Raw genomic sequence first — 72089 nt, 5'->3', positions numbered from 1 at the left:
TACTCACTGACCCTCGCTCACTGAACCTCACTGACCCTCACTCACTGACCCTCGCTCACTGACCCTCACTGACCCTAGCTCCCTGACCCTCACTCACTGACCCTCACTCACTGACCCTCACCCACTTACCCTCACTGACCCTCACTCACTGACCCTTACTGACCCTCATTCACTGACCCTCACACACTGACTCTCACTCACTGACCCTCACTCACTGACCATCATTCACTGACACTCACTCACTGACCCTCACTCACTGACCCTCACTCACTGACACTCACTCACTGACCCTCACTCACTGACCCTCATTCACTGACACTCACTCACTGACCTTCACTCACTGACCCTCACTCACTGACCCTCACTCACTGACCCTCACTGATACTCACTCACTGACCCTCACTCAGTGACCCTCACTCACTGACCCTCACTGACCCTCACTCACTGACCCTCACACACTGACTCTCACTCACTGACCCTCACTCACTGACCCTCACTCACTGACACTCACTCACTGACCCTCACTCACTGACCCTCACTCACTGACCCTCACTGACCCTCACTCACTGACACTCACTCACTGACCCTCACTCACTGACTCTCACTGTCCCTCATTGACCCTCCCTCACTGACGCTCACTCACTGACCCTCACTCACTGACTCTCACTCACTGACCCTCCCTCACTGAACCTCACTCACGACCCTCACTCACCGACCCTCATTCACTGACTCTCACTCACTGACCATCACTCACTGACCCTCACTCACTGACACTCACTCACTGACCATCACTCACTGACACTCACTCACTGACCATCACTCACTGACCCTCATTCACTGACCCTCACTCACTGACTCTCACTCACTGACCATCACTCACTGACCCTCACTCACTGACCCTCACTCACTGACCCTCACTCACTGACACTCACTCCCTGACACTCACTCACTGACCCTCACTCACTGACCCTCACTCACTGTCCCTCACTCACTGACCCTCACTCACTGAGCCTCACTGACCCTCACTCACTGACACTCACTCACTGACCCTCACTCACTGACCCTCACTCACTGACCCTCACTCACTGACACTCACTGACCCTGACTCACTGACCCTGACTCACTGACCCTCACTCACTGACCCTCACTCACTGACCCTCATTCACTGACCCTCACTTACTGACCCTCACTCACTGGCCCTCACTCACTGACCCTCACTCACTGACCCTCACTCACTGACTCTCACTCACTGACCCTCACTCACTGACCCGCACTCTCTGACCCTCACTCACTGACCCTCACTCACTGACCCTCACTGACCCTCACTCACTGACCCTCACTCACTGACCCTCACTGACCCTCACTCACTGACCCTCACTGACCCTTACTCACTGACCCTCACACACTGACTCTCACTCACTGACCCTCACTCACTGACCCTCACTCACTGACACTCACTCACTGACCCTCACTCACTGACCCTCATTGACCCTCACTGACCCTCACTCACTGACACTCACTCACTGACCCTCACTCCCTGACACTCACTCACTGACCCTCACTCCCTGACCCTCACTCACTGACTCTCACTCACTGACCCTCACTCACTGACTCTCACTCACTGACCCTCACTCACTGACTCTCACTCACTGACTCTCACTCACTGACCCTCACTCACTGACCCTCGCTCACTGACCCTCACTCACTGACCCTCACTCACTGACACTCACTCACTGACCATCACTCACTGACCCTCACTCACTGACACTCACTGACCCTGACTCACTTACCCTGACTCACTGACCCTCACTCACTGACTCTCACTCACTGACTCTCACTCACTGACCCTCACTCACTGACCCTCACTGACCCTCACTCACTGACCCTCACTCACTGTCCCTCACTCACTGACCCTCACTCACTGACCCTCACTGACCCGCACTAACCCTCACTCACTGACCCTCACTCCCTGACCCTCACTCACTGACCCTCACTCACTGACCCCCACTCACTGACCCTCACTCACTGACTCTCACTCACTGACCCTCACTCACTGACCCTCACTCACTGACCCTCACTTACTGACAGTCACTCACTGACTCTCACTCACTGACCCTCACTCACTGACCCTCACTCACTGACCCTCACTGACCCTCACTCACTGACCCTCACTCACTGACACTCACTCACTGACCATCACTCACTGACCCTCATTCACTGATCCTCACTCACTGACTCTCACTCACTGACCATCACTCACTGACCCTCACTCACTGACCCTCACTCACTGACCCTCACTCACTGACACTCACTCCCTGACACTCACTCACTGACCCTCACTCACTGACCCTCACTCTGTCCCTCACTCACTGACCCTCACTCACTGACCCTCACTCACTGACCCTCACTCACTGACACTCACTCCCTGACACTCACTCACTGACCCTCACTCACTGACCCTCACTCTGTCCCTCACTCACTGACCCTCACTCACTGAGCCTCACTGACCCTCACTCACTGACACTCACTCACTGACCCTCACTCACTGACCCTCACTCACTGACCCTCACTCACTGACACTCACTGACCCTGACTCACTGACCCTGACTCACTGACCCTCACTCACTGACCCTCACTCACTGACCCTCATTCACTGACCCTCACTTACTGACCCTCACTCACTGGCCCTCACTCACTGACCCTCACTCACTGACCCTGACTCACTGACCCTCACTCACTGACTCTCACTCACTGACCCTCACTCACTAACCCGCACTCACTGACCCTCACTCACTGACACTCACTGACCCTCACTCACTGACCCTCACTGACCCTCACTCACTGACCCTCACTCACTGACCCTCACTGACCCTCACTCACTGACCCTCACTGACCCTCACTCACTGACCCTCACACACTGACCCTCACTCACTGACTCTCACTCACTGACCCTCACTCACTGACCCTCACTCACGACTCTCACTCACCGACCCTCATTCACTGACTCTCACTCACTGACCATCACTCACTGACCCTCACTCACTGACACTTACTCCCTGACCATCACTCACTGACCCTCACTCACTGACACTCACTCACTGACCATCACTCACTGACCCTCATTCACTGACCCTCACTCACTGACTCTCACTCACTGACCATCACTCACTGACCCTCACTCACTGACCCTCACTCACTGACCCTCACTCACTGACTCTCACTGTCCCTCATTGACCCTCCCTCACTGACGCTCACTCACTGACCCTCACTCACTGACTCTCACTCACTGACCCTCACTCACTGAACCTCACTCACGACCCTCACTCACCGACCCTCATTCACTGACTCTCACTCACTGACCATCACTCACTGACCCTCACTCACTGACACTCACTCACTGACCATCACTCACTGACACTCACTCACTGACCATCACTCACTGACCCTCATTCACTGACCCTCACTCACTGACTCTCACTCACTGACCATCACTCACTGACCCTCACTCACTGACCCTCACTCACTGACCCTCACTCACTGACACTCACTCCCTGACACTCACTCACTGACCCTCACTCACTGACCCTCACTCACTGTCCCTCACTCACTGACCCTCACTCACTGAGCCTCACTGACCCTCACTCACTGACACTCACTCACTGACCCTCACTCACTGACCCTCACTCACTGACCCTCACTCACTGACACTCACTGACCCTGACTCACTGACCCTGACTCACTGACCCTCACTCACTGACCCTCACTCACTGACCCTCATTCACTGACCCTCACTTACTGACCCTCACTCACTGGCCCTCACTCACTGACCCTCACTCACTGACCCTCACTCACTGACCCTCACTCACTGACTCTCACTCACTGACCCTCACTCACTGACCCGCACTCTCTGACCCTCACTCACTGACCCTCACTCACTGACCCTCACTGACCCTCACTCACTGACCCTCACTCACTGACCCTCACTGACCCTCACTCACTGACCCTCACTGACCCTTACTCACTGACCCTCACACACTGACTCTCACTCACTGACCCTCACTCACTGACCCTCACTCACTGACACTCACTCACTGACCCTCACTCACTGACCCTCATTGACCCTCACTGACCCTCACTCACTGACACTCACTCACTGACCCTCACTCCCTGACACTCACTCACTGACCCTCACTCCCTGACCCTCACTCACTGACTCTCACTCACTGACCCTCACTCACTGACTCTCACTCACTGACCCTCACTCACTGACTCTCACTCACTGACTCTCACTCACTGACCCTCACTCACTGACCCTCGCTCACTGACCCTCACTCACTGACCCTCACTCACTGACACTCACTCACTGACCATCACTCACTGACCCTCACTCACTGACACTCACTGACCCTGACTCACTTACCCTGACTCACTGACCCTCACTCACTGACTCTCACTCACTGACTCTCACTCACTGACCCTCACTCACTGACCCTCACTGACCCTCACTCACTGACCCTCACTCACTGTCCCTCACTCACTGACCCTCACTCACTGACCCTCACTGACCCGCACTAACCCTCACTCACTGACCCTCACTCCCTGACCCTCACTCACTGACCCTCACTCACTGACCCCCACTCACTGACCCTCACTCACTGACTCTCACTCACTGACCCTCACTCACTGACCCTCACTCACTGACCCTCACTTACTGACAGTCACTCACTGACCCTCACTCACTGACCCTCACTCACTGACCCTCACTCACTGACCCTCACTGACCCTCACTCACTGACCCTCACTCACTGACACTCACTCACTGACCATCACTCACTGACCCTCATTCACTGATCCTCACTCACTGACTCTCACTCACTGACCATCACTCACTGACCCTCACTCACTGACCCTCACTCACTGACCCTCACTCACTGACACTCACTCCCTGACACTCACTCACTGACCCTCACTCACTGACCCTCACTCTGTCCCTCACTCACTGACCCTCACTCACTGAGCCTCACTGACCCTCACTCACTGACACTCACTCACTGACCCTCACTCACTGACCCTCACTCACTGACCCTCACTCACTGACACTCACTGACCCTGACTCACTGACCCTGACTCACTGACCCTCACTCACTGACCCTCACTCACTGACCCTCATTCACTGACCCTCACTTACTGACCCTCACTCACTGGCCCTCACTCACTGACCCTCACTCACTGACCCTGACTCACTGACCCTCACTCACTGACTCTCACTCACTGACCCTCACTCACTAACCCGCACTCACTGACCCTCACTCACTGACACTCACTGACCCTCACTCACTGACCCTCACTGACCCTCACTCACTGACCCTCACTCACTGACCCTCACTGACCCTCACTCACTGACCCTCACTGACCCTCACTCACTGACCCTCACACACTGACTCTCACTCACTGACCCTCACTCACTGACCCTCACTCACTGACACTCACTCACTGACCCTCACTCACTGACCCTCACTCACTGACCCTCACTGACCCTCACTCACTGACACTCACTCACTGACCCTCACTCACTGACTCTCACTGTCCCTCATTGACCCTCCCTCACTGACGCTCACTCACTGACCCTCACTCACTGACTCTCACTCACTGACCCTCACTCACTGAACCTCACTCACGACCCTCACTCACCGACCCTCATTCACTGACTCTCACTCACTGACCATCACTCACTGACCCTCACTCACTGATACTTACTCACTGACCATCACTCACTGACCCTCACTCACTGACACTCACTCACTGACCATCACTCACTGACCCTCATTCACTGACCCTCACTCACTGACTCTCACTCACTGACCATCACTCACTGACCCTCACTCACTGACCCTCACTCACTGACCCTCACTCACTGACACTCACTCCCTGACACTCACTCACTGACCCTCACTCACTGACCCTCACTCACTGTCCCTCACTCACTGACCCTCACTCACTTAGCCTCACTGACCCTCACTCACTGACACTCACTCACTGACCCTCACTCACTGACCCTCACTCACTGACCCTCACTCACTGACACTCACTGACCCTGACTCACTGACCCTGACTCACAGACCCTCACTCACTGACCCTCACTCACTGACCCTCATTCACTGACCCCCACTTACTGACCCTCACTCACTGGCCCTCACTCACTGACCCTCACTCACTGACCCTCAGTCACTGACCCTCACTCACTGACTCTCACTCACTGACCCTCACTCACTGACCCGCACTCTCTGACCCTCACTCACTGACACTCACTGACCCTCACTCACTGACCCTCACTGACCCTCACTCACTGACCCTCACTCACTGACCCTCACTGACCCTCACTCACTGACCCACACTGACCCTTACTCACTGACCCTCACACACTGACTCTCACTCACTGACCCTCACTCACTGACCCTCACTCACTGACACTCACTCACTGACCCTCACTCACTGATCCACATTGACCCTCACTGACCCTCACTCACTGACACTCACTCACTGACCCTCACTCCCTGACACTCATTCACTGACCCTCACTCCCTGACCCTCACTCACTGACTCTCACTCACTGACCCTCACTCACTGACTCTCACTCACTGACCCTCACTCACTGACTCTCACTCACTGACTCTCACTCACTGACCCTCACTCACTGACCCTCACTCACTGACCCTCGCTCACTGACCCTCACTCACTGACCCTCACTCACTGACACTCACCCACTGACCATCACTCACTGACCCTCACTCACTGACACTCACTGACCCTGACTCACTTACCCTGACTCACTGACCCTCACTCACTGACTCTCACTCACTGATTCTCACTCACTGACCCTCACTCACTGACGCTCACTCCCTGACCCTCCCTCACTGACCCTCACTCCCTGACCCTCACTGACCCTCACTCACTGACCCTCACTCACTGTCCCTCACTCACTGACCCTCACTCACTGACCCTCACTGACCCTCACTCACTGACCCTCACTGACCCTCACTCACTGACCCTCACTCACTGACCCTCACTCACTGACACTCAGTGACCCTGACTCACTGACCCTCACTCACTGACCCTCACTCACTGACCCTCACTCACTGACCCTCACTCACTGCCCCTCATTCACTGACCCTGACTCACTGACCCTCACTCACTGACCCTCACTCACTGACAGCCACTCACTGACCCTCAATCACTGACAGTCAGTCACTGACCGTCACTCACTGACCCTCACTCACTGACCCTCACTCACTGACCCGCACTCCCTGACCCTCACTCACTGACCCTCACTCACTGACACTCACTCACTGACCCTCACTCACTGACGCTCACTCCCTGACCCTCCCTCACTGACCCTCACTCACTGACCCTCACTCACTGACCCTCACTGATACTCACTCACTGACCCTCACTCACTGACCCTCACTGACCCTCGCTCACTGACCCTCACTCACTGACCCTCACTCACTGACCCTCACTCACTGACACTCACTCACTGACCCTCACTCACTGACCCTCACTCCCTGACCCTCCCTCACTGACCCTCACTCACTGACCCTCACTCACTGACCCTCACTGATACTCACTCACTGACCCTCACTCACTGACCCTCACTGACCCTCACTGACCCACACTCACTGACCCTCACTCCCTGACCCTCACTGACCCTCACTCACTGACCCTCACTCACTGACCCGCACTAACCCGCACTCACTGACCCTCACTCACTGACCCTCACTGACCCTCACTCACTGACCCTCACTCACTGACCCGCAATAACCCTCACTCACTGACCCTCACTCACTGACCCTCACTCACTGACCCTCACACACTGACCCTCACTCCCTGACCCTCACTCACTGACCCTCACTCACTGACCCCCACTCACTGACCCTCACTCACTGACTCTCACTCACTGACCCTCACTCACTGACCCTCACTCACTGACCCTCACTCACTGACAGTCACTCACTGACTCTCACTCACTGACCCTCACTCACTGACCCTCACTCACTGACCCTCACTCACTGACCCTCACTGACCCTCACTCACTGACCCTCACTCACTGACACTCTCTCACTGACCATCACTCACTGACCCTCACTCACTGACCCTCACTCACTGACTCTCACTCACTGACCATCACTCACTGACCCTCACTCACTGACCCTCACTCACTGACCCTCACTCACTGACCCTCACTCACTGACCCTCACTCACTGACACTCACTCACTGACACTCACTCCCTGACACTCACTCACTGACCCTCACTCACTGACCCTCACTCACTGTCCCTTACTCACTGACCCTCACTCACTGACCCTCACTGACCCTCACTCACTGACACTCACTCACTGACCCTCACTCACTGACTCTCACTGTCCCTCATTGACCCTCCCTCACTGACCCTCACTCACTGACCCTCACTCACTGACTCTCACTCACTGACCCTCACTCACTGACCCTCACTCACGACCCTCACTCACTGACCCTCATTCACTGACCCTCACTCACTGACCCTCACTCACTGACCCTCACACACTGACCCTCACTCCCTGACCCTCACTCACTGACCCTCACTCACTGACCCCCACTCACTGACCCTCACTCACTGACTCTCACTCACTGATCCACATTGACCCTCACTGACCCTCACTCACTGACACTCACTCACTGACCCTCACTCCCGAACACTCATTCACTGACCCTCACTCCCTGACCCTCACTCACTGACTCTCACTCACTGACCCTCACTCACTGACTCTCACTCACTGACCCTCACTCACTGACTCTCACTCACTGACTCTCACTCACTGACCCTCACTCACTGACCCTCACTCACTGACCCTCGCTCACTGACCCTCACTCACTGACCCTCACTCACTGACACTCACCCACTGACCATCACTCACTGACCCTCACTCACTGACACTCACTGACCCTGACTCACGTACCCTGACTCACTGACCCTCACTCACTGACTCTCACTCACTGACTCTCACTCACTGACCCTCACTCACTGACACTCACTCACTGACCCTCACTCCCTGACCCTCACTGACCCTCACTCACTGACCCTCACTCACTGTCCCTCACTCACTGACCCTCACTCACTGACCCTCACTGACCCTCACTCACTGACCCTCACTCACTGACCCTCACTCACTGACCCTCACTCACTGACACTCAGTGACCCTGACTCACTGACCCTCACTCACTGACCCTCACTCACTGACCCTCACTCACTGACCCTCACTCACTGCCCCTCATTCACTGACCCTGACTCACTGACCCTCACTCACTGACCCTCACTCACTGACAGCCACTCACTGACCCTCAATCACTGACAGTCAGTCACTGACCGTCACTCACTGACCCTCACTCACTGACCCTCACTCACTGACCCGCACTCCCTGACCCTCACTCACTGACCCTCACTCACTGACACTCACTCACTGACCCTCACTCACTGACCCTCACTCCCTGACCCTCCCTCACTGACCCTCACTCACTGACCCTCACTCACTGACCCTCACTGATACTCACTCACTGACCCTCACTCACTGACCCTCACTGACCCTCGCTCACTGACCCTCACTCACTGACCCTCACTCACTGACCCTCACTCACTGACACTCACTCACTGACCCTCACTCACTGACCCTCACTCCCTGACCCTCCCTCACTGACCCTCACTCACTGACCCTCACTCACTGACCCTCACTGATACTCACTCACTGACCCTCACTCACTGACCCTCACTGACCCTCACTGACCCACACTCACTGACCCTCACTCCCTGACCCTCACTGACCCTCACTCACTGACCCTCACTCACTGACCCGCACTAACCCGCACTCACTGACCCTCACTCACTGACCCTCACTGACCCTCACTCACTGACCCTCACTCACTGACCCGCAATAACCCTCACTCACTGACCCTCACTCACTGACCCTCACTCACTGACCCTCACACACTGACCCTCACTCCCTGACCCTCACTCACTGACCCTCACTCACTGACCCCCACTCACTGACCCTCACTCACTGACTCTCACTCACTGACCCTCACTCACTGACCCTCACTCACTGACCCTCACTCACTGACAGTCACTCACTGACTCTCACTCACTGACCCTCACTCACTGACCCTCACTCACTGACCCTCACTCACTGACCCTCACTGACCCTCACTCACTGACCCTCACTCACTGACACTCTCTCACTGACCATCACTCACTGACCCTCACTCACTGACCCTCACTCACTGACTCTCACTCACTGACCATCACTCACTGACCCTCACTCACTGACCCTCACTCACTGACCCTCACTCACTGACCCTCACTCACTGACCCTCACTCACTGACACTCACTCACTGACACTCACTCCCTGACACTCACTCACTGACCCTCACTCACTGACCCTCACTCACTGTCCCTTACTCACTGACCCTCACTCACTGACCCTCACTGACCCTCACTCACTGACACTCACTCACTGACCCTCACTCACTGACTCTCACTGTCCCTCATTGACCCTCCCTCACTGACCCTCACTCACTGACCCTCACTCACTGACTCTCACTCACTGACCCTCACTCACTGACCCTCACTCACGACCCTCACTCACTGACCCTCATTCACTGACCCTCACTCACTGACCCTCACTCACTGACCCTCACACACTGACCCTCACTCCCTGACCCTCACTCACTGACCCTCACTCACTGACCCCCACTCACTGACCCTCACTCACTGACTCTCACTCACTGACCCTCACTCACTGACCCTCACTCACTGACCCTCACTCACTGACAGTCACTCACTGACTCTCACTCACTGACCCTCACTCACTGACCCTCACTCACTGACCCTCACTGATACTCACTCACTGACCCTCACTCACTGACCCTCACTGACCCTCACTGACCCTCGCTCACTGACCCTCACTCACTGACCCTCAATGATACTCACTCACTGACCCACACTCACTGACCCTCACTCCCTGACTCTCACTGACACTCACTGACCCTCACTCACTGACCCTGACTCACTGACCCGCACTTACCCGCACTCACTGACCCTCACTCACTGACCCTCACTCACTGACCCTCACTGACCCTCACTCACTGACCCGCACTAACCCTCACTCACTGACCCTCACTCACTGACCCTCACTCACTGACCCTCACACACTGACCCTCACTCCCTGACCCTCACTCACTGACCCTCACTCACTGACCCCCACTCACTGACCCTCACTCACTGACTCTCACTCACTGACCCTCACTCACTGACCCTCACTCATTGACCCTCACTCACTGACAGTCACTCACTGACCCTCACTCACTGACCCTCACTCACTGACTCTCACTCACTAACCCTCACTCACTGACCCTCACTCACTGACACTCACTCACTGACACTCACTCCCTGACACTCACTCACTGACCCTCACTCACTGACCCTCACTCACTGTCCCTCACTCACTGACCCTCACTCACTGAGCCTCACTGACCCTCACTCACTGACCCTCACTCACTGACCCTCACTCACTGACTCTCACTGTCCCTCATTGACCCTCCCTCACTGACCCTCACTCACTGACCCTCACTCACTGACTCTCACTCACTGACCCTCACTCACTGACCCTCACTCACGACCCTCACTCACTGACTCTCACTCACTGACACTCACTCACTGACCCTCACTCACTGACTCTCACTGTCCCTCATTGACACTCCCTCACTGACCCTCACTCACTGACCCTCACTCACTGACTCTCACTCACTGACCCTCACTCACTGACCCTCACTCACGACCCTCACTCACTGACCCTCATTCACTGACTCTCACTGTCCCTCATTGACCCTCACTCACTGACCCTCACTCACTGACTCTCACTGACCCTCACTCACTGACCCTCACTGGAAATATTGAGTCTGGCTGGATCAGACTGCTGGAATTAGATTGAATCCACCATTGATGGGTAATGTAAATTTCAGAAGAGCTATCGTTGTTCCTGATTTTCTGAAAAAGCGTTTCCTTCTGCAACCTCTGGTTGTTCTTAACCATGGTAAATCTCTGCCATCTAGTTACTGATCTTTGACACACTGGAATCAGTTTTTCCCTTATAAAAACTGTTCAACATTTTGAATGTCCCGATTAAATCTGTTCTTCACCTCCTCTACCATCAGGGAACAGAGCTCCACTTCTCCAGACTCTCCAGATTATTGTATTTCCTCAATTCTGTATCCATTCCGGTAAATCTCTTGTGTCGACTTTATAATTTTTTGGGGGGGCAGGGGGGAATGGTGCCACAGTGATTCTGTAATTAGTGCTGGGTTACTAATCGATAACCCCAGGCTAATGCTCAGGTGACATGTGTTCAAATCCTACCACAGCAGCTGGTGGCATTTAAATTCAATTAAAAGTCAGTCTCTGTAATGGTGATCCATGAAACTGGCATTGATTGTCATTGTAATGACTCAGGAAGCCCGACTGGAAAGGAACAAAGTTTATTGCAAAGTAAAAGCATTTCCATGGTGTACACACACTAGTCCCTGCCTGGACTACTGTTCAGCAGGCCCAGTCCTGGGCCTGCCTTATAAAAGGCTTAGGTAATGAGTTCCAGCTGGGCAGGCCACTGCCTGTTACCAGGGACACTGATACTCACTGAGCCCCACAGGGAGATCAGTCAGTGATTCCCCATGGACCTTGTGGGTGTTAGCACAGTTGTAAAAAACCCATCCAGTTCACTGATGCCCTTAAGGGAAAGAAATCTGCCAAACTTGCTTGGAGTTGCCTACATGTGACTCCCACTGCAGTGGGCTAGCAAGCCGCTCAGTTCAAGGATAATTAGGGATGGGCAACAAGTGCTGGTCCATCCAGGGACATCCACATCCCGTGAAAGGAAAAAAAGGTTGGATCATAAATACCAAAACAATCATTCTGCCCTGTTTTTTTTTGTAGCTTTTAATGTAACTGATAGAACATAGAACATAGAACATTACAGCGCAGAACAGGCCCTTCGGCCCACGATGTTGCACCGACCAGTTAAAAAAAAAAAAAAAAAAACTGTGACCCTCCAACCTAAACCAATTTCTTTTCGTCCATGAACCTATCTACGGATCTCTTAAACGCCCCCAAACTAGGCGCATTTACTACTGATGCTGGCAGGGCATTCCAATCCCTCACCACCCTCTGGGTAAAGAACCTACCCCTGACATCGGTTCTATAACTACCCCCCCTCAATTTAAAGCCATGCCCCCTCGTGCTGGATTTCTCCATCAGAGGAAAAAGGCTATCACTATCCACCCTATCTAAACCTCTAATCATCTTATATGTTTCAATAAGATCCCCTCTTAGCCGCCGCCTTTCCAGCGAAAACAATCCCAAATCCCTCAGCCTCTCCTCATAGGATCTCCCCTCCATACCAGGCAACATCCTGGTAAACCTCCTCTGCACCCTCTCCAAAGCCTCCACATCCTTCCTGTAATGTGGGGACCAGAACTGCACACAGTACTCCAAGTGCGGCCGCACCAGAGTTGTGTACAGTTGCAACATAACGCTACGACTCCTAAATTCAATCCCCCTACCAATAAACGCCAAGACACCATATGCCTTCTTAACAACCTTATCTACTTGATTCCCAACTTTCAGGGATCTATGCACACATACACCTAGATCCCTCTGCTCCTCCACACTATTCAAAGTCCTCCCGTTAGCCCTATACTCAACACATCTGTTATTCCTACCAAAGTGAATTACCTCACACTTCTCCGCATTAAACTCCATCCGCCACCTCTCGGCCCAACTTTGCAACCTGTCTAAGTCTTCCTGCAAACTACGACACCCTTCCTCACTGTCTACCACACCACCGACTTTGGTGTCATCAGCAAATTTGCTAATCCACCCAACTATACCCTCATCCAGATCATTAATAAATATTACAAACAGCAGTGGCCCCAAAACAGATCCCTGAGGTACACCACTTGTAACCGCACTCCATGATGAATATTTACTATCAACCACCACCCTCTGTTTCCTATCCGCTAGCCAATTCCTGATCCAATTTCCTAGATCACCCCCAATCCCATACATCTGCATTTTCTGCAGAAGCCTACCATGGTGAACCTTATCAAACGCCTTACTAAAATCCATATATACCACGTCCACTGCCTTGCCCCCATCCACCTCCTTGGTCACTTTCTCAAAAAACTCAATAAGGTTAGTAAGGCACGACCTACCTGCCACAAAACCATGCTGACTATCACCTATCAATTCATTACTCTCCAAATAACTATAAATCCTATCCCTTATAATTTTTTCCAACATCTTGCCGACAACAGAAGTGAGACTCACCGGTCTATAATTCCCGGGGAAGTCTCTGTTCCCCTTCTTAAACAATGGGACAACATTCGCTAACCTCCAATCTTCTGGTACTATACCAGAGGCCAACGACGACCTGAAGATCAGAGCCAGAGGCTCTGCAATCACTTCTCTTGCCTCCCAGAGAATCCTTGGATAAATCCCATCCGGACCAGGGGATTTATCTATTTTCAGACCCTCCAGAATATCCTGCACATCCTCCTTATCAACTGTAATACTGTCTATTCTACTCCCTTGCAACCCAGTGTCCTCCTCAGCTATATTCATGTCCCCTTGCGTGAACACCGAAGAGAAATATTGGTTCAATGCTTCACCAATCTCCTCCGGTTCCACACATAACTTCCCTCTGCCATCTATAACTGGCCCTAAACTTGCCCTAACCAACCTTCTGTTCTTGACATACCTATAGAACGCCTTAGGATTCTCTTTAACCCTATCCGCCAAAGTCTTCTCATGTCCCCTTTTAGCCCTTCTAAGCTCGCTCTTCAACTCCCTCTTAGCCAATCTAAAGCTTTCTAGTGCACTACCCGAGTGCTCACGTCTCATCCGAACATAAGCCTCCTTTTTCTTTTTAACCAACAAAGAAACTTTTTTGGTGCACCACGGTTCCCTAGCCCTACCAATTCCTCCTTGCCTGACAGGGACATACCTATCACAGACTCGCAGTAGCTGCTCCTTGAAAAAACTCCACATGTCGGACGTTCCCAGTCCCTGTAATCTCCTAGTCCAACCTATGTTTCCTAATTCTCTCCTAATAGCCTCATAATTACCCTTCCCCCAGCTAAAACCACTGGCCCGAGGTTCATGCCTATCCCTTTCCATCACTAAGGTGAACGTAACCGAATTGTGGTCACTATCACCAAAATGCACACCAACTTCCAAGTCTAGCACCTGGTCTGGCTCATTTCCCAGCACCAGATCCAATATAGCCTCACCTCTAGTTGGCCTGTCTACATACTGAGTCAAAAAACCTTCCTGGACGCTTTGAACAAAAACTGACCCCTCTAACGAGCTAGAGCTATAACAATTCCAGTCAATATTAGTCAAGTTAAAATCCCCCATAACAATTGCCCTATTACTTTCACTCCTAAGCAGGATTGACTCCGCAATCCTTTCCTCAACCTCTCTAGAACTTTTAGGAGGTCTATAAAAGACTCCCAACAGGGTGACCTCTCCTCTCCTATTTCTAATCTCCGCCCATACTACCTCAACAGATAAGTCCTCATCAAACCTCCTCTCTGACACTGTGATACAATCTCTGACCAATAATGCTACCCCTCCCCCTCTTCTACCTCCTTCCCTACTTCGACTAAAACATTTGAACCCCGGGACCTGCAGCATCCATTCCTGCCCCTGCTCTATCCATGTCTCTGAAATAGCCACAACATCGAAGTCCCAGGTACTGATCCACGCTGCAAGTTCACCCACTTTATTGCGAATACTCCTGGCATTGAAGTATACACATTTCAAACCCTGCTCCACCCCACCTCTGCAATGCCGTGCATTGCAGTCCCCATCCATGCATCCCTCACTTTCAGCCCCACTACTCAGGATCCCTCCCCCCCCCCGAATCAGTTTAAACCTCCCTGCATGGCCTTAGCAAATTTACCCCCCAGGATATTGGTCCCCTTCTGATTAAGGTGTAGACCATCCTTCTCATAGAGGTCACACCTTCCCCAGTACGAGCCCCAATTGCTTAAGTACCTGAACCCCTCCCTCCTGCACCATCCCTTCAGCCATGAATTCAAACCTTCCCTCTCCCTATTCCTCTCTAAACTATCCCGTGGTACAGGCAAGAGTCCAGAGATAACCACTCTGTCAGTCTTGGCCTTTAGTTTCCACCCCAACTCCATAAATCCCTGCCTAATATCCCCTTCCCCTATCCTCCCTATGTCGTGTGTCCCCACATGTACAATAACTTGTGGTTTATCTCCCTCCCCCCTAAGAGTCCTGAATACCCTGTCAGACACATCCCGGACCCCAGCCCCTGGTAGGCAACACACCAACCCTGAGTCCCTACCTTTAGTTCCGACCCTCCTATCTGTCCCCTTAATTGTGGAGTCCCCAATCACAAGGCCCAGTCTTTTACAGCCCCTAACCACCTGAGCTTTCTCACTCGGCTCACCCCCAGAGATCTGCTCTCTATGCTCAGTTGATTCCTCCTCAACTGTAGCCTCCAGCACCGAAAACCTATTATGGAGGGGAACCGCCCCAGGGGATTGTCTTCCCGATTGCTTCTTACCCCTCCTCCTGGCATTGACCCAAGCCTCATTTCTAGGAGTTACTATTTCTCTATAACTCCTATCAACTTCCACCTCCGCCTCCCGAATTATGCGGAGTTCCTCTACCTCCCCCTCCAGCTCCTTTACACGCTCCTCCAGAAGCTGCAATCTAATGCACTTCTTACAACTAAAATCTCCTGAAACACTACTGGATTTCCTCACCACATACATCCCACAGGAGATGCAGCATACTGCCTGAACTGCCATCCCTGAAGCCATTACCAGCAAGAAAAAAAGAAAACAAAAAACAAAAAAAAAAACTTCCCCAACTGTCACTCTCCACTGCAGCCCGAGCAGCACTCCCTCACTGAGACACCAACTGTCACTCTCTACTGCAGCCCGAGCAACACTCCCTCACTGAGACACCAACTGTCACTCTCTACTGCAGCCCGAGCAACACTCCCTCACTGAGACACCAACTGTCACTCTCTACTGCAGCCCGAGCAGCACTCCCTCACTGAGACACCAACTGTCACACTCTACTGCAGCCCGAGCAACACTCCCTCACATGATGTCTTGTAAGCAATGATCACTCTGGGCCTTTTCACCCCAACAGTCCTCATCACACCATCTTAAGACAGGATCAGCAATAGTGCTGTACAACAGACAGCCTAGATTCTGGCAAACGGAGGTAGGCAGTACAACACCTTGTTATTCTCATTAATTGAAAGTGAAACCAGCTTGGCAAAGCCACAAGGAAGCTGGAAATTCTGTTTCTGGTTACACCCCCTCATGGATATATTTGCCGACTGATAGACACCATCCACAGAGCACTGAGGAGAGAGGTTTGTGTCACTGGACTGCACGAGGAACATCAAAGATCAAAGCAAGATGAAGTTGTTCTCTGGAATTTTCATCATTGGTGCTCTAGTGACTGGAGGTGAGACTTTTTATTCAATAGTTCACTTAGTGATCACTTCCATGTTAATTATTTTCATGAAATAAAGTGGCACAATTATATATGTGAATGATATTCTGTTCCCATATGGAGAGTGTTTTAAAGCAATGCTTATTATACGAATGATATGTTGGAGCTTTTGCAACTTATTCATTGGAAATGGCTGTTGTTGGTAAGCCTGGCATTTGTTACCCAACCCTAATAGATCTTGAGAAGGTGGCAGTGAGCATTTCTATTCAATTGTTGTAGTCTATGTGGTGTAAGTGCACCCAGAGTCCTGCCAGGAAGGAGATTCCAGAATTCTGAGCCAGTGGCAATGAAGGAACAGTTTGTATAGTTCCAAGTCAGGTGGATTGGAGGGGAAGCTCCAGGTGGTGATGTTCGCATGTACCTGCTGACTGTGATGACTTCAGCCAGACTAATGAGGTTGGCTTGCTAGAACTACCTGATGAGTCCATCCTGACTGTCTGCCCCTCTACCGTGGCTACATTCGCGGCCAGGTGTCCCTGGAGAGGGAGCATGCGGTGTCCACGGGTGCAGTTGACGCCTTCCGCGACCGCTGGGCACCGCAGGGGCTGGGGTGTATTATCGACCCTGATATTCACGTTTTGGTTTGACGTTTTAAGTTTCCTTTCGACTTTGTTTTTGGTTCGGGCTGTTTCCCCTTCCTTTTGGGGAGCTGCCCCTTTTAATTTGTCCCTAAGTTAATTTGAGTTTGTTTATTTGGTTGGTATCAAAACAGATACCCGATGAGTCCATCCTGACTGTCTGCCCCTCTACCGTGGCTATATTCACGGCCAGGTGTCCGTAGAGAGGGAGCATGCGGTGTCCACGGGCGCAGTTGTCGCCTTCCGCACCCGCTGGGCACCGCAGGGGCTGGGGGGCATTATAAAACCCGATAATCATATTTTAATTTGATGTTTTAAGTTTCCTTTCGACTTTGTTTTTGGTTCGGGCTGTTCCCCCCTTCCTTTTGGGGAGCCGCCCCTTTTACTTTGTCCCTAAGTTAATTTGAGTTCGTTTACTTGATTGGTGCCGAAAGAGCTACCTGATGAGTCCTAATTGATGGTTAAATCAGGGAGTCTCATGGTCCCTATTTAAAGCAGGTGTGTCAGACTCCCAGACTTCATTCAGCAGGGAGCAACTGGAGAGCTGGCTGTGTACAGATGTGTGGTGTAAATAAAGTAACTTGGTAACGGGACTTTTGCCTCTGTGGAGTTATTACAGTGGCGACAATGAAAAAGGAGTGACTTGAAGGAACTTGCTGAATCACCGCACATATTGAGGGTAAGCCATTGTTGAGAAAACATGCTGCTGTTTGGGAAGTTGGACTCTTCTGACCCCGCAGTGGAGGATTGGGCCCAATATGTGGAAAGGCTGAAGTATTTCTTCAGGGCAAACGACACAGCCTCAGATGAGAAGCAAAGGGCTATCCTGCTGACTGTGTGTGGACCAGCAGCTTTTGTACTTATGCACAGTTTAACTTTCCCAGAGGCACCGGACACAAAATCTTTCCAAGTCAAACTTAGTTCAAGAATATTATGCCTAAACCAACCCTGATCCTGCGGAGGTACCATTTTTACTCCACATTTAGAGAAGCGGGGGAGTCGATCACCAGTTTCCTAACAAGACTAAGACGTCTGGCAGAGGCTTGTGAATTTGGGAGGACACTAAATGAAATGCTCCGAGACCAATTGGTGTGCGGAATTAACGATATGACTATGCAGAAACACCTGTTGGCGGAGGCCCAGCTGGACCGTAAACAGGCATTACAGCTGACCTTGTCGTTAGAAAAAGCGGCAAGAGGAACGCATGAGCTCTAAGGTATCCCGATGGAGGTAGAGGCCATCACGAGGGAGACTGGGTTTGGGGATTACCACTATGGGGCAGGCCACTACATAGCGGTCCTCTGGAAGGATTCGGATACGTGGGTGCCTAAGTCCGCCTATAGAACCGCACCTAGACAAGGTCAGGTTAACCCAGAGCAGTTCCTGTAGAGCTCCGCCCGACATGACATTGCTATGGTTGCTAGTGTCAAGAGGCACAGAGAAAAAACAAGTCTCCAAAAGCAACATGGCCAAAAAGAACACATAGGCCGAGGGACAGGAGGATGCACAACTTGGAAGTTCCCTCTATCTCTGATGAGGAATAGCTACTGTGCGTAGCGATGACAAAATCAGAACCCATCAAATTGTCAGTGAGACTGAATGGACGCTCAATTTTAATGGAGGCCCACACAGGTGCAGCCATATCAGTCATAGAGGAGACCGTGTTTAACAAGATACGCACTGGACTCCAACCCTTAGCCCTGACCAAAACTTTGGCAAGGCTGAGGGCCTATACGCGGGAATCACTGAAAGTGATGGGTACAACCCCTGTGCCAGTTGCTTATGGGAAACAATTAGTTAGGCTCCCATTAATGGTAGTGGAAGGTTCGGGACCGAGCCTACTAGGGCGAAATTGGCTAAAAGAGGTCCAGCTAGATTGGACAAAGATCTTCCAGTTGGGAAATGGTCGCCTGAGTGAGGCCCTGAACAAATATCCGGAGTTTTTCGGGAAGGCCTGGGAACAATCAAAGGAGTAAAGGCAAAATTGCATGTCGACCCAGAGGCTGTCCCAAAGTTTTGCAAAGCCCGACCGGTACCGTTTACATTAAGGGAAAAGATCGATGCGGAGATCAAAAGATTGCAGCACAAAGGAATAATAAAACTGGTCTAGTTCGCGGAATGGGCAGCACCTGTGGTTCCTACCTTAAAGCCGGACGGCTCGGTGCGCCTTTGTGGTGATTACAAATAGACGATAAATCGTTACTCAGCTAGACAAACACCCAATCCCCAGGATCGAGGACCTATACGCAAAGTTGGCAGGAGGACTCCTATTCACAAAACTGGACATGAGCCATGTACACCTGCAACTACGGCTGGACGAGGATTCGCAAAAATTCACCACAATAAATACGCTGAAAGGCCTCTTCCAGTATAAAAGATTATCTTTCGGGGTATCGTCAGCTTGTTCCAAAGGACCATGGAGAGCATCCTACAAGGGTTACCACAGGTTGCAATTTACCTAGATGATGTCCTCATTACGGGTTGAAATGGGGAAAAACATAAAGATGGGGACATAACACACAAAATGGCTGCCTGGCACATAAAAAGTCACCTGGGAAAGAGACATTAAACAGGCACTGACTTTTAGTGCAGACAGCTACTTGACATTAAAACATGAAGGACAGACAGTTATTTAAAGTTAAACATGCAGGAATCAGATACTGCAGGAAGCCAGCCAGGGCTTTAGGCACTTTAAGCTAAGGACAATAGGGTCTGATAAAGAGATTAGCCACAGATGGGAACGGGAATACATAAATGCAGGAAAACCAATTACTGTATGAATAGACCGAAACTAAGTCATTGATAGGGAAAATGTACCCATTCTATGAAACAATGCGATGTTAAAAGCCTATGTCTGGCTGTAACGATGTGTTAACTATCGATCCGACTCGACTGTAATGATGTGTTAAATGGCTAATATACGGACTATCCATTGTCTGAAAAGTACAAAAACGAACCACTCCTATTGTATCATTGAGAGAAGGTAGCTGCCTAATGTACTGCGGAGTGCCAGTGCCTTTTCGCCATGAAGCTTCGTTAAATAAAACTGTATTGTTGAAACATCCAAGTCTGACTCCGGTGGTTTTCCCACAACCAGGTAAAACAAGGGCGGAACATCTGCAGAACTTGGAGGAAGTTCTCAGCAGACTTAGAACATAGAACAGTACAGCACAGAACAGGCCCTTCGGCCCACGATGTTGTGCCGAGCTTTATCTGAAACCAAGATCAAGCTATCCCACTCCCTATCATCCTGGTGTGCTCCATGTGCCTATCCAATAACCGCTTAAATGTTCCTAAAGTGTCTGACTCCACTATCACTGCAGGCAGTCCATTCCACACCCCAACCACTCTCTGCATAAAGAACCTACCTCTGATATCCTTCCTATATCTCCCACCATGAACCCTATAGTTATGCCCCCTTGTAATAGCTCCATCCACCCGAGGAAATAGTCTTTGAACTTTCACTCTATCTATCCCCTTCATCATTTTATAAACCTCTATTAAGTCTCCCCTCAGCCTCCTCCGCTCCAGAGAGAACAGCCCTAGCTCCCTCAACCTTTCCTCATAAGACCTACCCTCCAAACCAGGCAGCATCCTGGTAAATCTCTGCACTCTTTCCAGCGCTTCCACATCCTTCTTATAGTGAGGTGACCAGAACTGCACACAATATTCCAAATGTGGTCTCACCAAGGTCCTGTACAGTTGCAGCATAACCCCACGGCTCTTAAACTCCAACCCCCTGTTAATAAAAGCTAACACACTATAGGCCTTCTTCACAGCTCTATCCACTTGAGTGGCAACCTTTATAGATCTGTGGATATGAACCTCAAGATCTCTCTGTTCCTCCACAGTCTTCAGAACCCTACCTTTGACCCTGTAATCCACATTTAAATTAGCCCTACCAAAATGAATCACCTCAGATTTATCAGGGTTAAACACCATTTGCCATTTTTCAGCCCAGCTTTGCATCCTATCAATGTCTCTTTGCAGCCTACAACAGCCCTCCACCTCATCCACTACTCCACCAATCTTGGTGTCATCAGCAAATTTACTGATCCACCCTTCAGCCCCCTCCTCTAAGTCATTAATAAAAATCACAAAGAGCAGAGGACCAAGCACTGATCCCTGCGGCACACCGCTAGCAACCTGCCTCCAATCCAAAAATTTTCCATCCACCACCACCCTCTGTCTTCGATCAGACAGCCAGTTACCTATCCAATCGGCCAACTTTCCCTCTATCCCACACCTCCTCACTTTCATCATAAGCCGACCAAGGGGGACCTTATCAAACGCCTTACTAAAATCCATGTATATGACATCAACTGCCCTACCTTCATCAACACACTTAGTTACCTCCTCAAAAAATTCTATCAAATTTGTGAGGCACGACTTGCCCTTCACGAATCCGTGCTGACTATCCCGGATTAATCCGCATCTTTCTAAATGGTCGTAAATCCTATCTCTAAGGACCTTTTCCATCAATTTACCAACCACCGAAGTAAGACTAACCGGTCTATAATTACCAGGGTCATTTCTATTCCCTTTCTTAAACAGAGGAACAACATTCGCCATTCTCCAGTCTTCTGGCACCACCCCGTGGACAGCGAGGACCCAAAGATCAAAGCCAAAGGCTCTGCAATCTCTTCCCTTGCCTCCCAAAGAATCCTAGGATACATTTCATCAGGCCCAGGGGACTTATCGACCTTCAGTTTATTCAAAACTGCCAGGACATCCTCCCTCCGAACATCTATTTCCTCCAGCCTATTAGCCTGTAACACCTTCTCTTCCTCAAAAACATGGCCCCTCTCCTTGGTGAACACTGAAGAAAAGTATTCATTCATCACCTCGCCTATCTCTACTGACTCCATACACAAGTTCCCTCTACTGTCCTTGACCAGCCCTAACCTCACCCTGGTCATTCTTTTATTCCTCACATAAGAGTAAAAAGCCTCGGGGTGTTCCTTGATCCGACCCACCAAGGAATTCTCGTGTCCCCTCCTAGCTCTCCTAAGCCCCTTTTTCAGCTCATTCCTTGCTAACTTGTAACCCTCAATCGAGCCATCTGAACCTTGTTTCCTCATCCCTACATAAGCTTCCCTCTTCCTTTTCAAAAGACATTCTACCTCTTTCGTGAACCATGGTTCCCTCACTCGGCCATTTCCTCCCTGCCTGACAGCGACATACCTATCAAGGACATCCAGTATTTGTTCCTTGAAAAAGTTCCACTTTTCATTAGTTCCTTTCTCTGACAGTTTCTGTTCCAAACCTATGCCCCCTAATTCTTGCCTAATCGCATCATAATTACCTCTCCCCCAATTGTAAACCTTGCCCTGCCGTACGGCCCTATCCCTCTCCATTGCAATAACAAAAGACACCGATTGTGGTCGGTGCAGACTCGATGGGCCGAATGGCCTCTTTCTGCACTGTAGGGTTTCTATGATTCTATGATTCTATACTACAAACAACAGAGGCCCCAGCACAGATCCCTGCAGAACACCACTAGCTACAGATCTCCATTCTGCAAAACAACCTTCCACCCCTACTCTCTGTCTTTTATGACCAAGCCAGTTCTGTATCCATCTCGCTAACCCACCCCAAATCCCACGTGATTTTAGTCTTTGTACCAGTCTGCCTTTTGGGATCTTGTCAAAAGCCTTACTTAAGTCCATATAAACTACATTCGTAGCCCTTCCCTCATTAATTTACTTTGTCACCTCTTCAATCTTGGGCTAATGCCCGCTTAATTCAGGCTCAGGCTGGGTGATTAGGATGTACTTCTCTGTAGTCTGAAAGGGGTCCAGTCCTGCAGTAACTAAATTCCCTTCCTACTATAATTGTCCTTGTCCGAGAGTTTGGTGGTCCAACCCAGAGTAACTTAAAATCACTTCCAATTGGGACCATCCAGGGACACCTGAACTGTTGGGTAAACTGTACCGCAACCACAGGCAAATCACTAGTGATGCTTTAATTTATATCACAGTTTTATTGGTTTTCGCTATATCTACTCACAAAGAATTAAAGCTCAAATCTACTTATGCTTAGTTTGGTCAATGTATGTATAGAACATAGAACAGTACAGCACAGTACAGGCCCTTTGGCCCTCGATGTTGTGCCGAGCTTTGTCCGAAACCAAGATCAAGCTATCCCACTCCCTATCATTCTGGTGTGCTCCATGTGCCTATCCAATAACTGCTTGAAAGTCCCTAAAGTGTCCGACTTTATGTATGTACCTGTTGATGTACATACGTAGAGGCTGGAGGAGGTTACAGAGATAGAGAAGGATGTAGGGGCCGGAGGAAGTTACAGAGATAGGGAGGGTTTTAGCGGCTGGAGGAGGTTACAGAGATAGGGAAGGTTATGGGGCTGGAGGAGGTTACAGAGATAGGGGGGGTTGTAGGGGCTGGAGGAGGTTACAGAGATAGGGAGGGTTTAAGGGGCTGGAGGAGGTTACAGAGATATGGAGGGTTTAAGGGGCTGGAGGAGGTTACAGAGACAGGGAGTGTCATCGAAGCTCAAGGAGGTTACAGAGATCGGGAAGGGGTAAGACCATGGACAGATTTTAAAACAATGACGTGAATTCAAAATTACCACACAACAAAGTTGTATGATTGGACTGGAATAGGTATGAGGGGCTGAATGGACTCTTAGCCTGCTCAATGGCTGATTCTAATCATGGTTCAGGATACAGGAGAGCAGCAGTGCCTCTAGTGGAAATAACCAGTAACTGCAGCATCATTGGGATCTGTTCAGACAGAGAATTGTTCTTATCGCTGATTACACAGCATTTTCAATGGTGCGAAACAGCTTAGAAAACGAAGTACAAATGAGCATAGTGCCCACACTCGAGTCAGATGAAAAAAGGTGAGAGGAGGCCTGGGTAGAGCGACAGCACCACGATGGGTGGTATTTCTGTCAAATATGCATTACTGGTGAAGGACACCAACATGGGGAAGATTGCCTTTAATGGTGGGTGTTGCATGAACAAACTGTCTTCAGGAGGACAAGGCAGAAACCAGGCTGCACGGTCCTCCCAGTCTGTAATTGAATACAATTTCATGGTTCAATTTTCACAGATGGAAAATTGCAAGAGCTTCTCATTAAAGGTTGTGGGAAATGTTTTGGAACTCTGTCCTTTAATGCTGGTGCATTCTCAGTGGAAAGAGTTGATAGATGCTGCCAATCAGTGCAAAAGATAAGTCTGAAGCATTTGCAAAAACCTTCAGCCAGAAGTGCCAAGTGGATGATCCATCTCGGCCTCCGTTCCCAGCATTACGGATGTCAGCCTTCAGCCAATTCAATTCACTCCATGTAATATCAAGAAACCCACGCAGACACGGAGTCTACACATTCTCCCCATGTCTGGTGGGTTTCCTCCAGGTGCTCTGGTTTCCTCCCCCAGTCCGAAAGACATACTGGTTAGGTGCATTTACCATGCTAAACTGCCTCTCAGTGTGCCTAGTCGGAGTGTGGCGACTAGGGGATTTTCACAGTAACTTCATTGCAGTGTTAATGTAAGCCTACTTGTGACTAATAAAGAATATTAAAAAAACAACTGGATACTGCCAGGACTATGGACCCTAACAATTTTCCGGAAATATACTGAAGACTTGCATTCCAGAACTTGCTGTGCCCCGAGCCAAGTTGTTTCAGTAAAGCTGTAACACTGGCATCTAATGGGCAAAGTGGAAAATTGCCCAGGTATGCCCTGTACACAAGAAAAAGGACCAACCTGGACAATTACCATGCAATCAGTCTACTCTCGATCATCAGTAAAGTAATGGAAGGGTTCATCAACAGCGCTATAAAGTGGCACTTACTCAGCAATAACTTGCTAATGGATGCTCAGTTTGGGTTCCGCCAAGGTCATTCGGCTCCTGACTTCATTACAGACTTGGTTCAAACATAGACAAAAGAGCTGAACGCCAGAGGTGAGGTGAGAGTGACTGCCCTTGACATTGAGGCAGCATTTGACCGAGTATGGCATCAAGGAGCCCACACAAAACTGGAGTCAATGGAAATCAGGGGGACAACACTCCACCGATTGGAGTCATACCTGGCACAAAGGAAGACGGTCGTGGTGGTTGGAGGTCAATCATCTCAGCTCCGGGACATCACAGCAGGAGATCCTCAGGGTAGTGTCCCAGGCCCGACCATCTTCAGCTGCTTCATCAATTACCTTCCTTCCAGCATAAGGTCAGAAGTGGTGATGTTTGCAGATGATTGCACAATGTTCAGCACCATTCACGACTCCTCAGATACTAAAGCAGTTCATGTCCAAATGCAGCAAGACCTGGACAATGTCCAGGCTTGTGCTGACAAGTGGCAAGTAACATTCGCACCAAACAAGTGCCAGGAAATGACCATCTCCAACAAGAGAGGATCTGACCATCGCCCCTTGGCATTCAATGGTATTACCATTGTTAAATCCCCCACTATCAACATTCTTTGACCAGCAACTGAATTGGACTAGCCATATAAATACTGTGTTTATAAGAACAGGTCAAAGTATAGGAATCCTGCAGCAAGTAACTCACCTCCTGACCCCCAAAGCCCGTCCATTATCCATAGGGCACAAGTCAGGAGTGGATGAGTGCATTCATCCTTGTCTGGATGACCACAGTTCCAACAACACTCAAGAAGCTCAACACCATCCAGGACAAAGCAGCCCCTTGATTGGCACCCCTTCCACAAGCATTCACTCCCTCCACCACCAATGCACAGTGGCAGCCCTGTGCACCATCTACAAGATGCACTGCAGGAACTCACCAAGTTCCTTAGGCATAAGCTTCCAAATCCATGACCACCACCATCTAATAGGACAAGAGCAGCAGATACCTGGGAACACCACCACCTAGGGGTTGTAGCCACTCACCATCCTGACTTGGAAATTTATCAGCCGTTCCTTCACTGTTGCTGGGTCACCCTAACAGCAACTGTGGGTGTACCTACACCTCAGGGGCTGCAGTGGTTCAAGAAGGCAGCTCACCAACACCTTCTCAAGGGGGCAATTAGAGATGGGTAATAAATGGTGGCCTAGCCAACAACTCCAAAATGCTGCAAAATGAATAAAAAGATTTGCCTGAAACCCCATCTCCACTGAACACCCAACTTTCCTGAACCCCCAACTCCCCTGAACCTCAATCTCTTCTGAACTTCCAACTCTCCTCCTCCTCTCCTGAACCTCCAACTTTCCTGCCCGCACTCCTGACACTCCTGCCCACACTGAACCCCCACATCTTTCTGAATTCTCATCCCTAAAGCTCACACCCCACTCATTAATTCTAACCATTCCTGAACCCCCAAATCTCCCCTCCCTCCACTCCACTACAGTTATACAAAGCCCAGTTTAGATCACACCGGGAGTCACTGTGAACAGTTCTGGGCCTCACACCTCAGGAAGGATATATTGACCTTGGAGAGAGTGCTGTGTATATTTAACTGAATGACACCGGGATTCCTTGGGTAAAATCACTGGGAGAGATTACACAAAATGGAGTTTCATTCCCCAAAATTTAGGATGTTAAGGGATGCAGTTTTCAAGTCTCTAAGGGAAATTTTGAGGGGCAGATAGAGAGAAACGATTCCTTCTGGTTGGGGAGTCGAGGACTGGGGGCCAGAGTTTAAAAATTAGAGGCAGATCTTTCGGAGTGAAATTAAGAAACACTTTGATATACAAACAATAAATGATGTTTGCTCAATGTTAATTTGAAATCACAGATTGATTGGATCTTTGTGAGCCAATGATGTTAAAGGATCAATTGGGGCGGCACGGTAGCACAGTGGTTAGCACGGCTGCTTCACAGCTCCAGGGACCTGGGTTCGATTCCTGGCTTGGGTCACTGTCTGTGTGGAGTTTGCACATTCTCCTCGTGTCTGCGTGGGTTTCCTCCGGGTGCTCCGGTTTCCTCCCACAGTCCAAAGATGTGCGGGTTAGGTTGATTGGCCATTCTAAATTGCCCTTAGTGTCCTGAGATGTGTAGGTTAGAGGGATTAGTGGGTAAATATGTAGGGATATGGGGCTAGGGCCTGGGTGGGATTGTGGTCGGTGCAGACTCGATGGGCCGAATGGCCTCTTTCTGTACTGTAGGGTTTCTATGATTTCTATGATTTCTATATGGAGTTAGGTCACAGATCAGCATTACCTCACTGAACAGTGGAACAGATTCAAGGGGCTGAATGGCCTTCCCTTGTCCTGTGCCACTATTTGTTGCACATCTTCCCCTACACCCTGTTTCAGGCTCAAACGTAGAGACACTACCCTCTGCATCACACAACCCTTCACTCCAGGACACTGCTGGGAGCTAAACCCTGGATAAAAACCACAGGGATCTTTCAAAATAAAAACTTTCAACCTTTTTTGTTCATTTGATCGACATTTGTTGGAGATCTGGGAGAGAAAAGTCCTATTTGACCAATAGTTAATGAACATCCAATTGGAGGAAATAAATAGTGTTTGTTTTCCGATTGGCCATGGGGAGGAGGTGTGGCACTGTGATTGGTCAGTTAAGTGGCCAATGGGAGGAGTTTAGGGGTGGGGCAATTGGACAAAGACCTTCATGTGATGCCATGTCCAGGAATACATCCAGTTGGTGTTGAAAGTGGTAGAAGAGGTTAAAAAAAATGTTCCAGACTTGTTTGTCAGCACCTAATGCACACGAAACAATTCTCAAAATCTTCATATAGAACATAGAACAGTACAGCACAGAACAGGCCCTTCGGCCCACGATGTTGTGCAGAGCTTTATCTGAAACCAAGATCAAGCTATCCCACTCCCTATCATCCTGGTGTGCTCCATGTGCCTATCCAATAACCGCTTAAATGTTCCTAAAGTGTCTGACTCCACTATCACTGCAGGCAGTCCATTCCACACCCCAACCACTCTCTGCGTAAAGAACCTACCTCTGATATCCGTCCTGTATCTCCCACCACGAACCCTATAGTTATGCCCCCTTGTAGTAGCTCCATCCACCCGAGGAAATAGTCTTTGAACGTTCACTCTATCTATCCCCTTCATCATTTTATACACCTCTATTAAGTCTCCCCTCAGCCTCCTCCGCTCCAGAGAGAACAGCCCTCGCTCCCTCAACCTTTCCTCATATGACCTACCCTCCAAACCAGGCAGCATCCTGGTAAATCTCCTCTGCACTCTTTCCAGCGCTTCCACATCCTTCTTATAGTGAGGTGACCAGAACTGCACACAATATTCCAAATGTGATCTCACCAAGGTCCTGTACAGTTGCAGCATAACCCCACGGCTCTTAAACTCCAACCCCCTGTTAATAAAAGCTAACACACTATAGGCCTTCTTCACAGCTCTATCCACTTGACTGGCAACCTTTAGAGATCTGTGGATATGGACCCCAAGATCTCTCTGTTCCTCCACAGTCTTCAGAACCCTACCTTTGACCCTGTAATCCACATTTAAATTTGTCCTACCAAAATGAATCACCTCACATTTATCAGGGTTAAACTCCATTTGCCATTTTTCAGCCCAGCTTTGCATCCTATCAATGTCTCTTTGCAGCCTACAACAGCCCTCCACCTCATCCACTACTCCACCAATCTTGGTGTCATCAGCAAATTTACTGATCCACCCTTCAGCCCCCTCCTCTAAGTCATTAATAAAAATCACAACGAGCAGAGGACCAAGCACTGATCCCTGCGGCACACCGCTAGCAACCTGCCTCCAATCCGAAAATTTTCCATCGACCACCACCCTCTGTCTTCGGTCAGACAGCCAGTTACCTATCCAATCGGCCAACTTTCCCTCTATCCCACACCTCCTCACTTTCATCATAAGCCGACCATGGGGGACCTTATCAAACGCCTTACTAAAATCCATGTATATGACATCAACTGCCCTACCTTCATCAACACACTTAGTTACCTCCTCAAAAACTTCTATCAAATTTGTGAGGCACGACTTGCCCTTCACGAATCCGTGCTGACTATCTCGGATTAATCCGCATCTTTCTAAATGGTCGTAAATCCCATCCCTAAGGACCCTTTCCATCAATTTACCAACCACCGAAGTAAGACTAACCGGTCTATAATTACCAGGGTCATTTCTATTCCCTTTCTTAAACAGAGGAACAACATTCGCCATTCTCCAGTCCTCTGGCACCATCCCCGTGGACAGCGAGGACCCAAAGATCAACGCCAAAGGCTCTGCAATCTCATCCCTTGCCTCCCACAGAATCCTAGGATACATTTCATCAGGCCCAGGGGACTTATCGACCTTCAGTTTATTCAAAACTGCCAAGACATCCTCCCTCCGAACATCTATTTCCTCCAGCCTATTAGCCTGTAACACCTTCTCTTCCTCAAAAACATGGCCCCTCTCCTTGGTGAACACTGAAGAAAAGTATTCATTCATCACCTCGCCTATCTCTACTGACTCCATACACAAGTTCCCACTACTGTCCTTGACCGGCCCTAACCTCACCCTGGTCATTCTTTTATTCCTCACATAAGAGTAAAAAGCCTTGGGGTTTTCCTTGATCCGACCCGCCAAGGACTTCTTATGTCCCCTCCTAGCTCTCCTAAGCCCCTTTTTCAGCTCATTCCTTGCTAACTTGTAACCCTCAATCGAGCCATCTGAACCTTGTTTCCTCATCCCTACATAAGCTTCCCTCTTCCTTTTCACAAGACATTCCACCTCTTTTGTGAACCATGGTTCCCTCACTCGGCCATTTCCTCCCTGCCTGACAGGAACATACCTATCAAGGACATCCAGTATTTGTTCCTTGAAAAAGTTCCACTTTTCATTAGTTCCTTTCTCTGACAGTTTCTGTTCCCAACTTATGCCCCCTAATTCTTGCCTAATCGCATCATAATTACCCCTCCCCCAATTGTAAACCTTGCCCTGCCGTACGGCCCTATCCCTCTCCATTGCAATAACAAAAGACACCGAATTGTGGTCACTATCTCCAAATTGCTCTCCCACAACCAAATCTAACACTTGGCCTGGTTCATTTCCCAGTACCAAATCCAATGTGGCCTCACCTCTCGTCGGCCCATCCACATATTGTGTCAGGAAACCCTCCCGCACACACTGCACAAAAACTGCCCCATCCAAACTATTTGACCTACAAAGGTTCCAATCAATATTTGGAAAGTTAAAGTCCCCCATGACAACTACCCTGTGACCCCCACACATATCCATAATCTGCTTAGCAATTTCTTCCTCCACATCTCTATTACTATTTGGGGGCCGATAGTAAACTCCTAGCAACGTGACCGCTCCTTTCCTATTTCTAACTTCAGCCCATATTACCTCAGTGTGCAGATCCCCCACGAAGTGCCTTTCCGCAGCCGTTAAACTATCCTTGATTAACAATGCCACTCCTCCACCTCTTTTACCAGCTTCCCTACACTTAGTGAAACATCTATACCCCGGAACGTCCAACAACCATTCCTGTCCTTGTTCTACCCACGTCTCCGTAATGGCCACAACATCGTAGTCCCAAGTACCAGTCCACGCCCCAAGTTCATCTACCTTGTTCCGGATGCTCCTTGCATTGAAGTAGACACACTTCAACCCACCTTCCTGTCTACCAGTACCCACCCTTGACCCTGATACCTTCCCCAATACCTCACCACCCTCACTGACTTCTGGACTACAACTCCCTTTCCCACTCCCCTGACAAATTAGTTTAAACCCCCCTGAAGAGCCGTAACAAATTTCCCTCCGAGGATATTGGTGCCCCTCTGGTTCAGGTGCACCCCGTCATTGCAAACATTTTTTATCTTTACCAGTCTTTTCTTCCAGGTTGCTTCATGGTCTCCCTGCCATATTAGCCTTTGGTCACCTGGGGGTGCCATTGCTTTGTTGCTATTGGTCGATTTAGCTGGAGAGGAGTGCCATCTACTGGCTGAAATACTTCAATGCAGGAACCAGACTCCTGAGTTTATCGTTTTTCATTGTTTCATGGGACATGGATGTTGCCCATCCCTTATTGTCCTTGAGAGCACTTAGCAGGTGTAATAATCTTACCAAGGCCAGTCTTCCGTCACCATCACCCTTTACATGGCCTGAAGATAGAAACATAGAAACATAGAAAAACTACAGCACAAACAGGCCCTTCGGCCCACAAGTTGTGCCGAACACATTCCTACCTTCTCGACCTACCTATAACCCTCCATCCTATTAAGCTCCATGTACTCATCCAGGAGTCTCTTAAAAGACCCTATTGAGTTCGCCTCCACCACCACTGACGGCAGCCGATTCCACTCGCCCACCACCCTCTGTGTGAAAAACTTACCCCTAACATTTACCCTGTACCTACCCCCCAGCACCTTAAACCTGTGTCCTCTCGTAGCAGACATTTCCACCCTGGGAAAATGCCTCCAAGAGTCCACCCGATCTATGCCTCTCAACATCTTATACACCTCTATTAGGTCTCCTCTCATCCTTCGTCTCTCCAAGGAGAAAAGACCGAGCTCCCTCAGCCTATCCTCATAAGGCATGCCACTCAATCCAGGCAACATCCTTGTAAATCTCCTCTGCACCCTTTCAATCTTTTCCACATCCTTCCTGTAATGAGGCGACCAGAACTGAGCACAGTACTCCAAGTGGGGTCTGACGAGGGTCTTTTTTAGCTGCATCATTATCCCCGGACTCCTAAACTCAATCCCTCGATTGATAAAGGCCAGCACACCATACGCCTTCTTAACCACCTCCTCCACCTGCGGGGCCGATTTTAGAGTCCTATGGACCCGGACCCCAAGGTCCTTCTGATCCTCTACAGTACTAAGAGTCTTTCCCTTTATATTGTACTCCTTCATCCCATTTGACCTACCAAAATGGACCACGCGCATTTATCTGGGTTGAAGTCCATCTGCCACTTGTCCGCCCAGTCTTGCATCCTATCTATATCCCCCTGTAACTTCTGACATCCCTCCAGACTATCCACAACCCCACCAACCTTCGTGTCGTCGGCAAACTTACCAACCCATCCCTCCGCTTCCTCATCCAGGTCATTTATGAAAATGACAAACAGCAAGGGTCCCAGAACAGATCCCTGGGGCACACCACTGGTGACCGACCTCCATTTGGAAAAAGGCCCATCTATACCCACTCTCTGCCTCCTTTGGGCAAACACAGTAAGAAGTCTCACAACACCAGGTTAAAGTCCAACAGGTTTATTTGGTAGCAAATACCATAAGCTTTCGGAGCACTGCTCCTTTGTCAGATGGAGTGGAAATGTGCTCTCAAACAGTGCAAACAGACACAGAAATCAAGTTACAGAATACTAATGAGAATGCGAATCTCTACAGCCAGTCAGGTCTTAAAGGTACAGACAATGTGGGTGGAGGGAACATTCAACACAGGTTAAAGAGATGGTGTTCCTTTGGGCAAGCCAGTACTGGATTATCAATGGTCAGTGATCTGTTAATAGGGTCGACTGAGCTGCCGGAGGAAGTGGTTCAGGCAGGGATGTTGACAACATTTAAAAGGCATTTGGACAGATACATGGATAGAAAAGGTTTAGAGGGATATGGGCCAAATGCAGGCAAATGGAGCTAGCCTGGATGGGCTTTTTAGTCAGCATGGACCAGTTTGGGCCAAAGGGCCCGTCACTGTGCCGCACATTCTATGATTCTATGAAATGTCAGCTGTACAGGTACTGGTGAAACTTCCAGACTCCAAAGATGATACTCAATGCTTCCTTCTTCAATTGAGCATAGTCGCCAGTGTCTGGGAAGTGAAAGCTATGGGTCTGTCCTCTCCTGAAGGTAAAATGTGTGAGATGACTGCCCCAACGCCATGTGAGAAGCATCACAAGCGAGTTGCAATGGCACTTTTGGGTTAAAATGAACTAAGACATCGGACTTCTGCAAAGTGTCCTTCACTGCCTTGTATGCTCCCTCACATGTGGGTATCTAATGCCAAGACTGTTTAACGCACAATGGATTATGTCGGGGTTTCAACAAGTTAGTTAAATCAGAGATGAATTTCCCATAAAAGTTGACTAGACCTAGAAATGATCTTAATTGCGTCACGTTCTTTGGACGTAGAGCTTTCACGATGGCGTCCATCTTCTTTGGTTCTTTTTGTAGCCCTTTGTTATCGATAATGTGGCTCAAGTATTGTATCAAAGTTCAGAGAAAGTTGCATTTCTCTTTCTTGACACGCAGGCCACGTATTTGAACATGCTGCAGTGTGGATTCTAAGTTCGTCAAATGTTCTCAGTCACTAGCCCCGGTAACCAAAATACTATCAAGATAACAGTGCATCCCGGGTAAACCAATAAGTATTTGGTTTATTGACCGCTGAAATAACGCAGGGGCCGAAGTGATTCCAATCGTTTGTGTGGAACAGGCTTTTGTGGGTAACAATGGTAAGCAAGGGTTGTGATTCAATTGCGATCTTCATTTGAGGTAAGGCTGCGAAGGGATGGTTTTGCTAAACTTTGGCCCACCTGATAGGCTGGAGAACAGATCCTCGATCAGTGGAAGTGGATTCTGACCCACACACAACACCAGATTGATGGTCATCTCCACAAATGTAGACTGTACCATCCTATTTGGTGTAGCCCAGCCGCTCGTGATAACAGGTTCTGAAATACCAGTATCGACAAGTCGTTCTAACTCCAATTCAACTTCGGACAAATTCGGCACCGCTCTCAACTTGAGGCTTTTGGTTGGCGATTTGGTTTGATCTTGAGTTTCACTTGCACCCCTTCCATTGAGCCAAGTGTATCTTCGAATGCACTCTTGCATCTGTCCAGGATGTGCTGTTGGTCCGCCTTGGAGTTAACCAATCAGTTTACAGCGCTCCAGTCCAGCTTGGTCTTCTCTAACCAAGATTGTCCAAAGAGAGGTGGGAAGTCTCCTCAGACCAAGTGAAGAGGTAGCCCGCCCTTTGGGCACTCAGCTTCACCTTGACGATGATGTAGCCTTTCAGTGGCCGAATTTCTTCCACATGCGTTCCTATTAAGATCACACATGCTGGCCTTAAGGGAAGATGCTTTAGTTTCTGTTGATATATGGTCTCGGGGATTAAAGATACAGTGGCACCTGTGCCAACTTCCATTTTGACCAGTTGTCCATTCAGCGTAGCGACCACCCAAAATCAGTGAGATTCCCTTTGGACTGAAACATGTTCAACCTTAGCTCCTCATCCGACTCCTGAAACACCTCTTCCTGACTGCTGTCATTCTCATCAGCCATGTTATAAATTAATTTTGCTGGATTTGTCTGAGTCCTCTCATTACCTGTGTCTGGGTTATTTTTCTGCCCACTCTGTTCAGGGAACCCTGATCCCTCCCAACAATGCTCTTACAATGTGGCCAACCTTGCCACAATTCTTGCACTGACTGTCTTTGCTCCAACAATCAGCCGGTGAACGGCCCATTCTGGCATGCCTGTAGTCAGGTAGGCTTCCTCTGGGTGGCGCCCCATCCTATGTGCCAGTTCCCAACTGTGAAGTCTCTCTCTTGCTGCGAGCTCCATCGAGACTGCAATTTCCAGAGCTGGATTTAAGCTTAAAGTGCACTCGGGGAGCAAGTGCTGCTGGATTGCCTCATTTCTTAACCTGCAGACCAAACAATTGCGCAGGCAGCTACAAACCATGAAATATTCTCATCCTCTGGTTTGTTTCTTCGAAACCTGAACTGTTCCGGGATAACCAATGGCTTCAGCGAATAATGTTCCTTGAGGGCTTTCACCAATTGCTCGAGGGATTTGGTACCTGGCTTCTCTGGCTGGACCAAACTGCAGAGTAAGTTAAAGGTTTTACTTCCAATTGTGCTGAGAAAGGTTGGGACCATAAATTATTTGTCTGGACATAATACATAATTTACCATGGGCAGTCGACCTGGCCTGCGCATCGTTAAGAGTGTATGAGGAGGCCAGAGCACCCATAGGAAAACCACGTAGACATGGGGAGAATTCTCTTAATGAAGAAGGTACGGTCAATGGGTACACCCCACTTGCTGTCTTTGACTGCCACCCCACTGGTGTGACATAGCTGCTGGTTTGGGGCTGGACTGGCTTTGAGTTGCCAATGTGTTATGGTTCAGGTGTTTTATGGCGCCCACCTGGATCATACGTTTTGCACTTTGAATTTGGCTAGGGTAAGCATGATATGTTTCACCTCAGGTATGATTCAAATGACCCACTAGGAAGCTTTTATCAAACAAAGTTTATTTAGGAATATAGTTAACATGTATGGAAAGAACATTAGCAATAACTTTGTCAATTACAAACAAGAACAAAACAGCCACGATAATGTATAAGATGTTCCAATCAAAACAAAAGCTTCCATAGACAAAACTCTTTAAATAAGTTCAACACGGCAAAGTCTAATGTTCACGTGATACTGGAATTGAATCCTTTGGTTGGAGAATTGAAAACTATCAGTCTTGTAAGTTCTAGCACCTCTTGACACATCCAGAACAGTTTGAAGTCAGAACAGCTTCCCAGAACCCCAGACTCTGGTCAAACCACCAACAGCAGATTTTCTACTCCAGGAAGGTTTTCAGCTAACCTGCAGAATTTCCAAATCCAGGGAGAGAGAGAGAGAGAGAGAGAGAGACTTCCCTTTAGCGTGATGCCCCTTCTAAAACAATTAAGCTCTAACTGCAGCCAAACAGGAAAAAAAACCTTAAACTTCCTGGGAAGAGAAAAAAACCTACCCAGAACTCAATGCCTTTTCTCCTAACAATGCAGGGCCATAAAACTAATCCCATAAACAACTCCCATTTAAACCACTTAAGGAGCAATAAAAGGAATCTTCGTAGACAGCCTGGCAACAATGACATCAACTAAGGCAGAGAGCCTGATTTTTAAAAAAATCTCTTAAAGGTATACTAACGTCACAGATGTTAGGCACTGAAAGCCCTTCAAAGAGAACAAAGAAGCACAGAAAAGTTTCCAATAGCAAAAGTGAAAAGCAGAAAGGCTTCGCTGAAAGCCCCCAGTTGTAGAAACAGAGGCAGAAAAAGCAACGCTTGGCGAATGTGCAGCAGCAACCGTGATCAGCCTGAAAAGACAGACTGTCTTTTGGACTGTTTCTGTTTATTTTTCATCCCGCCTCGTCGTCAGCTTTGTTGTGTTGTCAGTGGGTGGGGGGTTGATATAGGATCGATTCAATTCAGGAGGTCCACGTAAGTTTTAATAAAAACAGGCGGGTTTATTTTTAAGTGTGCGCTGTACAGGCCTGAATTCCCCAACTGCCAGCATGCTGTGGAGACCCCAATAATGTCACAGAGCAATCACGTGTCCGTCCTCTTAAAGGGGCCATGCCACGGACTGTCGTTCCCCAAATACACAACAGTTTCCAACCAGTAGAGAGTTTTCATCCCTGATTCCCATTGACTCCAGTTTTGCTAGGGCTCCTTGATGCCACACTCGGTCAAATGTTGCCTTGATGTCAATGGTTGTTACTCTCACCTCACCTCTGGAGTTCAGCTCTTTTGTCCATGTTTGAACCAAGGTTGTAATGAATTCAGGAGCTGGGTGGACTGGCAGAACCCAAACTGAGCATTGGTGAGTGATTGCTGAGTAGGTGTCACTTGATGGCAGTGTTGACGACCCTTCCCGTTACTTTGCTGATGATCGAGAGTAGACTGATAAGGTGGTAATTGGCCTGTTGGATTTGTCCTGATTTTTTGTGGACAGAACACTCTTGGGCAATTTGCTGGCGAGAGCCTGTGTTATAGCTGTACAGGAACAGCTAGGGGTGCAGCTAGTTCTGGAGCAGACGTCTTCAGTACTATTGCTGGACTGTTGTCAGGGCCCATAGCCTTTGTGTATTCAATCCAATGCCTTCACTCATTTTTTGATATCATGTGGAGTAAATCGAATTGGCTGAAGACTGGCATCTGTGGGAACAGCAACAGGAGGGCAACATGGATCACTTGGCACTGATGGTTGCAAATGCCTTGTCTTTTGCACTGCTGGAATCCCCAGTCATGATAGAGCTGACTGTACTGATGTCATTTCTGGTGCCTCAGTCAATGGCAGATCGTCCATCCAGTTTCATTCCTTTTCATTAAAGAGTCAACCATGTTGCTTTGGTTTGGGAGTCACGTGTCGGACGGGTAAGGCTAACAGATTTCCTTCCCTAAAGGGCATTGGTGTTGGGTGTTTGTGAAAAGGGGTGGGGGAGATACAGGAGGCCTACATTCACATCTGTTCTCAAGGTCATTTTGTCCTGGCATTTGCTGATCCAAATGCCAAAATTGTCCTTCACCTCAGTGCTGTTCCCATTCAACTCAACATACCTGGCAAGGAACATGAACACGTCATAGAATCATAGAATCTATGGCATGGAGACAGGCATTTCGGCCCAAAATGCCCATCTAAACTAACCCCATTTGCCTGCATTTGGCCCATATCCCTCTAAACCTTTCCTATCCATGTATCTGTCCAAATGCCTTTTAAATGTTGTCACTGTCCCTGCCTCAACCATTTCCTCCGGCAGCTCATTCCACACACATATCACCCTCTGTGTAAAAAAAGTTACTCCTCAGGTTCCCATTAATTCTTTCCCCTCTTAAATTAAACCTATGCCCTCTAGTTCTCGATTCCCCAACCCTGGGAAAAAGACAGAGTGCATTCACCCTATGCATGCCTCTCATGACCTTATACATCTCGATAAGATCACCCCTCAGTCTCCTAGACTCCAAAGAAAAAAGCCCCAGCCTGTCCAATCTCTCCATATAACTCTGTCCCTTGAGTCTTGGCAACATCCTTGTAAATCTCTTCTGCACTCTTTCCAGTTTAATAGTTTAATAACATCTTTCCCATAGCATGGCGACTAAAACTGAACACAATACTCAAGGTGCGGCCTCACCAATGTCCTGTACAACTGCAACATAACTCCCCAACTTCTATACTCAATGCCCTGACTGATGAAGGCCAGAATGCCAAAAGCCTTTGTCGTTGCCCTTTACATACACCATGGTGAACTGGGGGTTGTACATGTGGAATGTAACAACCTGGTTCCGCTGTGACGGAGGCTCCGCAGTCAGGGTGGAGAGGGACCCCTGTTTGTCTTTTTCCTTGAAAGCCTTCAGAAGCTTAATACATCCTGCAACACTCAAGAAGGTCAAAATACTCACTGCTGGGGGAAATCCTGCAGGCAGAAGATATTTGCCACTTCAAACCTGCAGCATTCGAAGAGCACTCACTTCAAAAAGTAGGTTCGATCCATAGGCAGGTCCCCTCCCAATGTCTTCACTGTCACAAGGACAGTGTTCCATACCCCTCGGCCTGGTGGTCGAGAAGTAGCTGCAACCATAGCCCAAACACTGAGTTGTGCTGTACCGGTATTAGATACAAACCCAAAGGCTGAAACCAGCATGAAGATCCACCAGTAGCAGCAGAGCTCAAGCATTGTCTTTTTCTGGGTCTCCTTTCCCGCTGTCTTCTTCAATGCACAACCCACACTGACATCCAGTTGCTCTTTGCAAAAACTGAGAAGAAAAGATACTACACTCAATCATAGCCAAAAGACCGCAGCACTTCAATGCAGTGAGTAAAGGAATATTTCACAATGTTGGGGTTTTATGATGGTGGACATTTCTGGCTCAGCACATTCAGGTTACTCTGAGCGAAAAGATAGTCACTCAATTGGCAGTCTCTATGTGAGAGAAAGTGGTAGATCAATAATCCAGAGACCCAATGTAATGCTCTGGAAATCTGGATTCGAATCACACAATGCGAATTCAATGACAAAAAAATTTGGAATTCAAAGTCTAATGATGACTATGAAACCATCGTCAATTGTTCACCATCGGTTCACTAATGTCCTTTAGGGAAGGAAATCTGCCACCCTTACCCGGTCTGGGTACATGTGACTCCAGAGACACAGCAATGTGGTTGACTCTGAAATGCCCCCTCCAGGACAGTTAGGGATGGACAATGTCTGCTGGCCTCGGCCACTGACATCCACATCCCTGTAAATGAATTTTTGAAAATTCTGTGGTGCTGAAAGTTCCTCATTCCTCTCTTATCTGTCACCAGTTATTCCGACATTCTGATCATTTCATTGGCCCACAGCAGGATTCCATCCCAATAAGGCCTTCATTTTAGTTAAACCAGAAATATGTGAGTTACACACAAAACAACTCATCATTTTGATTTGATTTGATTTATTATTGTCACATGTATTAGCATACAGTGAAAAGTATTGTTTCTTGCACGCTACATAGATAAAGCATACCGTTCATTCAAAAGTCTGATGGCAGCAAGGAAGAACTGTTCTTGAGTTGGGTGATACGTGACCTCAGACTTTTATATATTTTTTCCCCGACAGAAGAAGGTGGAAGAGAGTATGTCTGGGGTGCAAAGGGCCCTTAATTATGCTGGCTGCTTTTCTGAGGCAGCGGGAAGTGTAGACAGAGTCAATGGATGGGAAGCTGGTTTGCGTGACAGATTGGGCTACATTCACAACCCTTTGTAGTTTCTTGCGGTCTCGACAGAGCAGGAATCATACCGAGCTGTGATACAGCCAGAAAGAATGCTTTCTATGGTGCATCTGTAAAAATTGCTGAGAGTCGGAGCGGAAATGCCAAATTTCCTTAGCCTTCTGAAAATATAGGCATTGGTGGGCTTTCTTAAATATTGTGTTGGCATAGGGGGACCAGGACAGGTTGTTGGTGATCTGGACACCTAAAAACCTGAAGCCCTCGACCATTTCTACTTCATCCCCATTAATGTAGACAGGGGCATGTTCTCCACTGTGCTTCCTGAAGTCAATGACTATCTCCTTCATTTTACTGACATTGAAGGACAGATTATTGCTGTTGCACCAGTTCACCAGATTCTCTATCTCTTTCCTGTACTCTGTCTCATCATTGCTTAAGATCCAACCACTGCGGTGGTGTCGTCAGCAAACTTGAAAATTGAGTTGGAGGGGAATTTGGCCACACAGTCATAGGGGTATAAGGAGTATAGTCAGGGGCTGACAACACAGCCTTGTGGGTGTTGAGGATGATCGTGGTTGCCGAGGATGATCGTGGTTGCCTTACTGATTGTGGTCTGTGGGTTAGGAAGTTCAGGATCCAGTTGCAGAGGGCGGAGCCGAGCCCCAGGCCACGGTATTTGGAGATGAGTTTCATCGGAATAATGGTGTTGAAGGCTGAGCTGCAGTTAATAAATAGGAGTCTGACATAGGTGTCTTTGTTATCTAGGTGTTCCAGGGTTGAGTGCAGGGCCAGGGAGATGGCGTCTGCTGTGGACCTGTTGTGGCGGTAGGCGAACTGTAGTGGATCCAGGCAGTCCAGGAGGCTGGAACTGATTTGTGACATGACTAGCCGTTCGAAGCAGTTCATACTGATGGATGTCAGAGCCACCGGACATTAGTCATTAAGGCAGGCTGCTTGGCTTTTCTTTTGTACTGGGATGATAGTTGTTTGCTTGAAGCAAATAGGGACCTTAGATTGTTGTAAAGAGAGGTTAAAGATGTCTGCGGACACCCCCCGCCAGCAGGATCTGAGTGCTCATCCGGATACCTGTCGAAATCTCAACTTTGACTTTAACACAAACACATTTTAACACAAGATACTTAACTGACAGATTGTCTTCATTTCACTTGCTAGCAAGGGGAGCGTCTTGACACAATGGCCAGAGACACCACTCCACCGGACAAAGAAAATCATCCTAGTTTATACAATTCTGCAGCTCACAATCAGTTGAACACAATCCAATCAAAAGTGTTACAAATGACATACTTTACGTATTGATCCAATAGAATGAAAATACTAAGCCACCCTGATCTATGAGATCACGATACCTCATGGGATACCCCAATATATCATCCCTAAGCTTGTCCGCTAGTCTCTTAGACATCATGTCTCTATTTTGATAGCAGCCTCACCTTCATTAAAACAGTCTCACATGGGTATCCTTTAATTGATAAAAGGGGTATTTTATGGCCTTGTCAGTGAAGTTAACTGAATCTCTAAGGGATGTGGTCAACTCAACTTGCCGTCAGGATATAGCCCTGATAAGTTTGTTTATTGCCACCATAATGAAACACATGTATACATTGCTTATCAATTCAATGACTGAGCTTTTTATCACTACCTGCAGTTTCAAGGGGTGTCATCATGTTACCAAAAATCCTTGTCAGCTCCCACTAAGTCCCCGACCATAACTCTTTGGTTGGCTAAGACATTAATGTCGTTCTGACTCTGTTTTGATTAGAAACCGTGAAGGCAGCTTCATTAAAACTTACTCTTGTATCAGTTGTTTCTGATAAGGTGTCTGGTGAGGCAATTAAGTTTCCTTTATGGCCTTGTGATTCCAACAGTTGGGTGCTTTAAAGGAATGTATCTGACATATGTTTAGTATCAAAGGGCACTCTGTAACTGTGCATCAAAACTTATTTGTTTAACTTCTAAAAATGTACAGAAGATATATTTATATTTATGGACTAATAAAAGGTATTACATGTACCTTTAAAACAACAAAGTATGTAAAACAGCTCATTACAATTACTAACAAACTTACTCCCCATTGATAAAGTGACCTCTACATCTAAGTTGATTTAACAAAAACCCTAGCAGTCTGCCAATCTTATAGTCGCCCTTTCTTTTCTATCTTTCTACATTCCCTCCTCTTGTCCTTCTCAAGGACAACAATTTCAATCTATCCGAATCTTGTAAAGTCTCTTCATTTCCTTGTCTACTGCATTCTCTGAGAGTTCTAGAGTTGTTATTATCATCAGAGTGGTTGCAGCTCCTGGAATAACTGCATTTCCAAGTTGTGCACAGCAACACTTTATCATGGCAAATACCAGACATAGGGTAAAGATAACAGCCAAAAATATGATTAATCCATGTACTATGGACTTACCTATTGCATCTAACCATCCCCCCGCCCAACCAAACATTCCCCAAGAACCTGGTTCCTTAAACTTCTTAACCTCCTTTGGGATATGGTCCACTAAACTACATCTTTCCTCAGAATGGTCGGGGATGTATGTGCAGCATTCAGATCCTATTATAGCACATGAACCACCTTTTTCCACCAACAAATAATCTAAGGCCATCCTGTTCTGTAAAGTCACTGTTCTTATGGCTGTCATCTCACCGCTTAACCCTTTCATAGCTTTGGTAGTATCATTTGCACCACTTAAGGTTAAAGTTTTATTAGTCACAAGTGAGGCTTACATTAACACTGCAATGAAGTTACTGTTCGGGACAATGCACCTAACCAGCACGTCTTTCAGAATGTGGGAGGAAACCGGAGCACCCGGAGGAAACCCACGCAGACACAGGGAGAACGTGTAAACTCCACACAGACAGTGACCCAAACCGAGAATCAAACTCAGGTCCCTGGCGCTGTGAAGCAGCAGTGCTAACCATTGTGCTACCGTGCTGCCCATTCTAATAATTTAGCTAATTTTATTATTTCGACTGAGGTAAATCCCACTCTGACAGAGGGTAAAAGGATAGAGAAGAATTGTTGTGTTTCTGTAAGGGCTCGTTTAGACCGATAAAGGGGGTGATGTGTTAGTGAGGGCAATGATGGATATAAGGTATTACATATCCCAGGTAACATGACCCTTCCCAATTTAATGGCAACCAGGGATATGCTTTGTGTCCACAAACAAAGTATGTTCCATTTAAGGTTCGTAAACTGATAACATTTCCTTCAGTTATAGTGTTTGCAGATGTGAGGATCAGTGAATGGTTAAACTTACTTGTTCCTACATTCCACCCACCTGTCTGTTTACTGACCAGACAAATTGTTCATTGGGTCTCCCTAATCCTGTTGTGTTCGTAAGGAACAAGACAGGGAACTTCTGAGAAAGGTTAGAATCAAGTTGGAACCATCCCTTAAATTTATTCATATTATCTGATTCCCAATGTTCCTTGCTATCCTTTAGTCCTTCCTTAGGAAGTACTACTGTTGTTCTGATTTTGGGCGACCTTTTCTGAGTCAGCCACCATTTTGCTGATTCTGATTCATTGAAAGGAATTGGTCTTAAAAGGAATACCTCCCTTCGAGCAGTGTCAGTACATGTGTACACATCCAACAGCTGGAAGCGTTGGCAAAGGTGCATGACATGTGCCTGAAAGTATTTATGTGCAATTCAGGTATTGTAAATGTCACAAGAAAATAGAGTCTTAATGTCCACTTTCCTCCATTGGTGAGGCTGATGATTCCTTTTCCTTGGGACCTGGAGCCCTCTTGCAATGAGATGCATGGATCCATGTTGGTCTTTCCTTCACCTTGATCGCGGTGTTGGTGGTCAACAAGACTGGAGAGGGGCCCTCAAATCTTGGGTGAAGACTATTCTCTCTTTTAAACACCTTCACATAAATGAAGTCGTCCGGTTCTAAGCTGCGGCACCTCCCTTCTGCGGGATCAATCTGAGAATGGAAACTAGAAATACATTTTGTTAATGCAATACAATAGTTTAGCATATTTTCTTCCATTCTGTTGATATCCATCTGCTTAACAGTAAGTGGTGCAGAAAAAGGCAAATGTTGGGGGCTCATCCCATAACGACTTTGTGCAGTGATAGCCCAGTTGTACTGTTTGTCACTGACCGCGTTACCATTAACAGTTCAACCCATTTTAGTCCGGTCTCAGCACAAAGATTTGCCAGCTTGTTCTTCAGCATTCCATTATATCTCTCCACCAGTCCAGCTGACTGTGGGTGATAACTGCAATGAAAATGCTGATTGATTTGCAATGCTCAGCACATTTCTTTCATAACTGTTCCGGTAAAATGTGATCCATTATCACTTGAAATCTGTACAGGTACGCCAAATCGTGGCACAATGTTTTTTAGCAAATATTTAGCAATAGTAGTAGCATCACAAAGGCTTCAATCCATCTAGAAAATACATCTATAATTACTAATACATACTTAAATCCCATACATAGGGGTAATTCAATAAAATTCATTTGCATGTTTACAAAGGGTCCTGTTGGATTTGGGTGAGAGGCAGCCTGTACCTTTTCTGTTTTTCCCGGATTCATGGTTTGACAGGTAACACGTCTTTCACTAATTTGTTTTGTGATTGCTGAAATACCTGATGCATACCATGTTTTTAAAATATAGTCTGCCAATCCCCCCTTTTCCAATCTTCAAAAGCTGACCAATTTCCCTTCTTTTTTTTCCTTCCCAGGATCTCTGTTCAAAAGGCATTCTTCTCAATAGGTTATTCTATCGAGGTTGAATGTACCATCAAGTGGGAAAGATTTATTCTTACCCTTGGTCCATTCTACCCATTTTTGCAGGTCACTGATTGATGACTGACTGCAATTTTGAAACATAAAATAAGCTGGTGTTCCCTTCTGGGGGATTTTACTCGAACCAGCTCCCATTCTCTTAACTGATTGAGTTGGCACAGATCACGGTATCACAGTTCCATTGCTCCAATCAGTGTTCTCTACTCCCATTTCACCTGGCCTTCATGTGACTCATTTGGGCTCTTAATTCCGCCTCAGTCTGGGTGTCTGAGATACCCAGTTAAGGGTGATTTATTGTGTAACTCCCTGTTACCTCCCAGTGATTTGATTCCCAAGAGCTTGACAGGAACATAAAGTACAAAACTCACAACAAATATCACAAACAGTACAAACTTATACTTTAACTAAACAGATAAACAATTATCTATCTGCGTTGTTCGCCACGGCAGACAGAGCCCTTATCACATTATCTTAAACTCTAACAGTGCACTTTACTTAATCTTACTTATGATCCTATCACACAAGGATCGGTCCAATCACAAAAAGGACCCTGTCTGTCCCTTTCACCTTTTTCGCCCCATCAAATAAGGGCTTGTTCCTCTCTGAGGGAACAACGACCTTTCTCTCTTTCTTATGATGTCTTTCCTTGAGTCTCACTTACACAATCTGCCCGGTCTGTTCAGGGATGGAATTTCAATAGTCTGTCCCACTCTGTCGTCAAGCTAAAAAGAGGAAGTGATTAAAAAAGGTTAACCCATTCCTGAAATAAGTCAAATATCGCAGTACACCCGCCGGGACAAACAGATTGCACTTTGAACCATCCAAGGGAGGGCCCCTTTTTTTTTTACTGGCCAGTTAGAGTCATTCCTTGGAGAGTCGCTGTGCTGTTTACTCACCAGCGAGGAGCAAGCGATCTCCGTGGAACCTCCAAGGAATACTGTCGAAATCTCGACTTCCGAGTTTGACTTTAACACAAACACACATTAACACAAGATACTTAACCAACAGTTTGTCTTTATTTACTTGCTAGCAAGGGGAGCGTCTTGACACAATGGGTCGAGACACCACTCCGCCAGACGAAGAAAATCATCCTGCAGCTCACAGTCAGTTGGACACAATCCAATCAAAAGTGTTACAAATGACATACTTTACGTATTGATCCAAATAGAAAAAATACTGAACCACCCTGACCTATGAGATCACGATATCCCATGGGATACCCCAATATATCATCTCTAATCCTGTCCTCTAGTCTCTTAGTCAGACATCATGTCTCTATTTTGATAGCAGTCTCACAAAGCATCTTCACTAAAGCAGTCTCACATGGGTATCCTTTAATTGATAAAGGGGCCTACAAAAGCCATTAGTATTTTATGGCCTTGTCAGTGAAGTTAACTGAATCTCTAAGGGATGTGGTCAACTCAACTTGCATTCACGATATTCCCCAATTATAGCCCTGATAAGTTTGTTTATTGCCAACATAATTAAACACATGTATACATTGCTTATCAATTCAATGACTGAGCTTTTTATCACTACCTACAATTTAAAAAAAAATACTTTTCCAATTCAATCAAATCAAATCCAGTTCAGAGTCTCAACAAGTTGAGACATTTCAGATCCAGGCTGACAAGACAGGGCGAGCGACCAAACCACCCTGTCCTGGGCCTGATCTACATGAGCCAAGCTGATTGGAGAAGGGGGAGGTTCCTCCTCCAAGACTTGAGCCCATTTGCATCTTAGCCAAAAGGCCGAGATGCCGCTTTAAAAAATTGCTTCATATGAAACATATGAAGCCTCAGTGTAACCTAATGACCTCAACCAAGTGCGGCCGACCATGGGCTGCCGACCACACTACACTTGATCTTAGCCAAAAGGCCGAGAAGCGACCTACAATTTTGAGGGGCATCATCATGTTACCATTAATTCTTGTCAGTTCCCACTAAATTCCCGACCATAGCTCTTTCGATAGCTGTGACATTAATGTCTTTCTGACTCTGTTTTGATTAGAAACTGTGAAGGCAGCTTCATTAAAACTCACTCTTGTATCAATTGTTTCTGATAAGGTGTCTGGTGAGGCAATTAAGTCTCCTTTATGGCCTTGTGATTCCAACAGTTGGGTGCTTTAAAGGAATGTATCTGACATATGTTTAGTATCAAAGGGCACTCTGTAACTGTGCAGCAAAACTTATTTGTTTAACTTCTAAAAATGTACAGAAGATATATTTATATGTATGACTAATTAAATGTATTACATGTACCTTTAAAACTACAAAGTATGTAAAACAGCTCATTACAATTACTAACAAACTTGGTCCCCATTGATAAAGTGACCTCTACATCTAAGTTGATTAAACAAATACCCTAGCAGAGCCTGGCAATCTTATAGTAGACAGTAAGAGTTTTAACAACACCAGGTTAAAGTCCAACAGGTTTATTTGGTAGCAAATACCATTAGCTTTCGGAGCGCTGCTCCTTCATCAGATGGAGTGGAAATGTGCTCTCAAACAGGGCACAGAGACACAAAAATCAAGTTACAGAATACTGATTAGAATGCGAGTCCCTACAACCAGCCAGGTCTTAAAGATACAGACAATGTGGGTGGAGGGTTCATTAAGCACAGGTTAAAGAGATGTGTATTGTCTCCAGACAGGATAGCCTGCAAGTCCAGGAGGCAAGCTGTGGGGGTTACTGATAATGTGACATAAATCCAACATCCTGGTGTAGGCCGTCCTCATGTGTGCGGAACTTGGCTATCAGTTTCTGCTCAGCGACTCTGCGCTGTCGTGTGTCATGAAGGCCGCCTTGGAGAACGCTTACCTGAAGATCAGAGGCTGAATGCCCGTGACTGCTGAAGTGCTCCCCCACAGGAAGAGAACAGTCTTGCCTGGTGATTGTCGAGCGGTGTTCATTCATCCGTTGTCGTAGCGTCTGCATGGTTTCCCCAATGTACCATGCCTCGGGACATCCTTTCCTGCAGCGTCTCAGGTAGACAACGTTGGCCGAGTTGCAAGAGTAGGTACCGTGTACCTGGTGGATGGTGTTCTCACGTGAGATGATGGCATCCGTGTCGATGATCCGGCACGTCTTGCAGAGGTTGCTGTGGCAGGGTTGTGTGGTGTCGTGGTCACTGTTCTCCTGAAGGCTGGGTAGTTTGCTGCGGACAATGGTCTGTTTGAGGTTGCGCGGTTGTTTGAAGGCAAGAATTTTAGCACGGCCAATGCACCTAACCAGCACACCTTTCGGACTGTGGGAGGAAACCGGAGCACCCAGAGGAAAGCCACGCAGACGTGGGGAGAAGAGACAGTAACCCAAGCCACGAAACAAAGCCGTGACCCTGGCGCTGTGAGGCAGCAGTGCTGACCACTGTGCCATCGTGCCGTGAACCTGACTACATCGCCAGTGGGGGCTGGGAATGAGCTCGCTGGCACAAATACCATTATGGCCCTCTCGAGAGATTTAGTGACCATAACGAGATTTGCGGCCATTGTGAACGGGCCCAGTAAATCTCGCCCTATGTGTTGATAAGTCAGGATACAATTCTCACATGAGGGGGGAACCATTTTAATTTTGATAGTGTAAATTGCAATGTTGAAAACTGATCCCAAGTTGGATTAGCATTGGGTTAGAAACCTCTTAAGAAGATTTGTGCTTTGATCCCAAAGTGGAAAGGGAACATTTATTTTAAAAGATTTGACAATAATTGACATTACTTCAAACGGCTTCAACTCTCTGGGCTAAAACAAAAGAAAGGTTTAAAATATACTTGGAGCCAGCTCAGCAGCATGCTTTCCGAAGTTGGGATACTTTCAAAATGAAAAGGCCAGGCACAGTCTAATGGTTACTTTTGAGAAAAGGAGAATGCTGTTTCAGGGAATGAGGCAACGAAAAAATGCTAATGCCTGGAATCAATTGAATGTTTGATTTCTGTTTCAAACCTATTAGAATATGTTATTGGACTATAACATGCCTCGAGATAAAATTAATATGATAAGCTGGAATGGAGTTCTACTGCATATGTAGGTATCCCAGGTAACTGACTTTTAAAGTTAAAAATAAAAACCCTTCCCAGACTCCTTAGCAGCCCACTTCCGGTTTTCACTTTAAACTTAAGAAAAATACTACTACAAAAGTAGAGGCCAAAAAAAAACACACACCAGCTGACTAATTAAATAAATAAATAATTCAATCAATCTCTCACCAGCACTCCTGCCTCCAATCACTCCCTCTCTGCTTGCTCCAGTGGAACAATGAGGAACACAACAAGAGTTGGTGAGAATGCCTCCAAATAACTGATAAATCCTTGTCATACTGCACAGATACAACAGTGGATAAATAGAGAAATAGACAGAGAGATGGACAGAAATATAGATAAATTGGAAGATTGACAGAAAGACAGGCTAATAGATAGACAGGTAGATAGGGAGACAGTGAGATGGATAAATGATAGGTTGATAGTCAAATAGATAGATTAATTAAAGTTAGAAAGATTGGCAGATAATATAAGTTTAACTTTAATCTATTAATGTCGCAAGTAGGCTAACATTAACACTGCAAGAAGCTACTTTGAAAATCCTCCGGTCACCACACTCTGACGCCTGTTTGGGTACACTGAGGGAGAATTTAGCATGGCCAATGCACCTAGCCAGTACCTTCTTTGGACTGTGGGAAGAAGCCGGAGCATCCGGAGGAAACCCATGCAGACATGGGGAGAATGTGCAGACTCTGCACAGACAGTGACCCAAGCTGGGAATCGAACCCAGGTCCCTGGCGCTGTGAGGCAGTGGTGCTAACCACTGTGCCACCCAATAGACAGTAAGTAGATGGAAAAGAAGATGTATAGATGAATGATAGATGGACAGTGGTTGTTATATCGAGTTGAACATGACCAAACTCTGCATGTTTCCAGGTTCAAATGTTGCGAAACAGATTACCAAAGGCTGCGGGAATTGTGCCAAACCTGTTTCGTTCAACACAGGTTCATTCACATATTTCAAAGGATCCAAATGTTCCACTTCTGACTTATGTAACAATGTCAGTCACAAAGGTAAGGTCTTAAGCACGTGAAGCCAGTCAGAACCCACAAATGGATTGTATACTCAAAAAGGAACTCATTACAGAGCTCTGGGGAAGATGCTGCGAGCATGAGAATGATGGGCTGAATGGCCTCTTCCTGTGCTGTGCGGTTCTATGTAACTGATGATACACTGAGTGCTTCTCAATGAAATTAACAAACTTGGGTATCTCCACCCCCAAGACAGTGCTTCTGGAATCATTAATATTTTGTCTTCCTATTTCAGTGGAAGAGAGCACAATACCGAATGGTCTGGAGTGTTATGCATGCCAAAGTGATTCTGTTGCTGCCTGTGCCAACAGTATGAGCATCGTGAAATGTGTAGGAAATCAGAATCGCTGTAGCTACCCTTACACTCAACTACCCACTAGTAAGTTTCCCTGTTGACATATCATGGTAAGAGTTAAAATGTATCCTGGATTAGGAGAGATCTCTCGTTTGATGAAAGGGATCTCCCAGAGAATTGAATGTGAATCAAATTGAGGAGTGACTTCCAGATGAGTTATGAAATGTTATTTCATTTATATTTGTAGGGATGGAGTGAATCATAAATCGATGAACTATTCTAGGAATGGAGTCAGCAAAATAACTTTGCCCCATCACTTGTATCTAATTAAGAACATAAGAAATAGGAGCAGGAATAGGCCATCTAGCCCCTCGAGCCTGCCCCGCCATTCCATAAGATCATGGCTGATCTGAAGTGGATCAGTTCCACTTACCCGCCTGATCCCTATAACCCCTAATTCCCTTACCAATCAGGAATCCATCTATCCGTGATTTAAACATATTCAATGAGGTAGCCTCCACCACTTCAGTGGGCAGAGAATTCCAGAGATTCACCACCCTCTGAGAGAAGAAGTTCCTCCTCAACTCTGTCCTAAACTGACCCCCCTTTATTTTGAGGCTGTGCCCTCTGGTTCTAGTTTCCTTCCTAAGTGGAAAGAATCTCTCCATCTCTACCCTATCCAGCCCCTTCATTATCTTATAGGTCTCTATAAGATCCCCCCTCAGCCTTCTAAATTCCAACGAATCCAAACCCAATCTGCTCAGCCTCTCCTCATAATCAACACCCCTCATCTCTGGTATCAACCTGGTGAACCTTCGCTGCACTCCCTCCAAGGCCAATATATCCTTCCGCAAATAAGGGGACCAATACTGCACACGGTATTCCAGCTGCGGCCTCACCAATGCCCTATACAGATGCAGCAAGACATCTCTGCTTTTATATTCTATCCCCCTTGCGATATAGGCCAACATCCCATTTGCCTTCTTGATCACCTGTTGCACCTGCAGACTGGATTTTTGCGTCTCATGCACAAGGACCCCCAGGTCCCTCTGCACAGCAGCATGTTGTAATTTATTTCCATCTAGATAATAATCCAATTTGCTATTAATTCTTCCAAAGTGAATAACCTCACATTTGTTAACGTTATACTCCATCTGCCAGATCCTCGCCCACTCACTCAGCCTGTCCAAATCTCTCTGCAGACCTTCTACTGAATCAATCAAATTGATTCAGCAGGTAACATTTGGTGTATCATCAAGCTGGAGAGGTTCAGGGAAAGAATCCCGGAGCTTAGTACCCAGCAGCCAATGGTGGAGTGATGGAAATCAGGGAATGTGCAAAAGGCCAGAATTGGAAGAGCATTGAGATCTTGGGGTTGTAGGAGAGAAGGTTAAAGAAATAGGGAGAGTTGGATGGAATTGAGGAAGTTACACAGGTAAGGAAGGTTTGGGCTGGAGGAGATTACAGAGATAGGGAGGGTTATCGGGGCTGCAGAACGTTACAGAGATAGGGAGGATTGAAAGGGTTGGAGCAATTTACAGGCTACAAACAAACACACACTTCACATTCCAATCCTCTGCCATCCTTACCCATACAGGTTGGTTACCAATTTCTGGGGAGAGAGAATGAGATTTCTGCTAAATTAGGGGCAGGGCTGATCTGTACGTTTGCATCCAGTTGAGCCAGAGGTGAAAATCGCCCAAATTCATTTCAGGTCAGTGATGCACTATCAATTACGATACGAGGACTCCAGCGAGTGAGTGAAATAACAGGCTTTTAATCGCAAAGAACTGGAGCACACCCTTGCAGCTAACCTGGCCCAGACTGAGGCAAGGAGGAGGAACCATCACCTTTATACCTCACTCAGGTGGAAAGGGAGGAGTCTCAGGTGGAAAGGGAGGAGTCTCGGGCCAGATGCAGCATGGGTGTGTCCAGGCATACAACATGTAATTACAGTGGGTCACCACAGTCAGAACTCGATAAGGACAAGAGAGAGGAAAGGAACAGGAAGCTGCACTGATAGGTTCAGATGAAGTAAGATGGGAAGGGGACTGTGAGCATCATAAAGGCTGACATTGAACTAATGGGCTGAATGGCCTGTGTCTGTCCTGTAGATTCAGAGTAAGTTTGGGAAGAGGAGGGAGGGGGGATTCTCATTGTGCAAGTGCAAACCTCACCTGAATTCCAATCCCAGTCTGTGGAGCTGGATTTCTTTTGTAAACACATGAAGATTTTAATTTGATCTTTAGTACTCTACAGTTTGCAGAATTCCTCAGGGGAGCTGGGATTTGATTGAAGAGACAAACATCAGAATGGCCAAAAATAACTTTTATCTTTCTGTTACCAACAGTTGGGGTGCGCGCTGTTATCAAAGGTTGTCTATCAGAGAGCACCTGCCAGTTGCCCAAACTATCAATCTTCGGAGTACAACACGCTTCAGACATCCATTGTTGTCAGGGGAACCGGTGCAACAAGGGCACGACCCTCCCAGGTACCCATTACTAGGCACGGGATACACGGGGTACTGAAGTTAATGTGTGAAGTCACTGAGACTAATAGTCTGTTTTTCTTCCACTTAAGGACGACAATGTCACACCTGTATCGGGCCGCCTGGAAACTGCTCTTCCTTTCCAATACAATGCATCTCTTCAAGCTGTATAACAGCCTATTTCAAACAAGTCATCAGTAAGTGACCCAAGGCAAACGGTGCTTAAAAGTATCATTGTTCTTTCAAAACATTAACTGTTCATACTTTAGATTCAGTGTTACTGCAGTACATTGATATTTATGGAGCCTCAAACAACATACCAGCAACATCTTGTCTGTAGACAATGCCTTTAGGTGTAAAGAGTCTTTCATAGGTATGTTGTGAAACAATGTTGACCTCGAGTCAATAATGGAGATATTAGGATAGGTGGATGGGGTTGGAAAATTCCTGCCCTCAGTACTTATGGGGATATTTGGACAGGTGACCAAAAACTTAGTTGCGGAGTTAGATTTTCAGGAGTATCTTACATGAGGAGACAGCGAGAGGCTGAAAGGTTTTGGGGGGGGAATTCCAGAGCTTCCAGCTCAGGCAGCTGAAGGCAGGGCCGCCAATGGTAGAACGATGGAAATCAGGGAATGTGCAAGACACCAGAATTGGAGGAGTGCAGATGTCTTGGGGGACTGCAGGGGCTGGGGGAGGTGACAAGATTGCAACTGGCCCAGATGGGGTACCCGGACGAGCACTCAGATCCTGTGGGGAGCAACTGGTGGGGATATTTGCAGACGTCTTTAACCTCTGAGCTTTCTCCAATCTGAGGTTCCTACCTGCTTCAAGAAGATTACCACCATCCCTATACCAAAAGGAAGTTAGGCAGCATGTCTTAATGACTACTGCCCAGTGATTCTGACATCCATCATTATCAAGTACTTCGAAAGGTTAGTCATGGCACACATCAACTCCAGTCTCCCAGATTGCCTGGATCCACTACAGTTTGCCTATCACTGCAACATGTCCACAGCAGACGCCAAAACGCTGGCCCTACACACAACCCTGGAACACCTGGATAACAAAGACACCTATGTCAGACTCCTATTTATTGACTACAGCTCAGCCTTCAACACTATTATCCCAAAACACCCATCTCCAAACTCTGTGGCCGAGGGCTCAGGTCCTCCCTCTGTGACTGGATCCTAGACTTCCTAACACAAAGATTGCAATCAATGAGAATAGGTAACGACACCTCCTCCACGATTATCCTCAACACCAGTGCCTCACAAGGTTGTCTCCTCAGCCCCTTACTACACTCCTTATACACTTATGACTGTATGTTCAAATTCCCCTCCAACTTCATTTTCAAGTTTGCTGATGACACCACCGTAGTGGGTCGGATCTCAAACAATGAAGAGACAGAGTACAGGAAGGAGGGAGAGAATCTGGTGCAATGTTGCAATGACAGTAATCTCTCCCTGAATGTCAGTAAAACAAAGGAGATACTCATCGACTTCAGAAAACATAGTGAGACCATGTCTACATCAAAGGTGATGAAGTGTAGATGGTCGAGAGCTTCAGGTTTATGGGGTGTTCAAATCACCAACAATCTGTCCTGGTCACTCCACGCCGACACTGGAGTAAAAATCTACCAATGCTTCTACTTTCTCAGGAGGCTAAGGAAATTCGGCGTGTCCTCTTTGACTCTCACTAATGTTTACAGATGCACCGTGGAAAGTATTGTTTCCGGATGCATCATGGCTTGGTATGTGAAACTACAAAGGGTTGTAAACATAGCCCAGTCCATCATGCAAACCAGCCTCCTATCCATTGACTTCAGCTACACTTCCCGCTGCCTCGGGAAAGCAACCAGCATAATCCAGGACCCCACGCACCCTAGACATGCTCTCTTCCACCTTCTTCCACTGGGAAAAAGAGACAAACGTCTGAAAAAATATACCAACCGACTCAAGAACAGCCTCTTCCCTGCTACCATCAGCCTCTTGAATGGTCCAATAACATATTAAGCTGATCTTTCTCTTCACCTTATCTGTAACTGCAACACTATTTTCTGCACCCTCTCCTTTCCTTCTCCCCTACGTACCCTATACTTTGTCTGTATAGAGCACGAGAAACAATACTTTTCACTGTATCCCAATACATGTGACAATAATAAATCAAATCAGAGATAAGGGAGGGTTGTAGGAGCTGGGGAAGGTGACAGCGATAGGGAGGGTTGTAGGGACTGGAAGAGGTTACGGAGAGAGGGAAGGTTGTAGGGACTGAAGGCGGTTACAGAGATAGGGAGGGTTGTAGGGGCTGGAGGAAGTTACAGAGTTAGGGAGGGTTGTAGGGGCTGGAGGAAGTTACAGAGTTAGGGAGGGTTGTAGGCCCTGGAGGAGGTTACAGAGATAAGGAGGGTTGTAGGATCTGGAGAACTCTGTCCTTTAATGGGAAAGGTTGTTAGGACTGGAGGAGGTTACAGAGATAGAGCGGTTTGTAGTGACTATAGGGGGTTATAGACATCGGGACATTTGTAGAGGCTGGAGGGGTTACAGAGATACCAAGAGTTTTAGAGGCTTGAGGAGGTTAGAGAGATAGGGAGGATTGTAGGGGCTGGAGGAGGTTATAGAGAAAGAGAAATTTGTCAGGGTTGGAGGAGATTACAGAGATAGGGACGGTTGTAGGGACTGGAGGAGCATACAGAGATAGGGAGGGTTGTAGGGGCTGGAGGAGGAAATTAGTCTGGAGCAAAAGCACCACGATGGGCCAAATGGTCTGTCTCCATCAATTCTGTGTTAGTCCGGAAGGACACCAACATGGGGAAGATGGTTGAAGGCTGCCTTTAATGGTGGAGTGCTGCATGAATGAACTGTCTTCAGGAGGACAAGGCAGAAACCAGGCTGCACGGTCCTCCCAGTCTGTAATTGAATACAATTTCATGGTTCAATTTTCACAGGTGGAACATCCCAAGAGCTTCTTATTAAGGGTTGCGGAAATTGTTTTGGAACTCTGTCCTTTAACGCTGGTGAATTCTCAGTGGAAAGAGTTGATAATTGCTGCACATCTGACAACTGCAACACTGGCACCATCACAGGTATGGAACAAACACATGCATAGGAAGTTTCAACTTTATATCCATGTCAAATGATTAGAAACTTTCTACAGTATAGGAGCACGCCATTCAATCCTTCTCTGATGGTCTAACTCAATTGCACTATTCCACCCTATCTCCAGATCCCATAATGCCAATGTTAATACAGTCAAATGTGCCAAAGCAGTTCATTATCTGGCACGGGGTGTCAATGTTAAGGAGACATGATGCCAGGTAACAAAAATGCTTGGTCAAAGAGGTTGCTTTTATACAGCCTTTGGAGGATAAATCTTTGCAAAGGTATAGGGGGTGAATTCCAGAGCTTAAGGCTCAGCCAGCTGACGACACAGCCTCCAATGCTGGAGCAATCAAAATCGGGGGATGCTCAAGAGACTAGAAATGGCAGACCACATAGGTCTTGGAGGGTTGTAGAGGCTGGAAGAGGTTACAGAGATAGGGAGGGTGGGAGGAGCTGGAGATGATTGCAGAGATAGGGAGGGTTGTAGGAGCTGGAGGAGGTTACATATATTGTGAGGTTTGTAAGGGCTGGAGGAGGTTACAGAGATAGGGAAGGGTGTAGGGGCTGATGGAGGTTAGAGATAGGGAGGAATGTAGGAGCTGGTGGAAGTTACAGGGATTGAGAGGGTTGTAGGAGTTGGAGGAGGTTACAGAGTTAGGGAGGATTGGAGGACTGGAGGAGGTTACAGAGATAGTGAGAGTTATATAGGGTCTGGAAGATATTACAGAGATAGGGAGGGATGTAGGGGCTGGAAGAGTTTACAAAAATAGGGAGGGTTGGAGGGGCTGGTGGAAGTTACTGAGTTAGGGAGGGATGGAGGGGCTGGAGCTGTTTACAGAAATAGGGAGGGTTGGACTGGCTGGAGGAAGTTATTGAGTAAGGGAGGGGATGGAGGAGGTTACAGAGAGAAGGAGGGTTGTAGGGACTGGAGGAGGTTACAGAGAGAGGGAGGGTTGTAAGGGATGGAGGTAGTTACAGGGTTAGGCAGGTAAGGTCAGTAAAAGAAAAGAATACAAATGAGAAATTATGAGCCTTTTGTTCACCCAGCCTGTCCCACACAATTGTGATCCTTTTGTACCACAATATGTAGACTCCGCACCCCTCCTGGAACTTCTTGGGAGGGGATCAAAATTCCAGATCACTAAAACTGAATAGAGAATTCTTACGATGGTCTGGGTCAAAGTCCGTGTACTATCATAGAAATCATAGAAACCCTACAGTGCAGAAGGAGGCCATTCGGCCCATCGAGTCTGCACCGACCACAATCCCACCCAGGCCCCACATATTTACCCGCTAATCCCTCTAACCTAGGCATCTCAGGACTCTAAGGGGCAATTTTTAACCTGGCTAATCAACCTAACCCGCACATCTTTGGACTGTGGGAGGAAACCGGAGCACCCGGAGGAAACCCACGCAGACACGAGGAGAATGTGCAAACTCCACACAGACAGTGGCCCGAGCCAGGAATCGAACTCAGGTCCCTGGAGCTGTGAAGCAGCAGTGCTAACCACTGTGCTAGTCCAGATAAGATCAATGGAATAGAATTTCGGGAGGTTAAGGGTGCGGAAATGCTATATGTCACAACGAATGTAATACAATCAGTACGGCTGTCCAAGGTAGATCTCCAACCCCTGCATGTATAAATTGATTTGTTTAGAAGCAATTGAAGGAATCTGACCAGAATTTTCCTGTTTGTTGGTCAGGGCAACCAAACGCCTTTAATGGCCTTCAATGTTATGGATGCACACGATATTCAACCGGGAATTGTTTCGATCCCAACACTTTGGTGAAATGTGTCGGGAAGCAAACGAGGTGCCTCCACTCCTCAACAATAGGTATGATTAAGATGTTAATTCATCTATAACTGCAATAGAACACGGACACAGCGTCAATGTAACACCGACACAGCGTCAATGTGACACCGATACAGCGTCAATGTAACACCAACACAGCACCAACGCAACACTGATACAGCGTCAATGTCACACCGACACAGCGTCAATGTGACACCAACACAGCACCAACGCAACACCGATACAGCGTCAATGTAACACCGACACAGCGTCAATGTGACACCGATACAGCGTCAATGTAACACCAACACAGCACCAACGCAACACCGATACAGCGTCAATGTAACACCGACACAGCGTCAATGTGACACCGATACAGCGTCAATGTAACACCAACACAGCACCAACGCAACACCGATACAGCGTCAATGTAACACCGACACAGCGTCAATGTAACACCGATACAGCGTCAATGTGACACCGACACAGCGTCAATGTAACACCGATACAGCGTCAATGTAACACCGACACAGCGTCAATGTGACACCGATACAGCGTCAATGTAACACCAACACAGCACCAACGCAACACCGATACAGCGTCAATGTGACACCGATACAGCGTCAATGTAACACCGGTGCAGCATCAATGAAACGCTGACACAGCGTCAATGTAACACGGACAGAACATTAATGTAACAATTGCAGAACATCAGTGCAACACCAAATTAACAACAATGTTTTGGCAACATTACTCCATCAATTTTACTTCATCCTAATGTTGACTTTCTTAGAGAATTCCAGGGATGGCTTCATTAAAGGCTGTGCTTCTGAGAGTATCTGCAACAACCCAAGTGTGCTGAGCTTTTATAACATCCAATCGAAGCAAGACTTCTACTGCTGCACAGGGAATGGGTGTAATCGTTGGAGTACCAATCCAGGGAGCAGTGCAACATAGATTACACCCGCTCATACCATGACCCTCCTTATCCTGACAATATTCGGTCTGATATTCTGTCTGTTTTAACCAGGGCTCTGAAAAATTCAGTCTTAGCTGTAGTAAATTTTTAGAAGATTCTGTTGGAGGTGAGGTAAATTTTTTTCTCTCTTATTCGATGTTGTGATGTTGGGTGCGCTCACAGAAAGAGCAGTTGAAGCAGGTTCAGTCAGAGCTTTGAAAATGTGAATTGGATAACTGTTTTAGAAAGAGAAATTCACAGAGCTATGGGTGAGTGGGACTAACTGGATGACACTTAGGAATTTCCAGAAGAGACATGATGGGCCAAATGGCTTCTTTCTGTGCTCTAAGATAATGATCTGTCGGGATCTGTGACATAAAAGGGGGTGACTTCCCTTGCTAATTCCAAACTATATCTCATTTCTAGGTCTCCATATTTGGTTTGGTTCGAATCTCTCAATGATATTTCTTGGTATAGAATCTCTGTACAGACCCATCCATGGATCAAGTTCCTGTCTTCTACTTGGTCCAGCAAAATAATCCCTCTCTGCGTCTGCCACCATCTGCACTGATATTCCCCCATGTTCATCATGGTTCACTTAGTCACGCTTTAAGCTCTGAGTCAGGATGTTGTGGGTTTGAGTTCCACTCCTGGAACTTGAGCACAAAGTCAAGGGTTACGCAACCAGTAAAGGACTCAGGGAGTGCTGCACTGTCAGAGGGTCGGTGCTGAGGGAGTGCAGCACTGTCAGAGGGTCAGTACTGAGGGAGTGCTGCACTGTCAGAGAGTCAGTACTGAGGGAGTGCTGCACTGTCAGAGGGTCAGTACTGAGGGAGTGCTGCACTGTCAGAGGGTCAGTACTGAGAGAGTGCTGCACTGTCAGAGGGTCAGTGCTGCACTGTCAGAGATTCTGTCTTTCAAATGAAAGGTTAAACTGGTTCCGAACCTGTCCTCAGATGGATAAAAGATTCTTCAAAAGTGAATTGGGGAGTTCTCCCCACTGTCTTCGTCCCTCAACCAACATCACAAAAACAGATTTTCTTGTCATTATCTCATCTCTCTTTCTGGAACTGGAACTTGCCTTTGGGTCTCACCAAAGTGCTTTTTTCATTCATCCATGGGATGTGAATGTCACTGACTGGGCTAACATTTATTGCTCTTCCTGAGGATATTTTTTGAGTCAACCACATTGCTGTGAGTCTGCAGTCACACATAGGTCAGACCAGGTAAGATTTCCTTCCCTGAAGGGCATTAGTTGAGCAGATGGATTTTTTCATAATCGACAATGGTTTCAAATCACCTTTTCACTTTTAATTCCAGATTTTTTGTTGAATTTAAATTTCACCATCTGCCGTGGTGGGATTCAAACTCGGGTCCCCTGAGGGTTATCCTGGGTCTCTGGATTGTCACTGGACAATACCACTACACCACTGCCTCCTCTTCAGTATCTAGATTAGATCTGCTGTGGACACAGGTTGATGAGGTGAAAATGCTGTAAGGGATTGAGATTTGGAAAAGGAAGTTGGTGCGTTCAGTCTGTCACCAGATACTGTACATGAGTTCCATTAATCATTCCGACTGGAGATTGTAGTTTGGGATTATTTCAGTTTGCAATATATAAATGTGATTCAATTATCGGATATTAATCACAATCAGAATGGGAATCGGTAAACTTTGCTGTAATCTGTAAGTATATACTCTGCAATAAATTGTCAATGTTTAACAGTATACTCTGGATCATGCTAAAGGTTTTATTCTATGTTTCCAAGATGTTTCACTGCATTTTTCACTTACCTCATAAAAAAACACAAAATCAATTTAGTGCAGAGAGGGCAAAGATTCTTCACATAATATAATCTGGATATAAAATTGTGGAGCTCCTATTGTGCTGTGTCACAAAAAGACAAAAAACTTTATTTCAATTTAATTTTAGAAGTTTTCTTTAATGTTTTCAGGGCTGGTTCAGCCCCTGCAGTGTCCACCAATGGCTGGAGGCCTCAAGTGTATGGGCAAAAGCACATGCTCCCTGTCCAGCGACACCCATGTGTGACCGCAACCACAGAATAGGGGCAGATAGTCAGGTCTGATTGCACCCTCCACAGCCTGCTGTCTGGATCTGTTAAAGCCACCTTGGCCAGCTCCAGGAGGAGGTCGTCCCACCACCTTCTCTCTCCACACCAGGTGGCCAACACATGGGGCTGAAGTGCAACCAAAACCTGAGGAGCAGCCCCTTCAAATAGTCAAAAAAACAAAGGGGCCACAACTGCTGGCAACCTCAATAAACAAGGGCACTGACTCCTCAAGGCCGCAGAAAAGACAGGCAGACTGGGAGGTCCCTGAACCATCTTCGTCGCATCTTGCATGGGACGGCTGCCCGCGAGATGCTCCACACCAAATCCCCGATGGTAAAGGGGAAGACTCCCACGTAGGGTGCCCTCCACTGGAGGCTCCCCTGCCACTCCCAGTTGGCAGGGAGGAACACCACATTGTGTCTGGGTGGTTGACAAGAGCGAGAGAGTGAAGGGTGTACAGCAGCAGCAGCCTGTTCAGGGAACTCCACCATGCAGAGTGGAAACATGCAAAGATAATTTCCATGATTCAGCTCAAATTGTGGGGTTCACGAGGGATCTTTAAAGACACAGGGACAATGTGAAATTCTCTCTGGACAGGGTGGGGGAAAGGGTCAGTTCAGTTGGGAGTCCACCGCAGACTTAACATCTAGAGAGTGCAGTTGGGGCTGTGCACCATGGTTTTAAGGCTGTGGATGGGGTTGGCTGAGACTTGCACATTAACAGACATGCACCTAGCAGATTCTTGCAGCGTCGTCCAACCTCCGTTCCTCTGCACATCTTCCAACTTCGGTCACTCCACAGGCCCAAGCCTTCCTTTCGCCAGCCATCTGATTCCATACTGACGGAGTTGCGGATTCCTGAGCAGTGGCTCTCAGACGATGGTAAGAGGTCCGGATGAGTGGCACGGTAGCACAGTGGTTAGTACTGCTGCCTCACAGCGCCAGGGACCCAGGTTTGGATCACTGTCTGTGTGGAGTCTGCGTGTTCTCCCCGTGTCTGCATGGGTTTCCTGGTGTCCTCACAGGCCTATAAACAGGAAGGGCAGGTCAGATTTGAGGCCATGCAATTGGCGGAAGAAATGCATCACCAGGACACACGATTGGAGAGGGGGTATCATTGCAGGGTCTGAAGGTGGAAAGTCACCCCCTGGGTACGAAGGCATACCAGAGTCTGACCAGACTCCTGAAGCAGGAGTCTCAATACCTCAGCAGCGATTCAGTGCATCCTTTTGTCCCAGAAAAAGTTGATGAGCTTCTCCAGGGGGAGGGATCAAAGTGAGCAACTGATACCACAACTTTATGGCAATCAGTTGGTTTATAACCAGCGCCCAGCCCCTGTCGGGTCTCAATGGAGAAGTCCAATCCAGCACCCTGAGCAAGTGGTAACTTTAGCCTCAATTTCATGCCAGTTTCTTGACCAGGATCCCTCAGCAAGGGGAAGATAGCCTCCCCCCCACTGCACCTCCCCCCGCTTCCCTCCTGCGCCGCCCACCTAAGTGAAGGAGATGGCAGACGCTCCAGGCAAAAGGGCTGAGATCCTACATAGCGATGACTGACTGGGAATCCGAAACATTTTCACCAGTTGATCACTTGGGTCTGTGAGCATGAGGAGCACGTCATCAGCAGAAAGCAAGGGGATGACCTTCACGCCCAGTCCAAGCAGAGCCAACCCAAACAACCTCCTCCACGAGAGGCACAGGAAAGACTCCACACAAATATATTCCTTTTGCAAAGCGAAGGGGCGCCATCAACGATTCTTCACACTGTTCCACTTGACTGTCAACTTACATTTCTCTGTTAAACAATTACCTCTACCACCCAGAAGGACAAGCTAGCTTGGACAATGGGAACATCACCATCTGCAAAATCCCTCTCACACACATCATTCCAACTTGGAAATAAAACAGACGTTCCTTAATGAGCGTTGGGTCAAACTCTTGTACCTCCCTTCAGGACCGTGTGTTGGGAGTTCCTACACCACATGGACTCCAATGGTTTTGTACAGGTACCAGCATCTTCTCAATGGCAATTTGGAAGGGTCAACAAATACTGGCCCAGCCAATGACACCCTCATGATGATGTACAAACATATAAATAAAGAAAGGAAGGGAGGGGGAATGAAACAGCCACTGGGATGTTAAGGCTATGCCAATCAGGAAAGAAAGATGTCAGAATTCAGAGGTTGCAACTATCAGGGAAGACTGAACAGGCAGAGGCTGTTTTCTATTAATACAACTGAGGACAGGAACTCCAGAGTTCCCTTCTGGGTTTTGGAACACCAAAACATTTAAATCACTGTACACTTCATAGTGAGTGGCTTGGGGGGAACCTCCAGGTGGGAGTGTTCCCATGTGTCTGCTTCCCTGGTCCTTCTAGATGCTCGCGGTTGTGGGTTTGGAAGGTACTTATGAAAAGGAAGAGGGAAGCTTATGTAGGGATGAGGAAACAAGGTTCAGATGGCTCGATTGAGGGTTACAAGTTAGCAAGGAATGAGCTGAAAAAGGGGCTTAGGAGAGCTAGGAGGGGACATGAGAAGTCCTTGGCGGGTCGGATCAAGGAAAACCCCAGGCTTTTTACTCTTATGTGAGGAATAAAAGAATGATGTGGAGATGCCGGCGTTGGACTGGGGTAAACACAGTAAGAAGTTTAACAACACCAGGTTAAAGTCCAACAGGTTTATTTGATAGCAAAAGCCACACAAGCTTTCGGAGCTCCAAGCCCCTTCTTCACACCTGAAGAAGGGGCTTGGAGCTCCGAAAGCTTGTGTGGCTTTTGCTACCAAATAAACCTGTTGGACTTTAACCTGGTGTTGTTAAACTTCTTACTGAATAAAAGAATGACCAGGGTGAGGTTAGGGCCGGTCAAGGACAGTAGTGGGAATTTGTGTATGGAGTCAGTAGAGATAGGCGAGGTGATGAATGAATACTTTTCTTCAGTGTTCACCAAGGAGAGGGGCCATGTTTTTGAGGAAGATAAGGTGTTACAGGCTAATAGGCTGGAGGAAATAGATGTTCGGAGGGAGGATGTCCTGGCAGTTTTGAATAAACTGAAGGTCGATAAGTCCCCTGGGCCTGATGAAATATATCCTAGGATTCTTTGGGAGGCAAGGGATGAGATTGCAGAGCCTTTGGCTTTGATCTCTGGGTCCTCACTGTCCACGGGGATGGTAGTCACGATGTGGAGATGCCGGCGTTGGACTGGGGTAAACACAGTAAGAAGTTTATCAACACCAGGTTAAAGTCCAACAGGTTTATTTGGTAGCAAAAGCCACACAAGCTTTCGGAGCTCCAAGCCCCTTCTTCAGGTGAATCTGAAGAAGGGGCTTGGAGCTCCGAAAGCTTGTGTGGCTTTTGCTACCAAATAAACCTGTTGGACTTTAACCTGGTGTTGTCAAACTTCTTACTGAATAAAAGAATGACCAGGGTGAGGTTAGGGCCGGTCAAGGACAATAGTGGGAACTTGTGTATGGAGTCAGTAGAGATAGGCGAGGTGATGAATGAATACTTTTCTTCAGTGTTCACCAAGGAGAGGGGTCATGTTTTTGAGGAAGAGAAGGTGTTACAGGCTAATAGGCTGGATGAAATAGATGTTCGGAGGGAGGATGTCCTGGCAGTTTTGAATGAACTGAAGGTCGATAAGTCCCCTGGGCCTGATGAAATATATCCTAGGATTCTTTGGGAGGCAAGGGATGAGATTACAGAGCCTTTGGCTTTGAACTTTGGGTCCTCGCTGTCCACGGGGATGGTGCCAGAGGACTGGAGAATGGCGAATGTTGTTCCTCTGTTTAAGAAAGGGAATAGAAATGACCCTGGTAATTATAGACCGGTTAGTCTTACTTCAGTGGTTGGTAAATTGATGGAAAAGGTCCTGAGGGATGGGATTTACGACCATTTAGAAAGATGCGGATTAATCCGGGATAGTCAGCACGGATTCGTGAAGGGCAAGTCGTGCCTCACAAATTTGATAGAATTTTTTGAGGAGGTAACTAAGTGTGTTGATGAAGGTAGGGCAGTTGATGTCATATACATGGATTTTAGTAAGGCGTTTGATAAGGTCCCCCATGGTCGGCTTATGATGAAAGTGAGGAGGTGTGGGATAGAGGAAAAGTTGGCCGATTGGATAGGTAACTGGCTGTCTGATCGAAGACAGAGGGTGGTGGTGGATGGAAAATTTTCGGATTGGAGGCAGGTTGCTAGCGGAGTGCCACAGGGATCAGTGCTTGGTCCTCTGCTCTTTGTGATTTTTATTAATGACTAAGAGGAGGGGGCTGAAGGGTGGATCAGTAAATTTGCTGATGACACCAAGATTGGTGGAGTAGTGGATGAGGTGGAGGGCTGTTGTAAGCTGCAAAGAGACATTGATAGGATGCAGAGCTGGGCTGAAAAATGGCAAATGGAGTTTAACCCTGAAAAATGTGAGGTGATTCATTTTGGTAGGACGAATTTAAATGTGGATTACAGGGTCAAAGGTAGGGTTCTGAAGACTGTGGAGGAACAGAGAGATCTTGGGGTCCATATCCACAGATCTCTAAAGGTTGCCACTCAAGTGGATAGAGCTGTGAAGAAGGCCTACAGTGTGTTAGCTTTTATTAACAGGGGGTTGGAGTTTAAGAGCCGTGGGGTTATGCTGCAACTGTACAGGACCTTGGTGAGACCACATTTGGAATATTGTGTGCAGTTCTGGTCACCTCACTATAGGAAGGATGTGGAAGCGCTGGAAAGAGTGCAGAGGAGATTTACCAGGATGCTGCCTGGTTTGGAGGGTAGGTCTTATGAGGAAAGGTTGAGGGAGCTAGGGCTGTTCTCTCTGGAGCGGAGGAGGCTGAGGGGAGACTTAATAGAGGTTTATAAAATGATGAAGGGGATAGATAGAGTGAACGTTCAAAGACTATTTCCTCAGGTGGATGGAGCTATTACAAGGGGACATAACTATAGGGTTCATGGTGGGAGATATAGGAAGGATATCAGAGGTAGGTTCTTTATGCAGAGAGTGGTTGGGGTGTGGAATGGACTGCCTGCAGTGATAGTGGAGTCAGACACTTTAGGAACATTTAAGCGGTTATTGGATAGGCACATGGAGCACACCAGGATGATAGGGAGTGGGATAGCTTGATCTTGGTTTCAGATAAAGCTCGGCACAACATCGTGGGCCGAAGGGCCTGTTCTGTGCTGTACTGTTCTATGTTCTATGTACTGTCTCATAAACCTTGGGGATTAATGTGAAGGCTGAGGAGTGATCCCACCGAGGTCTTTAATACAATGAAGGGGTTTGATAGAGTAAACCTAGGGAAGGTGTTTCCTTTTATAGGTGAGATCAGAACCTGGCAGCCATAATAAAGGATAATCACTAAGGGATTCAGTAGGGTATTCAGGAGAAACGTCCTTACCCAGAAAGTGGAACTCGCTACTGCAGGGAATGGTTGAGGTGCATAGTTGAGATACATTTAAGAAGAAGTTAGATAAACACGAGGGAAAAATAAATCGGAGTTGTTGTTGGGGTGAGTTGAGGAAGGGTGGGCAAAGGATTAAGTGGAAGGCACCAAAGCACCCAGAAGGAAAAACCAGTAAAACTTGTGAAATGATTGGTGCTGGTTCAAACTGGATGTCCAGTTCAAGGTTTACAAGACCAGTTCAGACAAATAGCATCCATTTCCAAAGTTTTGCTGATTTTCCATTCTGGGCTAGCAGGTACTAAGTGGGCCGAATGGCCTGTTTCAGTGCTGTAAAAAATTATGCATCACAGGATCTCCTCAAGGCTTATGAGACAGCACCTTCCAAACCCACAACCGCTACCATCTGGAAGGACCAGGGCAGCAGACACATGGGAACACAACCACCTGGAGGTTCCCCCCATGCCACTCACTGTGAAAAGCACAGTGATTTTAAATGCTTGGGTAATCCAAAACCCAGAAGGGAACTCGAGCTCCTGCCCTCAGTTGTATTTCGCAATTTGGTATAATGGGAGTAAAAATGTAAACGGCAATGAAAGCTGTCCCAGACTCTTTTGTGATAATTTTTTAAAAATAAGTGCTGATTAAATAGAAAAACACACAAGAAAGTCAACTAAAATACACATTCATGGTTATCCACAACATCTTTAAATTTACCCTGTTCCCACCCCCTCTATTTTCCCAGCCTCAGAGCTAAGCCTCCCCAAACAACATCCAAAAGGTTTTAAAACTATAAGCAAAATCCAGCAATTGATACCACACCAGGCACCAAGTATCTTTTGGTGTTGCTTCCAATTTAGGATGGAGACAATTTGCTTCTCAAAACAGGCTTTTTTCAGACATAGCCTGTTGGGGGTGGGCACAGTTTCCTCCTGCTGTGGGCTCAAAACAGCTCCCTTACATAGGGGTGAACTTGCCTCTGACTAGCTGTTTTTCTCTTTGGATCTTCCATTATCTGAACTAACTTTCTCAGAAATCCCTCTTGATTACCTTTATTACATGAGCTCAACTTTTGGAATATAAATGTGAATTTCAGCTCATCTTCTCTTTTGAAGTTTTACTATCTCTACTTTAACTTTTGACACTCCATACCTATTGTTACCAATTTGTCTTTGGTAAACATTGATTCACAGTGTTGCTAACCTAATCAGCACATCAAAGCCTTAGTTCCATCCATCCAGCTGATCTGTCTTTTTTCCCATTTCCATTTTGAAAAGAGCTTGTTTTTGCTTTAAAAAGACAACCACAAGAATACGTTGGATTTCTTAAATTTCTCATTTATCACAATGTCCGAACACTCACCATCCTGACTTGGAAATATATCAGCCGCGCCTTTACTGTTGCCAGGTCAAAATTCTGGAACTCCCTCCCCAGTAGCACTGTGGGTGTAGTTACATAGTAAGAAATCTCACAACACCAGGTTAAAGTCCAACAGGTTTATTTGGTAGCACAAGCTTTCAGAGTCTCGCTCATTCTTCAGGTGAGTGAGGAGTTGTGTTCACAAACAGGGCATATATAGACACAAACTCAAATTACAAGATAATGGTTGGAATGCGAGTCTTTACAGGTAATCAAGTCTTAAAGGTATAGACAATGTGAGTGGAGAGAGGGTTAAGCACAGGTTAAAGAGGTGTGTATTGTCTCCAGCCAGGACAGTTAGTGAGATTTTGCAAGCCCAGGCAAGTCGTGGGGGTTACAGATAGTGTGACATGAATCCAAGATCCCAGTTGAGGCCGTCCTCGTTTGTGCTATCAGTTTCTGCTCAGCGATTCTACGTTGTCGTATGTCATGAAGGCCGCCTTGGAGAACGCTTACCCGAAGATCAGGGGCTGAATGCTCGTGACTGCTGAAGCGTTCCTCAATTGGAAGAGAACACTCCTGCCTGGTGATTGTTGAGTGGTGTTCATTCATCCGTTGTCGTAGCATCCGCATGGTCTCCCCAATGTACCATGCCTCGGGACATCCTTTCCTGCAGCATATCGTGTACCTGGTGGATGGTGTTCTCACGTGAGATGATGGCATCCGTGTCAATGATCCAGCATGTCTTGCAGAGGTTGCTGTGGCAGGGCTGTGTGGTGTCGTGGTCACTGTTCTCCTGAAGGCTGGGTAGTTTGCTGCGGACAATGGTCTGTTTGAGGTTGTGCGGTTGTTTGAAGGCAAGAAGTGGGGCTGTGGGGATGGCCTTGGCGAGATGTTCATCTTCATCGATGACATGTTGAAGGCTCCGGAGAACATGTCGTAGCGTCTCCGCTCCGGGGAAGTACTGGACGACGAAGGGTACTCTGTCCGCCGTGTCCTGTGTTTGTCTTCTGAGGAGGTCGATGCGATTTTTCACTGTGGCGCATCGGAACTGTTGATTGATGAGTTGAGCGCCATATCCTGTTCTTATGAGGGCGTCTTTCAGCGTCTGTAGGTGTCTGTTGCGATCCTCCTCATCTGAGCAGATCCTGTGTATACGGAAGGCTTGTCTGTAGGGGATGGCTTCTTTAACGTGTTTAGGGTGGAAGATGGAGTAGTGGAGCATTGTGAGGTTATCCGTGGGCTTGCGGTACAGTGAAGTGCTGAGGTGACCTTCCTTGATGGAGATGCGTGTGCCCAAGAATGCAACCGATTCCGGAGAGTAGTCCATGGTGAGTCTAATGGTGGGATGGAACTTGTTGGTGTCATCATATAGTTGTTTCAGTGATTGTTCACCATGAGTCCAAAGGAAGAAAATGTAATCGATGTATCTAGTGTATAGCATCAGTTGAAGGTCCTGTGCGGTGAAGAGGTTTGTTCAAACCTGTGCATGAAGATGTTGGCATATTGAGGTGCGAATTTGGTCCCCATGGCTGTTCCGTGTGTTTGGATGAAGAACCGGTTGTTGAAGGTGAAGACATTGTGGTCCAGGATGAAGCAGATGAGTTGTAGAATTGCATCTGGAGATTGGCAGTTGTCGGCGTTCCATCCCACCATCAGACTCACCATGGACTACTCTCCGGAATCGGTTGCATTCTTGGACACATGCATCTCCATCAAGGATGGTCACCTCAGCACTTCACTGTACCGCAAGCCCACGGATAACCTCACGATGCTCCATTTCTCCAGCTTCCACCCTAAACACGTTAAAGAAGCCATCCCCTACGGACAAGCCCTCCGTATACACAGGATCTGCTCAGATGAGGAGGATCGCAACAGACACCTACAGATGCTGAAAGACGTCCTCATAAGAACAGGATATGGCGCTCGACTCATCGATCAACAGTTTCGACGTGCCACAGTGAAAAACCGCACCGACCTCCTCAGAAGACAAACACGGGACACAGCGGACAGAGTACCCTTCGTCATCCAGTACTTCCCCGGAGCGGAGAAGCTACGGCATCTTCTCCGGAGCCTTCAACATGTCATTGATGAAGACGAACATCTCGCCAAGGCCATCCCCACACCCCCACTTCTTGCCTTCAAACAACCGCACAACCTCAAACAGACCATTGTCCGCAGCAAACTAGCCAGCCTTCAGGAGAACAGTGACCATGACACCACACAACCCTGCCACAGCAACCTCTGCAAGACGTGCCGGATCATCGACACAGATGCCATCATCTCATGTGAGAACATCATCCACCAGGTACACGGTACATACTCTTGCGACTCGGCCAATGTTGCCTACCTGATACGCTGCAGGAAAGGATGTCCCGAGGCATGGTACATTGGGGAGACCATGCAGACGCTACGACAATGGATGAATGAACACTGCTCGACAATCACCAGGCAGGAGTGTTCTCTTCCAGTCGGGGAACACTTCAGTAGTCACAGTAGGGTATTCAGCCTCTGATCTTTGGGTAAACGTTCTCCAAGGTGGCCTTCACGACATACGACAACGCAGAATCGCTGAGCAGAAACTGATAGCCAAGTTCCGCACACATAAGGACGGCCTCAACTGGGATCTTGGGTTCATGTCACCCCATCTGTAACCTCCACGACTTGCCTGGGTTTGTAAAATCTCATTAACTGTCCTGGCTGGAGACATTACACATCTCTTTAACCTATGCTTAACCCTCTCTCCACTCACAGTGTCTGTACCTTTAAGACTTGATTACCTGTAAAGAGTCGCATTCCAACCATTATCTTGTAAATTGAGTTTGTGTCTACATATGTTCTGTTTGTGAACAGAACGCCCACTCACCTGAAGAAGGAGTGAGACTCCGAAAGCTTGTTTTTTTTTTATTTTATACTTTTCCAATTCAATCAAATCAAGTCCAATTCAGAGTCTCAACAAGTTGAGACATTTCCGATCCAAGCTGCATGTTCTCCCTGAGTCTGTATTGGGTTTCCTCCGGGTGCTCCAATTTCATCCCACAGTCTGAAGATCTGCAGGTTAGGTTGATCAGTGGTGCTAAATTCTCCCTCAGTGTACCCGAAGGGATGCCAGAGTGTGGCGACTGGGGGATTTTCACAGTAACTTCATTGCAGTTTTCACGTAAGCCTACTTCTGTCACGAATAAATAAACTTAAAACTTAGCCAGAGACGCCCACATTCCATGAATGAACAGAAACAAATGTGAAGCCTATCAGGGTCAAATGTCCCTTTGCATGGAGGAGGGGGCGTTCAGGGTGGTGCCTATTCCACCACAAGTGGGTCTGGTTGGAGAATGCTTCTGACAGACAGACGCCCCTTTAAATCCGCCTGTGGCTGACCCTGGCCTAAGCCCCGCCCTTTAGACTATGTTTGGGGGAGGAGGGCGGGGCCTGGGGAGTCGAGCGCTGATTGGCTGTTCCCGCGCGTGTCTCCATTCAGGGCAGGCCGTGACGTCTGAAAGGCGCGGCGGGACCACGTGGAAGGGCAGAGCCTGAGACAGAGTGAATTGGGAAAGTTACCATGTGTGAGGTGACAGCAGCAAATTTCCAGCTGATGTACCCTCAGATCAAGGAGGAGATTGCAAATTGTGACTTTGTAGGTGAGGATCCTGCAATTAAGCAGGAACAGGGGGAGAATTCATTCCCTAGCTACATTCCGGTTCTGTTTTCAACGAAGACACTTCCAAAGCTTGTCTGCAATAATTTTTCTCTCAGTTGTCTGTTGTATGACCGCACCACTGGTTCTCTCAAAACCAACAGGACTCTTACAGACCCGCCTGAAATGCTGCTCTGAATGAGAGTCATTTTCACTGTTAGGATCTGGTTAAATCAGACTTTAAACTTGTACAACAGGCAGGATAGCCAGAAGTGTTGTGTGTTGCAGCCACCAGACCAAGCTGGTGAGGGATAGGAAAACCTAATTTTGTTTTCCAGACCACACAACTGCAAAGAAAGCTTGGAGTCCAGATTCAGAGCTCTCTGTTTGGGAGTTATGAATGCAAGTCGCTGAGCTGCCACTTGCATGTGGTGTTGCTTTGTTTATTTCCTTCCAGGACTTGCAAGTTATTTAGGAAAACAAGCTCTAACAGTGCAGCACTCCCTCAGTACTGACTCTCAGACAGTGCAGCGCTCTCTCAGTACTGACC

General features: G+C 47.5%; 1 protein-coding gene across 2 annotated transcripts; it reads left to right on the top strand.

The window, feature by feature from the left end:
• The first annotated feature begins 17462 nt into the window (after positions 1–17462).
• LOC144487816 (urokinase plasminogen activator surface receptor-like) lies at positions 17463–60849 on the top strand. Of its 2 annotated transcripts, none has more exons than XM_078205889.1 (7): positions 17463–17598; positions 50687–50830; positions 53097–53237; positions 53327–53431; positions 56182–56319; positions 58039–58170; positions 58922–60849. In XM_078205889.1, exons 1-7 carry the CDS (start codon positions 17550–17552, stop codon positions 59083–59085), a joined length of 873 nt encoding a protein of 290 aa, XP_078062015.1. In that variant the 5' UTR covers positions 17463–17549; the 3' UTR covers positions 59086–60849. The 2 variants fall into 2 exon arrangements, with proteins under 2 accessions (XP_078062015.1, XP_078062016.1); XM_078205890.1 differs by having other exon boundaries at positions 60407–60813.
• Positions 60850–72089: the final 11240 nt, after the last annotated feature.

This window comes from Mustelus asterias, unplaced genomic scaffold, assembly GCF_964213995.1.
Source record: "Mustelus asterias unplaced genomic scaffold, sMusAst1.hap1.1 HAP1_SCAFFOLD_1055, whole genome shotgun sequence".
NCBI classification, from domain to species: Eukaryota; Metazoa; Chordata; class Chondrichthyes; order Carcharhiniformes; family Triakidae; genus Mustelus; species Mustelus asterias.
This window is presented reverse-complemented; position numbering and strand designations above follow the sequence as displayed.

Coding starts and splice junctions, on each gene's coding strand:
- LOC144487816 (XM_078205889.1), top strand. CDS start 17,550: ATGAAGTTGTTCTCTGGAATTTTCATCATTGGTGCTCTAGTGACTGGA. Junction 53,238..53,326: donor CAAGGGCACGACCCTCCCAG/GTACCCATTACT, acceptor CTTCCACTTAAG/GACGACAATGTCACACCTGT. Junction 53,432..56,181: donor CTATTTCAAACAAGTCATCA/GTAAGTGACCCA, acceptor CAATTTTCACAG/GTGGAACATCCCAAGAGCTT.